This window comes from Cottoperca gobio, chromosome 22 (assembly GCF_900634415.1).
Source record: "Cottoperca gobio chromosome 22, fCotGob3.1, whole genome shotgun sequence".
NCBI classification, from domain to species: Eukaryota; Metazoa; Chordata; class Actinopteri; order Perciformes; family Bovichtidae; genus Cottoperca; species Cottoperca gobio.
Window position 1 is genome coordinate 16,351,974 of NC_041376.1, and position 72,089 is coordinate 16,424,062.

General features: G+C 41.5%; 3 protein-coding genes across 4 annotated transcripts; 2 read left to right on the plus strand and 1 right to left on the minus strand.

Moving 5' to 3' along the window:
• Positions 1–6,609: 6,609 nt before the first annotated feature.
• spdya (speedy/RINGO cell cycle regulator family member A) lies at positions 6,610–12,470 on the plus strand. Of its 2 annotated transcripts, none has more exons than XM_029461356.1 (7): positions 6,610–6,968; positions 7,613–7,885; positions 8,019–8,077; positions 8,177–8,262; positions 8,386–8,557; positions 8,754–9,111; positions 11,986–12,470. In XM_029461356.1, exons 2-7 carry the CDS (start codon positions 7,645–7,647, stop codon positions 12,045–12,047), a joined length of 978 nt encoding a protein of 325 aa, XP_029317216.1. In that variant the 5' UTR covers positions 6,610–6,968; positions 7,613–7,644; the 3' UTR covers positions 12,048–12,470. The 2 variants fall into 2 exon arrangements, with proteins under 2 accessions (XP_029317216.1, XP_029317215.1); XM_029461355.1 differs by having other exon boundaries at positions 6,614–7,221.
• A 127-nt stretch (positions 12,471–12,597) lies between these two features.
• trmt61b (tRNA methyltransferase 61B) lies at positions 12,598–16,206 on the minus strand. The gene is given in 8 exon segments (XM_029461354.1): positions 12,598–12,707; positions 12,788–12,871; positions 12,957–13,141; positions 13,940–14,031; positions 14,131–14,321; positions 15,259–15,361; positions 15,459–16,100; positions 16,102–16,206. Coding segments are annotated over 8 exon segments (1,437 nt in total). The 3' UTR covers positions 12,598–12,672.
• Positions 16,207–17,771: 1,565 nt separating this feature from the next.
• Positions 17,772–34,504, plus strand: wdr43 (WD repeat domain 43). The gene is made up of 18 exons (XM_029461236.1): positions 17,772–18,093; positions 18,941–19,075; positions 20,087–20,208; positions 24,557–24,677; positions 24,836–24,954; positions 25,091–25,193; positions 25,690–25,754; positions 26,238–26,397; positions 26,839–26,925; positions 27,044–27,169; positions 27,644–27,793; positions 28,138–28,224; positions 28,427–28,458; positions 28,677–28,740; positions 29,955–30,068; positions 31,307–31,376; positions 33,211–33,272; positions 33,448–34,504. The coding sequence occupies exons 1-18, from the start codon at positions 17,887–17,889 to the stop codon at positions 33,577–33,579; spliced, it is 1,956 nt and encodes a 651-aa protein (XP_029317096.1). The 5' UTR covers positions 17,772–17,886; the 3' UTR covers positions 33,580–34,504.
• Positions 34,505–72,089: the final 37,585 nt, after the last annotated feature.

Below are 72,089 nucleotides of genomic sequence, written 5' to 3' on the forward strand. Positions count from 1 at the left end.
AGTCACTACAGAGGGGTTAAAGAGCCGCATGTTGCAGACCCCTGTTCTATGCAATACTTATCGCCTTATAAGTTACTGAAATATGAAATAAAGATATACAGAATATGATATAATAGAGGCAAAATTAAATCCAACCAGGTGTCACCGGATAACGTTTATGTATTTATTGATTTATTGTGAATGTCACAACTTTTAATTATTCAATTCTGATATTTAATTTCGCCAGCAAATAACTACCATTTGATTATGGAAAGATAAATATGTAACGGACTAGAGTAGCCCGCTAACATCTCATTTATCTAAAAGGTTTGGATTCCCGGCCACACCAATACAGCGAGAATGACACTAAGAAACGTATAAAATGATTGACTTTATTACAACATTACTTTTAAAACACCTCGTTAATCCATCCATCGTCCACCGCTTATCCGGGATCGGGTCGCAGGGGCAGCAGCTTCAGTAAGGAACCCCAATCTTCCCTTCTCCGGGCCACATCCTCCAGCTCTGGGGGATCCTGAGGTGTTCCCAGGCCAGTGAGGAGATATAATCTCTCCACCGAGTCCTGGGTCTTCCCCGGGGTCTCCTCCCAGCTGGACATGCCTGGAACACCTCCCTAGGGAGGCACCCAGGTGGCATCCTTACTAGATGCCCGAACCACCTCAACTGGCTCCTTTCAACGTAAAGGAGCGGCGGCTCTACTCCCAGTCTCTCACGGATGGCTGAGCTTCTCACCCTATCTCTAAGGGTTTCCTGCTGAGAGCCATGGCCTCAGATTTTAAGGTGCTGATCCTCATCCCAACCACTTCACACTTGGCTGCGAACCGATCCAGTGACTGTTGAAGGTCACAGACCGATGATGCCATAAGGACCACATCATCTGCAAAGAGCAGCGATGAGATCCTCAGGTCACCAAACTGCAACCCCTCTCCTCCACGACTACGCCTCAATATCCTATCCATGAAAATCACGAACAGGATTGGTGATAAAGCGCAGCCCTGGCGGAGGCCAACATTCGCTGGGAACGAGTCCGACTTACTGCCGAGTATCCAGACTCGGCGTACAGGGATAGGATGGCCCTCAGAAGTGACCCCCTCACCCCATACTCCCGCAGCACCTCCCACAGTATCACCCGGGGGACCCGGTCATACGCCTTCTCCAGATCCACAAAACACATGTAGACCGGATGGGCGTACTCCCAGGCCCCCTCCAGGATCCTTGCGAGAGTGAAGAGTTGGTCCGTTGTTCCACGACCAGGACGGAATCCGCATTGTTCCTCTTCAATCAGAGGTTCGACTACCGGCCGAACCCTCCTTTCCAGTACCTTGGAGTAGACTTTACCAGGGAGGCTGAGAAGTGTGATACCCCTGTAGTTGGCACACACTCTCTGGTCCCCCTTTTTAAATAGGGGAACCACCACCCCGGTCTGCCAACCCCTAGGCACTATCCCAGACTTCCACGCAATGTTGACGAGGCGTGTCAACCAAGACAGCCCCTCAACACCCAAAGCCTTCAGCATTTCTGGACGGATCTCATCAACCCCTGCGGCTGTGGAGTTGTTTGACTACCTCAGTGACTTCCATCAGGGAAATTGATGATGATCCCCCATCAGCTTCCAGCTCTGCCTCTACCATAGAGGGCGTATTAGTCAGATTCAGGAGTTCCTCAAAGTGCTCCTTCCACCGGCCGATAACCTTCTCAGTCAAAGTCAGCAGGGTCCCACCCTTGCTGTACACAGCTTGGATGGTTCCTCGCTTCCCCCTCCTGAGGTGCCGGATGGTTAAAAGAAGCACCTGGGTCCGACCGAAAGTCCTTCTCCATAGCTTCTCCAAACTTCTCCCACACCCTCTACTTTGCCTCTGACATGGCAGAGGCTGCCGCCCTTCTAGTCCTTCGGTACCCTGCAACTGTTTCCGGAGTCCTCCCGGATAACATAACCCGGAAGGACTCCTTCTTCAGTCGGACGGCTTCCCTGACCACCGGGGTCCACCACGGTGTTCAAGGGTTACCGCCCCTTGAGGCACCTAAGACCTTGAGACCACTGCTCATCACCGCAGCTTCAGCAATAGAGGTTTTGAACATCGCCCACTCAGGTTCAATGCCCCCAACCTCCACAGGGATGTCTGAAAAGCTCTGCCGGAGGTGTGAGTTGAAGATCCCCAGGACAGGGGCTTCCTCCAGAGGTTCCCAGTTCACCCGCACTACCCGTTTAGGTTTAGCAGGTCTGTCCAGAGTCTTCCCCCACCCCTTGATCCAACTCACCACCAGATGGTGATCAGTCAACAGCTCCGCCCCTCTCTTCAGCCGAGTGTCCAAAACATGCGGCCTCAGATCAGATGATACAATTACAAAATCGATCATTGACCTTTGGCCTAGGGTGCTCTGGTACCACATACACTTATGAGCATCCTTATGTTCGAACATGGTGTTTGTTATGGCCATTCCATGACTAGCACTGAAGTCCAACAACAAATGACCGTTCGGGTTTAGATCAGGGAGGCCCTTCCTCCCAATTCCTCCCCTCTCCAGGTGTCTCCATCGTTTCCCACGTGTGCGTTGAAGTCTCCCAGCAAGACTACAGAGTCCCCTACTGGGCTCTATTCAGGGTCTCCAAGAAGGCCGAATACTCCGAACTGCGGTTTGGGGCATCGGCACAAACAACAGTCAGAGTTTCCACCCCCATAACCCGAAGGCGTAGGGAGGCGACCCTCTCGTCCACCGGGGTAAACTCCAACGTAGCGGCGCTCAGCCAGGGGCTAGTGAGTATCCCCACCCCGGCCCGACGCCTCACACCTTGGGCAACTCCGGATAAGAATAGAGTCCAACCTCTATCCAGGAGTGCGGTTCCAGAGCCAAGACTGTGCATAGAGGTAAGCCCCACCAGATCCAACTGGTAGCGTTCCACCTCCCGCCCTAGTTCCAGCTCCTTCCCCCACAGAGAGGTGACGTTCCATGTCCCCAGAGCCAGCCTCTGCTGCCCGGGTCTGGTCCGTCGAGGTCCCTGACCATCACTGCCACCCGTGTGACAGCGCACCCAACCCCAGCGGTTTTTCCCACAGGATGGCACCTCGTTAATAAATAGTTAAAATAGTATTAAATGTGTCAAGCAATAGTTCAGGTTTAAAAATACCTAAAGTCCAGTCCGCGTTTTCCCTTGCGCCAGGGAAAGGGTGTGCTCCAGCCGGACTGTCGATAGAGTGCGGCAAGGAGCAGGAGAGTAGTGATGGCAGTGTGATACTGAAGCTTCGATACGTGCTTCAAACTCTGGACTACAATTCCATCGAACCACTGCTTCGAAGCTTGCTTCAAATCACGTGACATATGACGTATGAAGCAGTAACTGCTTCATTTCCTGAATGAATCACCGAACTGGTTCGCGGTCCAATCAGGTGATTCGCTGCCACTGCCTCGTCTCGATTCTGACAGGTTGAGACAGTTTTGAATTTGAGTGCCTCAACACTTTATAACCGCTCTAAACAATGCACAATTTGTGGGTTGTTGTCATAGTAGTATACGTTATTGCTGTTGAGTTGTTGCTATTGCAATTGTATTGGATCATTATGGAGCCAGCCAGGAAGAGAGGTCGTTCTGACATGTGGGAACACTTCAATCTGATCGCTCCTGACAAGGTATGTATGCTGGCTATTTAATATGTGACGTAGTTAAATTATGTATATGATTAGTTTAGCCATTAGGCTATAGCTTTATAGATTGAAATTGCATTTTTATTTACAAATGGCGTTCTCTACAGGTCCGGTGCTTGACGTGTTCAACTGAACTGAAGTATCATGGGGAAACTTCCTCCATGATTAGACACTTCACTGCCAAGCATGGAGCTGCTGCTGTTAACCAGGGAAACAGAAGTGGGTATATGTATTATATTAATATTATTATTATTAACTAGACACACTAATACAATATGATATAACTGTATTCCATGACTCATAGCCTTCTTCATTTAAATGCAATTTCACATAAAAGCTTATTTTCTTTTATTCGTTTTCTTTCTTTGTCTTTATTTATTCGTCTTAGTGGACCGGAAGCGAGAGCTGGATGAGGCGCTTGTGAATATGGTGGTGAAAGACTCACAGCCATTTTCCATCGTGGATGACTGTGGCTTCAAAGAGTTTGTGGCATTGCTTGATCCCACATACATCCAAACGGGCTCAGAAATATGAGGAGGAGAAGGCCAAGGCCAAGGATGTCATGCAGAGGGTCGAGGCTGTGAGCCTGACTGCTGATATGTGGACCTCCATTAATATGGACGCATATCTAGCAGTGACCTGCCATTATGTGGATGACTCTGCGAAGCTGGCCACAGTGCTTTTGGGAGTGCTGCCTTTCCCTGAAGCTCATACAGCTGCTAACATCACTGCTGCAATGAGGTCTCTCATGGAGGAATGGGGCACTGAAGGCAAAGTGACCTCGGTTGTGACAGATGCAGGAGCTAATATGGTTGGCTCTGTCAGAAGTTTAAATCTAAGACATGCACTTTGCTTTGCTCATTAACTAAATTTAGTGATGAAGAAATCTATTGATGCAACTCCTGACCTACAAGACCTACGCACAAGGGCACGGAAAGTAGTCACATTCTTCAAAACCAGCTCAACATCAAAAGAGAAGCTCAGAGAAGTGCAGGAGCAGATGAATCGTCCAGTCATGAAGCTTATTCAGGAGGTGGACACACGCTGGAACAGCACCTTCCTCATGCTACAACGCCTTTTCAAAGAGAGTCAGTGGGTGCAGCTCTTGCGACGCTGAGAACAGACGCGAGACCTCTGACCTCTGAGGACTATGAAATAGCCGCTGCATGCCTGCAATTGCTTGGCCCCTTTTACCAGGCAACAGTAGAACTGTCCGAAGAGAAGAGTGTCAGGGTCTAAGGTTATCCCAATGACAAAAATGTTAATGTTATACTTGTATGACGCAATGGGAAAAATAAGCCACAACACAGCTAAACTCCTGGGACATAACTTAGTGTCAGTGATGCAAAACAAGTTTGACACTATGGAGAACCAAACAGCATTGACCCTTTCAACACATGCTGGATCCTAGATTCAAAACAATTGGATTACAGGCACAGGCATCAGTAAAATGACTGACAGCACAATGCTCACAATTGATAAGATGCACACCTACAGAAGAACAGCCCTCCACATCAGCGCCACCAGCAAATGGTGAAAATCCATCATCCACAGGTAATGTTATAAATTGGTAATTGATCAAATGCAGGACAATATCAGTTCAAGTAAAAAAAGGATACAAATTAAAACCATTTAGTACTGATGATTACAGTCATGTTTGTCTTTCAGGTATTAATTAACCTTTGGGAAACTCTGGACAGAGAAAATTCTGAAGCAAGGAGGGCAAGGAATGCCACAGCGGATGCTACAGTGGAGGTGCAGCGGTACATGACTGATCCACCGCTGGCAAGATCAGAAGATCCACTGGCTTACTGGCTGAACCATCAAACTGTGTACCCTCATCTGTTTCAACTAGCGAAACAATTTTTATGCACCCCAGCATCATCAGTTCCTTGTGAGCAAGTATTTTCCAAATGTGGGGAAGTTGTGCGCAAAAAAAGAAACCGGCTAAATCCAAAAACTGTTGAAAGAATAATGTTCCCCATCCCACATAATCACCCCCTGCCAGAGTTACACAAGCACACCCAACCTATGCCATATTTTCCCAGCACTCTCCTCAATAACACAATGCACAATTTCATTAATCTTTATTTGTAAATAGAACATGATATTCACTTCTAGTGTATGTGTGTGTGTGCACGCATCAAAGAATTCAAGGCAAATCCGCTGCAGCCTTGCACTTCGCCAGTAGAGGTCACTGTAACTGAAGCTTCGAGTAATAAACCCATTTCCGAAGCAATTGGCTGAAAAGCGTCAGTGCTTCATAAAAGCTTAATTTGCCCATCACTAGCAAAAGGGATCCGATCCGATCTGCGGGGAGGCAAGGCAGAAACTGTCCTTGGAAACATCCTTCAAGGTCTGGTTCACCAGACGAGGAGGAGCTGAGGAGGATCAGTGCGCGGTGAGGGAAACATCCTGTAAGGTCTACATCCTTCCAGCGTTCCAGGTCTGTAAGGTCTACAGCGTTCCAGGTCTGTAAGGTCTACAGCGTTCCAGGTCTGTAAGGTCTACAGCGTTCCAGGTCTGTAAGGTCTACAGCGTTCCAGGTCTGTAAGGTCTACAGCGTTCCAGGTCTGTAAGGTCTACAGCGTTCAGGTCTGTAAGGTCTACAGCGTTCTGGTCTGTAAGGTCTACAGCGTTCCAGGTCTGTAAGGTCTACAGCGTTCCAGGTCTGTAAGGTCTACAGCGTTCCAGGTCTGTAAGGTCTACAGCGTTCCAGGTCTACATCGTTCCAGGTCTACATCCTGTCAGTTCTGGTTCAGCAGATAATCTGGCGTATTTATAGTGGAGTCGGCAACTGGCGAATGAGATCGCTGATTTTAGCTGGGTTCAGCTGTGTCAATTAGCAATGCTGGGTTCAGGTGTGGCAATTAGCAACGTGTCTGTGTGTCTTTGTTATTACAGTTTGTGGAAAAGGTTAAAGGAAACATGCAAATATTTATACACAACAAGAGTTCATCGCCATGATAGCGCACAACCACATTAAAATCACAACAATATATATATAACATGCAACAGTCATAAAAAGGGTTAACCATACATCACACTGTCTTAAAAGATGGCTTTATGACAAATACTGTACATATAATAATGTAAATAATTTATTATTTTAGTTTTACCTTCATCTGAGTGTGTCTTTATCTAAATCTGTATTTTGACATGTTTAATATGTCGAAATACTGGACAGTGAGCGGTGTTTCGCCTTTAGCCTACTTCTACTACGTAGAAGAAGAAGGAGAGCGCCGCGATTGGTCATCGCGTGCAGGTGTACAGCTGAGCGATTGGCGCGGTACCCTGAAGCGCGTTCCCAAACCAGCGTCTTCTCTGGTTAGTGCCCTGTAACGACGGATGACTGCCTTTCTCTCAGTTTAGCTTTTTTAAACGTTGTCATTGTTATCATTATATCCTGTTCTCAAGGACATTATTCACTTAAGTTCTTGGTGCTATTAGCCCTGTTGTGTCACTCGTAGTTATTTACACTGATATCCATCGACATTTGATCGATTTTCAAGTCAACCTAACGTTAGCTAATTGCTAAACGCCGCTCCGTTCACTGAAGGCGAAAGGAAGAACCGCGAAGGTGAGGACTTGGTTCAGAACGTCTTTACTGTTAAAGTTAACTGTGAGACTTGTTTGCCACGTGTATTTAACCTGAGCTAGTTATAACATAACTTTACACACGAAAAAAAGTTTAAGTTAGCTTCCTACATGCTGGAAGCTGTCAGCTAGTTCGCTAGGTGGCTGACCGCAATGTCACACATGTTAAAGGGATGTTAAAAGGGTGATGAGTTTAGGGGTAGGGTGTGATGAATTCAAAGGACAGAACACACAGCAAGCAGATGGCATAATAAACATTAAAATTAAACAACCACATTAAAAATATCAAGGTCAGGATGGACGAACCCTTATTTGGGCTTTGCAGCTAAGCATTTAATGTCAACCTCTCATATCACTCTTCCATTTCCTCTCAGAACACCATACTACAGATGATCTAAACTGAAGCATGATGAAGCACACGCGCAATCGGTGCCATGTTACTCCCTCAGTTACTGTTGGAGTCAAACCCAGCAGTTCGCAGTCCCTCCAAATCAGAAGAGGTCTTCGGCTCAAAAGAGCCAACTGCCAAGACGGCCAGGGCCCGCCGGGGATGAGCCAGCCAAGCCAGCGTCGGGATTCCAAAATGACCCTGCCTCCAACTATTGTCATCCAGCGGCAGGAAATGGCTTCTTTCTTCAAACTTTTTGGTAAATGAATAGCCCCAATAAAAAGCCTGTTTTAATTCAGTAAAAGCAAAGTGATCTTACTTTGGCATTTGATAATGTCTATTTTGTTTTCCTTTTCTCATTTTATGTTAAACAATTATATGTTTGGTTACAGATGACGATGTGATCCATGACTTTCTTTGTATGGACTGTTGCTGTAAAATGACTGACAAGGTAAATTGTTAAGTAAACTTTATGAAAGTGACAAAATCTCTGGGAAGCTTTAAGATGCTTACAATTGACTGACTGCAACTTTTCTCCCTAATTCATCAGTACCTGCTTGCCATGACCTTTGTGTACTTCAAACGGGCACGCTTCACTATTGCTGAATACACCAGGAAGAATTTTTTCATTGCACTGTAAGTTTCAATGGGGGGGAAAAAAACAAAGAAATTCTGCTTTTGAATTTCATTATTCTCATAAAAAGTGAACCTTCTGGAAAAACTGTAACCCCAATTTTTGCTCATGTGCTCCATCTCTAGCTATCTTGCCAACACCATGGAGGAGGATGAAGAGGAGAGTAAGTATGAGATTTTTCCATGGGTGCTGGGCAAGAACTGGAGGAAGCAGTTTCCTCGCTTCCTCAAGCAGCGAGACAAGCTGTGGGCTCGGGTCGAGTACAGAGCTGCTGTCAGCAGGCGCTGCTGCGAAGAGGTACACACAAGTGTAATTGCCTAAGGAGAATGATAAATGGTGTTTCTCTGGGAACTTTTTAAGGGTCTTGTTTTTACTGTGCCTTGCAATTTTCATGGTTCAGAATATCTATCTCTGTTGTTGTTTTGAAGTGGTTTTTTTCTGATGGAGCTGTATTTGTGTTTCTTTGTTTGTGTCTCTTCCGTCTCTCCTCCAGGTGATGGCCATTGTGTCCTCTCACTTTGTGTGGCAGCGAGAGCGGTCAGAGCACCACAGCGGTGCCCGGCGGCAGTACGGGGACAGAGAACTCAGTCATATCCCCCGCGGGCCCTCTGCCTCCCCGGTCCCCTGTGCCTTATGTAACCGTGGCAACGGGTTAGATCCGGGCCCAGGCGCTTCTTCTCCCTCCAGACGCTCTTCTGCACCGACCCCAAACCCTGCCTTCTCACACCCATTCACCTCTGCACTGAGTTTGGAGATCACCCCACCCAGGACTGCAGCCTCTCGCAGGAAGGCGGTGGAGACTAAAATCCAGGCTCAGCATTCCTTCTGCTGCTGTGCGGAGGAGGTTCCCAGTAGGTGTCACGTTTCCCAAAAGCAAAATGCTAAGATTTAATGCTAACGTTCTCAGAAACTCTCTTAAATTTGGTTGTTTCCCAAAAATCATTGTAATTTAAAAATAGAAATGATCGCAGGTTGACAAATACCTCCTACCAGTGCCTTAGCCAGGTTTGAGAAATAATTTATTTTAATTGCATTTCTATACGGGCAAAAAAAATTAATTAAGATTGTAGAAATGAAATGTTAGAGGCATCGTTATACGTATAACGATGCCTCTAACATTTCATTTCTACAATCTTAATTAATTTTTACTCGTATTTCCTGCCTTGTGGTAAATGTTTATGCACCAATTTATGATGAAAGTGTCTTCATGTGTGAACACAAAATTCAGGTGACATTAAAAAATATAATGCAGTGAGGCTCTCAGGCATTCTGTATTGATATTCAGTCTCCAGTAGATACATTTCTCATTGAATGTTATCCCTGCTGAGTCAACACACATGTAGACATGATTTACTCCTCCCTCCTCTTTTGTCTTGTTTGGGGATGTAACCTCTTCAACTGCATGTGGCACTTATTAACGTCAATGATAAATGAAAGTAGAATAATGAATTAATAAACCCCTGGACTTTAATAATTTGTTTGCGCTTAGTTTCAGCAAGATTTCTGCTCATGCTCAAAACTTTATGCACATTCAGAACCAACGTGTTCTCTGAGAAGTTGCAATTAAAGCGATATTTCAAGAAAAAGTAATATTACAATAGTAAAGTTGTAATTTAATCCGAAATAAAGTCATAATATTGTAAGATAAATGTGCCTGTCCTATAGTGTACTGTGTACTACGTTATGGTAGTGTCCCCTTCAGACCGTCTGACAGACACAGAACCCCGTTTGGGAGTTTAGAGAAGTGGCTGTGCGCTGCTCTTCATCGGAGGTGGAAAACAGAAACTAAAAACAATTCGCATCAGGCATTAATCTTAAATGTTAACTTCTCCAGCTCCGACAAAGTTGATGTGGTTTTTTGCTGGATTACACCTGGGAAGTATTTCACAAAGAGGGATTAGAAAGTGAAACTGAGAATAAAATAAATATATATATAATATATATATATATATACAGTATATCTCAAAAGTGAGTACACCCTTTAGATTTTTGCAAATATTCTGTTATATCCTTTCAGGGGATAACATTATCCTACTGAAACTTTGATATAACTTAAAGTAGTCAGTGTGCTGCTTGAATAACAGTATAGATTTATTGTCCTTTGAAAATTACTCAGTACACAGCTGTTAATGTCTAAACAGCTGGCAACAAAAGTGAGTACACCCCATAGTGAACATGTCTAAATTGTGCCCAAAGTGTCAATATTTTGTGTGACCACCATTGTTATCTAGCACTGCTTTAACCCTCCTGGGCATGGAATTCACCAGAGCTGCACAGGTTGCTTCTGGAATCTTCTTCCACTCCTCCACGACGACATCACGGAGCGCACGGATGTTGGACACCTTGCACTCCTCCACCTTCCTCTTGAGGATGCCCCACATGTGCTCAATTGGGTTTAGGTCTGGAGACATACTTGGCCAGTCCATCACCTTAACCTTCAGCTTCTTCAGCAAGGCCGTTGTCATCTTGGAGGTGTGTTTAGGGTCATTATCATGTTGGAAAACTGCCCTACGGCCCAGTTTCCGAAGAGAGGGGATCATGCTCTGCTGCAGGATGTCACAGTATATATTGGAATTCATGTGTCCCTCAATGAAATGCAGCTCCCCAGTGCCGGCAGCACTCATGCAGCCCCAGACCATGATGCTGCCACCACCATGCTTGACTGTAGGCAAAACACATTTGTCTTGGTACTCCTCACCAGGGTGCCGCCACACACGCCGGACACCATCTGATCCCAAACAGGTTTATTTTGGTCTCATCAGACCACAGGACATGGTTCCAGTAACTCATGTTCTTGGATTCATTGTCTTCAGCAAACTGTTTGCGGGCTTTCTTATGCATCGGTTTCAGAAGGGGCTTCTGTCTGGGGCGACGGCCATACAAACCGATTTGATGCAGTGTGCGGCGTATGGTCTGGGCACTGACAGGCTGACATCCCACTTCTGCAACCTCTGCAGCAATGCTGGAAGCACTCGCACGTCTATTTTTGGAAACCAACCTCTGGATATGACGCTGAGCACGTGGACTCAACTTCTTTGGTCGACCCTGGCGAGGCCTGTTCCGAGTGGAACCTGTCCTGGAAAACCGCTGTATGATCTTAGCCACTGTGCTGCAACTCATTTTCATGGTGTTGGCAATCTTCTTATAGCCAAGGCCATCTTTGTGAAGCGCAATAATCCTTTTTTTCAGCCGCTCAGAGAGTTCCTTGCCATGAGGTGCCATGTTGTCCAGCATTCAGAGAGAATTGTGCCCAAAACACCAAATTTAACAGCCCTGCTTATCATTTACACCTGAATCCTTGTAACACTAACGAGTCACATGACACCAGGGTGGGAAAACAACATCATTGGGCACAATTAGGACATGTTCACTATGGGGTGTACTCACTTTTGTTGCCAGCTGTTTAGACATTAACAGCTGTGTACTGAGTAATTTTCAAAGGACAATAAATCTATACTGTTATTCAAGCAGCACACTGACTACTTTAAGTTATATCAAAGTTTCAGTAGGATAATGTTATCCCCTGAAAGGATATAACAGAATATTTGCAAAAATCTAAAGGGTGTACTCACTTTTGAGATATACTGTATATCCTGTGATAGACTTCAGTTTGAAAAGCTTGATTCTTCAGTTAAGGAATAGCATTGTTATTGACTCCCACTAATACAATATTTCATGCTTGACGTTGCACTCAACTACATGTTTCTATCCTTCCTCTTTGATAGAGCTCGATTCTTCCTGTGGCTCCACATACGACGCCTCCATGGACTGGATCAGTGAGGAATAAAAACACTATGCTGTATCTCTAATACCTCTTTCACAATGAAGCAAAGGTCTGAATCGCAAGTGTAGCTCACTCGTTTGTGTCTCTTAATGCAAACATGGCTCAATAGTTTTCATTTAGGAATGAGCTCATTCCATACATTATACTCTGACGACGTATTGGAAATATGTTCTTTGTATTTATATACTGAAGTACTGCTGGGATTTTTTGGACGACCACTTGTTTATTCACAGATGTTAGAATGACTCTGTAAAAGAAGATAAATGTGACATTTTGGCTGAATCAAAGCTTAGCCACTGATAACATGCTGTGTTAACGTACTGGGATTCTACTGGCTGTGTTTTTAGTGTCGATGTGCCCGTTTAATGATCCAACACTGCCTCTTGAAGTTCTGAATAAAGGCTTGAACTTAAATTGGTCTTTGTCAGTCTTTATTAAAAACTTTTACTTTCATTACAGAACTGGAGATCTGCGTGTCTCAGTCGACTTTTGTTTAGCAAATAAACTGCTCTTCACATGCAGTTACTGTATAAAGTCACACAAGTGCATCATATTCACTTAAACATCATTTATTTTTCAAATTAATAAATAATTTGGTTGATATACAATAATTTATTTCCAGGGCTCCTTACCGCTCACACTTTCTCAGCTTCACCAGGAATGCTGAAAAAGGAAAAGTAAGACTATGAGCATTTATTTACAACATCACACAGAACACTGACCAGAACTGTGTAACGTCTGACCTGTGTGACCCATTTGTTCAGGACAGGGTCTGGCAATGTAGGGAACACTCCCGAAGGCTGGGACTCCCTCTGTGCTCGTCTCTTCTGAAATACACAGTAAAACTTCAACTGAAGAAATGCATTTTCAAAAGTATTATCATTTTATACTGTCGTGCCACTTTAAATCAACCTTTGTCAGCCTCCTCCCTCTGGTCTCCGTCCAGAATCGGAGCTTTCTTGTTGCAGTACCTCCCGTCTTTCTGGAGAGCCGGAGCCACCACCCAATCTTGGATTGGAACATTGATGATGCGTTCGCACAGCAGAGGGAGCGACAATAAACGAATCCCTTCCAGCAGGTCAACAACCTGTGTTACACTGAGTTACAGAGAGGGACAGTCAGTGGAAATGCAGTGCACACGGGTTAACAACATGAAAGCTTCAAGTTGGTTACCACTGGTGTGACACTAATTTGATCATGCCTGCATTTTCTTTTTGTCTTGCTTAAGTCATGTTTGTTCTTCTTATTCTCATACACCCAAGGAAATCATAAGAAATCCAAATTTCACACTTGTACATTTAAATCCCAAATGTGGGGTCCGGAGCCCCACTGGGAGCCAAACTTCACTTCAAGGCTTTCTTCATTTTAATGACAACACAACTTTTTAATAAATATTTTCATTTGGCCTATATTTTAGGATTTCATTCATTTCTGTGAAGGAAACTAAATTGTTATTTTAAAAGTTTGGATTATTAAATATAAACTTCTAAAATATCTAACAGGATAAGAGCCTTCCTTCCAGACTCGTTGAATTTGCCAGGATAGAATCTTATTAGGTGTGTATGACTATGAATAAAAGAGAAACAATACAGACTGAGAATTAAAAGTTCCTAGAAATAAGAGGAAAACTCATCTCTGATGCAACATTCACAGGAAGTAATCTGCTCAAAATTCCTCCAAATCACAACAAAAAAAAGACTTCCCATCACTTAAAACTCACTAATAAACATATCTTGATTTGTACAAAAACATCATCTCCAGAATGTTGAAACTATTCTCCCACAGTATGAAGTCCCTGCACTTTTCTCAGAGCTCAATGTGTGCGACCTCATGTAGCTCCTCGGCTGTCTTAGGTCTGATTTGAAAGGTGACAGTGAAACACTGGAAATACACACTTGGCGATGTAGACGGCACACACAGCTCCAGGGTGCAGATGTGGAATCACAGTGGATAAAACCAGGTGAGGGTTGATCATGTCGAGGGCGACCTGCAACACACAGAATCCATGCGATGAACGAGCAGGCGTCACGAAATCTAATCCCTGGAGTCTTAATACATATAATCAGGTGTTGCTGTGAGCACTGACTGCTTGGAATCCCTGGTTGGCGATGAGCGAGGAAGTCGTGCGGAGGTCGGCGTTGTGAAAGCGGACGTTGTCGGGCCACTCCTCCCCTCGCCGCAGACTCCATGACGTCCTCCAGTGGTTGTAGTTTTTCACCGCTCTCTTGTAGTGGTCCTCCCTGACCTCCACGCTCAGCACTCTGCCCTTACAGCCAACTGGCAGAAACAAAAGTATACAGTGAAAAGTCAACTCTTTTCCTTCAGAAAGATATTCCACTGTAGCATTACACACACAGGATTCCATGATTTGCTAGAAGAAATCTGTTAACCTTCTCAGAATCACGTTTTAGTGACATGTTAGTGACCTCAGCCTCTTTCCTTCGTCCTAACTGACACGCTATGCTTCCATTATAAATCTTAAAAAGGGAATGTTTGCCCCAAAATCTAAATATTTTCCCTCTTCCCTGTAGCGCTATTTATCAATCTAGATAGTTTTGATACGAGTTGCAGCAGTGTTGGACATATCGGCCGTAGAGACGTCTGTCTTCTTTCATATGATGGAACTGGATGGCGCTCGGCTTGTGATGCTCAAAGCGGCAAAAAAAATACATTTGAAAAACAACAGCAATGTCTCTTTCCAGGATTCACGACCCGGTTATTAAGATGATCCACAGACCTCGTTGTGAGCAGTTTCATTTAGGAACTTTTTTCTTTCTACCGAACTACACCCGTCAACCGTATCAGCGCGCAGAAGGAAGCGTGCATCCATTCAGACATCTTTAATGTTTATCCGAGTATCTCGCTCTGTCGTCCATGAGTAGACGTACGCTTTCTCCTTCTGATTTTGGGGTGAACTGTCCCTTTAAGGGGAGACACTACAGGTGAATTGCAGCAATATTTCAATAACAGATATCACTATGAAACTTTTCCCAGTTGATTACTTACATTAAGAGGATTATGTTTTGTATTACATATTTGATGAAATGTTATGTTTAAATGCAAATGAGGCATTATCTAAAGCTTGCTTTAGGTGAATTTAGGCGAAATCTACAGACGGAAATAGACAAAGTTAGTCAACTAAACACCGAAATGTGTATTTTGGATGTTTCCTTTCATCTGGTGTAGTCGTAATGACAGTATGATGGCTGCAGACCTGCTCTGGACAGGAACAGAGACATGGCCCCGGACCCCGATCCGGATTCTAACACGCGGTCTCCTTCTGTGACATCCATCATCATAAGCATAGTAGATACATCCTGGGGAAGAAAAGAGAGTAAGAGACATCAATACCACCTTGAGAGACTCTGAAACACACATGTATGTGGGGCTGTGACACACAAACAAATGTTGTACCTTAGGGTAGGCGATGGCTGGCCCCCTCTTCATGTACAGCACATAATCCTCCAGACTGGCCCGACGTATGAGAATGAGAACCCCCCGGCCTGTCTTCAGGAAGCTACCTGCGGGCTTCCCGGCTATGTTGTCGTGCGGGATAGTCCCCCAGCTGCTCTGCAAAAGTGTCCCCTCCAGAAGCCTGAACATCTTCCTGAACTCCACCCGGCCCTTCTTACGAAGCTCTGCGACGAGCAGCTCCCCGAACACAAGCAAGCGCTCCCCAGGAAGAGTGGGTGATATCCTACTTTTGTCCTCATGAGTGTCTGTTTCCATAGCTGCATCTGATGCATTGTGGGTCTCCGAGTCATCCTCTGTAGGGATTGCCCCATGTTCCTCTTGTGTGACTGATAACTGGATGCCTACGTCTTCTTCAGGGTTTGTCTGGTTCTGCTCCTCCCTCAGCTGCATCACCTCGGGGCTCAGGCCATCCTGGGGCAGCAGGCTGCTGATCCTCTCCAGGGGGGACAGGGGTCTCCTCCCTCTGGACAGCAGTGCTTGCCGGAAGGTTGGCTTGGCGCTCATGGGTGAGGAGTCTAAGTCGTCTCCCTTGTACTCGTTACATTTTACTGAAGCAGAGGAAAAGGTTCTTGTACTCTCTTCTCCTACATTTATGTAGTATGTCCCTGCTACTGAAATGTCTTTGACTGCTGATTCTCACCAGTCTGTGCATTAACAGGAGTCCAGCAAAGGGCATTTGCACAGCCATTACTTTAGATTATAACATACAAGTAAAGGATATGTCCTGCAATCCCATCCAGGGAATTTCAAGAAGATGAAAAATAGAAAATGACAGCTGTAGTTGTTAAATATAACATGAATCCCTAATAGAATAAACAACTCAAGTGACAATAAGCCTGATTGAAAGTTCACTTACTCTATTTACAGTAAAACTGAACAAGTCGCTCGTCTTCATTTCTCCTAAACCCGGCCGTATTCACAGACCATGGAGGTCACCATGCTTAGAAAACACACGTGAAAAACGTCATAACTGAGCGACAGATGTTGTAATTTAAATATACCAGCAGATGGCGTTATTATAACTATTTTTGCCTCATTCCAGGCACCAGCAGTCTGAACACTCGTTTTCTGAACTGTAATTCTGGAGCCACAGAACAACACTTTCTGGTTATGCGATCAAATGTGACACACTTCATGAACGTTTTAGCGAGTGAACAACCTCAAAAGGCGCCGAATATTTCAATAGAAAATGTCTTTCTTTTGAATAAATTTGATTTCGATTTCACGACATATGTAAATGTCACATACTTACTTTAATTACGTGGTTTAGGTTGCGTAGAATTGAAATGTGAAGTGATTTTGTTCGGTTACCTGTACTCTTCCACAGAGGGAATTAAAGTCGAGCATTTTATTTGTTGTTGATGCGTTCAAGTACTGTAATAAGAAGTCGTAGTTACGGCTATTTGGTATAGCCGACACATTGATGCAGAAGATAAACACAATTGTATTATTTATTAATTATTAAATTATTTATTATTTATATATTTATTATTATTATTATTGATTAAAAGTACTTAAATGCATCGACCAGTTGTAAAGTGTGATATTAACAGCTATTGTGGTTATGGAGTTCTTTGACATCTTTATTCAAATGTTAATACATTTTTCAATTGGCAACTCAATGTGCAAAGTGACAATGCAATCCTAAATTCAGTTTTAAATTATTTAAATTAAATTTGTTATGAAAGCTTAATCAATAGCATTCCATACAAAGACACTTTTTTCATGAAATGTTCTTTATTTATAATAATTGTCGTAAACAACATGAAAAACAACTACAAGCCAGCAAGTCCAAAGTCTATTAATTTGAAGTCCTTTAAGAATTCAAATACAATGTATTTCCTAGAGTCTTTGCAGCTTTTCTTTCTTCGTACGACTTCAAGCCATATTGCTTGAAGTCAAGAATAAAACAATGAAAGCAGGCTTTGGAGTCAGACCAATTTCGATGTGTAAATATAGAATTTACCAAGAATAATCAGAAGCTAAATAATATAGGTAATATTGCTATCCATATTTGAGGAGATTTGGAGGTATCTTGTTACAAAATAAATAATAATAATAATTTTAACAAATAACAATAAGTGTGCACGGGAAGCACTCCAGATTATATTGGGATTCTTTGAAAATTCGATCATCCACCTAATCCTCAAAGTATTATTCAAGATATTAAACATAGAAGAGAAGAAAGCGAAATAGACCACCTTGTTTATAAGAGGAGACCTGAACGCAGCATGAGTCAACCCGATTGTTGTCTGGCAGCAGCCAATGGTAGGGGTGGTCCTCCTGGCGAGCTAACGCGCATGTCCGCAGAGAGTCACACGTGGGGTCTGTGTAATCCACGCACGCAGACGCAAGCAGTGGCTCAGAAATGGCGGCCGACGCTGGCAGTTCTTCGCTGCAGCTACCCTGCGTTTTTTCACCTAAATCACGACAATACTTAGCATTGTGTGCCCAGGATGGCAGACTTCGCATTTGGAACACAGATAGCAAAACACTTCACCAAGAATATGTGCCTTCAGCCCATTTGAGTGCCACTTGTATCTGCATAGCCTGGGGACCATGCCGGACAGTCAAGGTACGTGAGGCTGCTTTAGTGAGGCCCGAACAATCTGCCTGTGATATTTTCCTATAGAGGTACACACATTAAAACCAGGAAAGTGTCCATTTTTATTAAAGGAAATCCTACAGAAAGCTTGAAACCTCCGGCTGTGTGTAAATGCAGACGCAATCATGTATCCGACACAGACTTGTAGCATAGCCACGTTAGCAGTTAGCTAGCTTACAACAGCTGCGCAGGACGCACATGTTAGTCCCACATGGTAGTCAAGAAAACATGGACAATGTCTTAATTTAGTATTTTTTAGGTCGAACTAACTCTAAATAATACTTATCGTGGCTACATTAACCAGCCCAACTATTTACTACTAAATATAGACCGTTAGTAATGCAAATAAACTGGTTATTGAGTTAGCTTTAGCACACCAAAGCTTCAGAAACGTGTGCCACCATGACACTTAGGAGAGGTTAAAAAAGTTTTTCCTCTAGCAATTTGTAAACCGTTTCGCACGAGTCAGTATGTTTTAGTTTACGACTAATACTGTTTATGACATTGTAATTATGATTTTTGATACTGCATGGAATGTGTTTATTGTCTCCAGGATTCTTTTTTACAGTACGTGTACCCACTGCTTACCAGTAGGTTGTTGAGTAAGCACATTTTTATGTAACTAGCAATCAGTCAAAGACAACATTTGCCTATATCAGCCGTCAATGAGCTGCTGTAGAATGTCAAATCAGGTAGTGGTGTAATACAGTGATTTAAATAAGGGTAAATATATAGCCGTCAAGTGAACCAAGCACGCATCAAAGTTGTATCATGGTTTGTGATTTGTGATTCACTTTACAAATGTGCTTTGTTTCAGGATGGGCCCCAGAGGAAGAAGAGGAAATCGGAGGCAGTACAGGTGGAGGAGAACGCAGACCTGTTGGCTATGGGCACAGCAGCGGGCAGTGTGCTCATCTACAGTACAGCAAAGGGAGCACTGCACTGTACCCTGGTGAGACTTTGCACACTTGTTTACTACTTCCTATATTTTTCTCCCTATTTTTCCAAACAGACAAAATGATGTCTTGGCCTCTGCAGAACCATTAACCTGGAAATTAATGTGTGTATAGAGAATACGCTGCAGTAACTTAGTTACTAATAACTTTGTCATATTTACTGAAGCTCTCACTATAGCCTGACAGTGCATTCCACCGCTCCAGAATGAAAACAATCAGAGCTGAGGAGTCTAACAAAGTGTCACACACTGCTCGTGACCACCGATCACACTGGGCAGCGCCGATCTAATATAAACTAATATTATGTTACTGCATTGCCTATTTCTCGCGCGAAGGGTTTTCAGCAACAAATTTTAGTGTAATGTTTTAGAACGAGTAGTTTTGTGATCGCCATGTCAACAGTCAAGCCACAAATAAGTACTGCCGGAGCATACTTTCTCATTTTGCAGCTTAACACTACACTAAGATGTGTGTGTGAAAACATTTGAGGTGACACATGGGCAATATAATCTTTTTTTTTTGACAAACTGTCTTTATTGGTTTGGATCACAACAATCCCTGGGCTGAATGAAATAACGATGTCCAAGATGGTAATCACATAGATTGTTAGATCAGGCCACCTCTCCTGCCCGCTCGTTTACCAGATCTTGATTTTTATTTGATCAGTGATGCCTAGTTTGACCGATTGATCCGAGTTCACGAGCAGCGATTGACACTGACTCATCGGCTTTGTTTGGTTTCTTACTTTTGGCGCAGTGGAATTTTGCAAATGCCATTATGAGCACTGGTGGGAGGCAGAGGAACGTACCTTTTTCACAGATTATCTGTCTAATGCACTACTCAGAGTGAAGTGATTTATTTTCAGCAAATATGAAAGTTAATTTTAATAGTTACCAACTTTAGATTTAAAGTGTTTAGTTTCTTTAAAGCAATAGTGTTGTATTAGTGTTCGTTTTTGAATAATATAATACTTATTACCACTAACTATTGTTTTCCGTCTCTGCCAGGATGGAGGCCACAGTGGAGGAGTGAATTGTGTCCAGTGGCACCCTCAAGACAGTATATTATACAGCGGCTCGGATGATACAAACATTATAGAGTGGGACCTGCAGACCGGCAAGGCACGAAGGTCAGTATCAACTTTATTAGAGATACAATATGTTGGAAATAGGGCTGGGCAATGGCTTATTAATATCTCTAATTTTAGGCTATGCCACAGCATATATCTAAATCTTTTGACACTCTAAAATCACATTAGTTTAATAAAACTCTTTTTATGTGCATGTTCATTACCAGCGTGATCATTCTCGTAAATTAAACACTGAGGTGGTGTACTGTTGTTTGTAAATAATTTGGATTAATTATTCACCCACTTGGAAGTAATCTTTTTAACTGCAGATTTTTGCAGTATATTTTCATTTATTATTTAATATTTATTCTGTTTCATTTATTTTTTATTGACTGACTTATTGAATGAATGTGAAATTGTCTAAGGGGTTCACCAGAAGGTAACTTCTCTGTTCTTTCACACTCTTACTGTTGTACCTAGTATTTGCCCAGAGTGATAAAACTATTTATCGTGATAGACATCGCAATAAGACTCACCTTCACGTCGGTGTATAGTTTAAGTTAACCTTTTGAGTGTTTGTGCCACTAACCGTAGGCTGTATGGTCCACGTACGCTTTGATAGTTTGCCCAGCGCCCTGCCTGAAATTCAAGGTGTTTTTTTTTCTCCAATTAAAAAGAATATATATATATATATATTTTTTATTCACAACTCACTTTTCACATCGACGGGTCTCTTTTATTAAATAAACTAAACTCTTATGCTATTGATCTAATGTATTTGCATGTTTCAGTTTGTACTTTGCGCATTCACATTCTCTCCTTCGTTCCGTTTTGCGAAGGGCAGGGCTTCGCAGCTGACACACACACACGTGTGCACACACCTACAGAGCGGAAGAAAGGAGAACTAAATAGAAACCACGCACGCAATCTCGCGCGGTGAGCGCCCCTCCAAAGCAGTAAACCTAGGGGAAACACTGCTACTGTATATACACGTACCGCAAAACAGTGCAGGGGCCCGTTCTTTTTTTTTTTTGTCTTTTTTTTTTTTAAATGGAGGCTGACTTATAACAGAGAGAGAGCTGCAGTGCCACATGAAATGGAATACAAATGACTCTTAAACCACTGAAAGTGTGTCTCAGGCTGTGAGGATGTGTTCTCTGATGTTAATAAGAACATTGTTTCCAGGAACACGCAAGCGTAATCCTCACCGCTGTTGGTTTTGTTAAACTACAACAACACAGTCCGATCACAGCCGTGAGCTGGTATTACAGAGCTCGTCTTTTCAATCTCGCATTATCTTTTGACAAGTGCATGCAGAGAGCACAACAACCAGACAACAGCCGAGTTTCCTTTTGGCTGTTTATAGAATTAACATCAATTAGCGACAGATGACATGACCTGCTGCCGGTAACATTTGTCATTGTAACCGGTGAAAGCAAAATTCAGAGCCAGCGGAAAATGAAACTATTTTCCTCTCTTCCAACTTGATTGACGGACCGAGCAGTTTTTTCAGCCCAATATGCTGCTCTGAATACAGTAACGGAATAAGGAACATGCGATGTGATTTACCTATCATCACCTGCCGAGCTGAATCTGTCCGATCCTAATGCATCTCGTCCAGTGATCCATGTAGTTCCTGGTGTTACCGGTCTGCTCACTCAGGAAATGTGTGGCCTTTGTTGCTCTACTTGTTGTCGTCAAAACTAATTATCCTTATTTTTGAAAACATTAGTGGATGGGCTCTTCATATTAGATAAAGGTGAACTCCCCCACTGTAAAGGTGAAAAACCCTGAACTCCTCCACCAATCACAGTAGGATTCTAATTAAGAATAATTTCCCTGACCGAGAGCCCACCCTCGTTAACTGACCAGACTCGTGCCTTGCATGCTGGGGTTCTGTGAATGAAGTGTCTAACAAGCTCCCCAGCTGCAACAATAACCGAACAATTTAAATCCATAATTTACTGCCGTGTACGCGCAAAACAGGCAAGTCCCTAGTTCCCCCGTCCGGTAGTTAGTAGCCATAATGTTGCAATGCGTGCATCGTCGTGGACATATGCAACCATTTTCCCTGTACTGTTGAGGCGCCATCGCATCAATAACTTTACTGCGAGCTTGTCAGCGGTGTCTGCCTGGAATAAAGTGGCTGTCTGGGTTTCAACCAGTGTTCCCCGCAGCTGCATTGTGTCTGACGACAGTGACTCTGAAGGCAGCAGAAACATTCTAGCTGTGAACGTAGCAGTGCAGGGTGTGTACAGTTTATTTGCCGGTTAATAAATACTACAACACTAAGACCCAATCTAAGCTCGTGTGGCAGGCCCTTCCACCTGCTGATTGTGAAGCGGGTCAGCCCCGAAGTTAAGCTAACTCCCCAGGCTCACTTAAAGTGGGATGATAGCATTAATCAGTCAAAATTCTTATTGTAGGTTTAACTTTTAAATATTAACATCCTTAAATCACAGACGTGTATGACGTCTGTGGCGTGAGGACGTTTGGTCTGGAACTTCCATCTGAAAGTTTTGGAACAGGATTTGGTAGACGTCTGCTCAGCCCAACATGGACCAACAAGACACATCTTAAGTGCAGTTTTCAATCGATAGCAGGGCTTTGCAGGGGAAGTCCGGCTACAGTGTGCAGGCAGAAAAAAAGACAAAGAAGCCTCTTTTTTTTTTTTTTTTACCCCAAAGCTCTTTGCAGAATTCTTTCTCAAAGTGAACATTAATTAAAACTACTGGCTGTATTTAATTTATTCCTGCTTCTCTGCAGTTCACCCATTTGCAACATTTAGGTTCCAGTGTTTTCATATGAATGTTTAAGGAAATACCCATTTCAGATAGACTGGCAGGTCCTTTTAAATCATACAATGTAACAGAATCTGATGCCATTGTTGATCTGTCAAACATAAATGGTGTTTGTTAGATCTCAGCCTGGTATGAACATGTGCTGACTGAAAATACCAACCTGAATATCCCTCTCACCAAATCCTCCTCCCTTGTCATGGACTCTCTTTCTTCTTTAGGGTAACGACTAGGGTTGGACCAGACTGGTGTACCAGATTTTAGCACTAGGTGTCGCACTTGACTCAGCAGCAGCCCATAACTTTTTCCCCTGCTGTTTTATACACGTTGCCTCATCTGTTGCTGTGATGATCAAAGATGGCGGCAAGCACAGATGCAATGGCCCGGTGCTTTGTTTAGTTTTTCTTTAAGAGTAACTGCCATTCCTCCTCGCCCCAAAAAACACATGATGTGCATTTTCCACATCTTTTCTTCCGTTTAAAAACAAACACTATTATTCTAATCACATTATCTTAATCACATTATCATAGTGTTGTACTGTCAAATACCAGTTCAGCTGGTCTGCATAAAATCTCCAGCCAGGACTACTTAATAATAAGTGTGCTTTCAAACGAGATAATACTTCTCAGCATATGTGCAAATATGCATCCACTGGAGATGCAGGAGACAAACGCCACAGGGCTTGTAAAGTTCTGGAAGTGGGTGTAAATCTTACCAAGAAAATAACAGACTGGCTGTGAGACACTTTCATTCAGTCAGTTCTGCAGAATAGAATTCATAACTTTTTTTTCTTCTTCCTCACACAAATATCTGGGTTGATAAAAACAACAAAAGAACTGATGTCTTTAATTATTTATGGCTATGCATAACTACCAACTTCTATTGGAGCTACATCGGTTCTAATATTTTCAGCTACTTTCATGTCAAACAATCACCTCTCAAACTAAAAGTGACTGTAGTTGGCTCAAAAAATTGGCATACCTCTCTTAGAAATGGAGCTGTTGTAAACTTTTAACGGCACATCTTATTTTCTCACCAAAGCAGTCGTTCATTGTCTGAGCTTCTCCTCGTGTAGAAAAGACGCTGTTAAATTGCAAACTAATGTCAGCTCTACCACCAACAAGCCATAACATTGACTGCTCTACCAGGATTTGTTTAGTATCACCGTATTTCATCATAAACGCCTGTTCTCTGGTGATTTAGGAGGAGCACAGTCAGCGGATACCATCATGAGCTGTAATGTCAACATGAATCCTCACTAAAGCCCATTTGTGGTCCACAAAATGGTTTGGAGAGTGGTGACAGTGTTTTGTACATTTCTTACTGCTATCAGGTGGAGTGCAATAGGAAATGGTTTTCTGTTGAATGTAGCTGTGAAGTTTCAGACCCTTCACTTGGATAGAAAAGTGAAAAACACGGTGATAAAAAACTTAATAGAAGTGCTATTTGGATCTGACGATGGGAAAGAAAGCGCGGGTGCTTCTGATGCTCCTGAAAAATGTCGATGGCATAAGAAATTAAATCCCATAAAAGAAATTTAGTTGGAAGACAAACCTTCCCCTAAACGCATCCACCAACAGATGTCATTTTGTCTTTATTTGTTTCCACAGCAAGTGGAAGGCGGACCGTGCAGCAGTGACCAGTTTGAGTGTGAGCCCTGATGGCAAACTGCTGCTGTCAGCTGGTCAGATCATCAAGATGTGGGACTTGGTCACCAAGGAGGTTTACAGGGTGAGTGCCAGCTGCTTTACATTCATATCTGTTGATTTATTAGACCAGGGTCAACGGTTCTGTGTTTTTATGTAAATCTGCTAGAAGGTTATAAACCGATCAAACTTGGTTCTGACTTGGTTTAACTGTCCGGCTCTTTGTTATTGTTCCCGCTGCAGATGTTCACAGGCCACTCCACGGCTGTGACGACCCTATGCTTTGCCACCACGCGACCTCCTGACAGCAATGGGCTTTATTTCCTGTCCGGTGCTGCACATGAACGGCTGCTCAGTGTCTGGTGAGTGCACATGTGACAGCAAGAGCCCATTTTCCGGTCCTCCAGTGATGCCGCGTCACAAGACATCATTTAATATTTCACTGCTGTCGTTTGGGTTTGATTTTCACGGGACTGACCTGAAGTTGTCTCACTACAGGCAAGTACGAGAAGATGGAAAAGACAAGAATTCAGTGGTGTCCTTCACATTAACGGACGAGCCACAACACATCGACCTCGTCACGTCCAACAGCAAGGAAGAGGTCAGTGGACAAATGGCTTAACATTACGTTCATTTGGCAAACTTTATCTGTGTTAATTTCAAAACTAAGTCGAAATATGTTCGTCAATGACCTTTTATTCCATGACGTGGGATAAAATCTTATGTGAAATAAGTTTGGCTAGAATGACACAATGATTGGTTTTTACTAGACTAGATTGACACGTTCGATACAATGCAATGAATAAAAGACAGAGGACCAAGACTAAACTAAAGATAGCTAACAACATTAAGAGGGAAATCTAAGGAGTAAGACTAAATCTGTAATAGCTGCCAAAATGAACACGGGTCCTAATGTATACCAGGAGTGTAACAAGTATATTTATTTGGAGAGAGCAAGGGATTTAAGCAATTGCTTCAAGCTCTGCTAAAGTGTTCCCCCCTGTGTTGTAATTATGTTGGAGGTATACAGACATTGCCATGTTATGCAACCTATTTACCCTATGCAAATGTTTGTGTGTGTTATTTGTTTTACACAGGCGGTGAGGCTGGCAGTGGTGTGTAAGGATGGCCAGCTGCATCTCTTTGAGCACTTTTTAAATGGGTAAGCCCTTAAAAGCCTGTATACTGCACTGGGCAACATATGGCAGTGTAAGGTAACTGTATGAAACATTTGAGCCCTTGGGAAAAGCAATTACTTTCTGTTGTTTTAAGAGACATTTTGTATTCCACTCGTTTGTTTGGACTTGTTCTCTCTCCTCAGTGTATCCGTACCTAAAAACCAAGCGCTTTATTCAAACAATGCCAGCTGTTGCAGATCAACTCTGAATTGCAATTGGTGTATTTTTAGATGCAGAGCACCTCCATAGAGGCTCAAAGTAATTTGTTCACTTGCTCACATTTGGTGTTTTTGCCCCCTAATGACTGTTAAAGGACATTGCACTATCGAACAGATTACTGTTCAAAGAACATTCACTTCTCCGCCGTAGTTCTACATTTGTGCTGAATAGTAAATCCCATCGATCGCATTGTATTCAATGTTGTGTACGAGCCGAGCTCATGGCCTGTTAAACATCTGTCCCCACAGACCCTGCAAGAAGCCGTTGTCCGCCTTGTGTACGGTGCAGATGTCAGACACAAAGGACTCCCCAGTGCCAATCCCACTGCTGGCTGCTGCCCTCAGAGCTGACACACGGACTGTGCAGCTGGCCTACGGCAACCACCTACAGCCTGTCATGGAGAAATTGGTGAGTACACTGGAGGCTGCAGAAATGCACGTGTGCTTCACTCCTAGAATTAGAACACAATGAAGATGTTTTGTACAGCGTATATGATGCCGCCTTTTCTCCGTATCTTCTTTATGGAAGAGCTAATTATCACAGTGTGTTCTTGTACAAGCAACAGGACAAAAATCTTTGTGTTTTCAGAGTCAGAAACATATGGTTTTGATTTGTATTCCACATGCTGGATAATAATACAGAAGGCATACAGTCAGCATACATTATGATAAATCTTAGTTATAAGTATGTCAGCTGTTGGATGAGTTGTATTTTCGACTGTCGACTTCGCCTAAAGATAATACATTCCTGATTACTTGCTTTCAGTCTGTATTGGTGAATTCTTTTGCATTTTTAATGTTTGCGTCAGAGAAAATTTACCTGCCATGCTCCTTCCTCCTCTCTGCACAGGAGATCAACACGGCGGAGAGACATATCTGTTTGACCCGGGATGTTCAGACCAGCTTGTCCCTTTCCATGGAGACCACCGTTTCCAAGGTAACAATCAAGCCAAGAAGACTGAAGCCTAGCCTGGGCGTGTTCTCCAGTCCTTATTTGGTCTTATTTACCAATCCGGTGACTGGAGATAAAAATGTAACTTTGTTTTGCGTTCCAGGTGAAAACCCCTATTGTCAACGCCAAGAGCAGAGTGCTGGTCCCAGGCCTTCCTGGTCACCAAGCCCCAGTGAAGGGAACCTCACAGGGATCAGAGAAGAGGAAAAAAGACACTGACACCAAAGAGGTGGGTTCGGTGTTGAGTGGCCCACCGCAGCTCTCACTTTCTCACGCGATGGCTTTTTGGCTCAGCCTCCAAACAACAAATAAACACACAATGTTTGCAGAGATTAGTCACACACCAATCATAGAAAGCTAGTAGATGTTCCTAATATGTGATCAGAAGGACACTGTTCAAAAGTATAATGTTAATGTCTGCGTCACTCAGACTGTATCAGGACATTCTCATGTGGAATTTCAAAATCTAAAATGTGAAGATGTAGAGATGTATATTATGGTATAGCCTAAAGATATCGATTATTTATAAGCTACATTGCCCAGCCCTTTAAAAACTAAAGAACAATAGTTCTGTAGCCATTTAGCTGTGCATGCCTTCAGACCAAGCGTGGTGTTGTTAAACTTGGGTACTATGGATACATTTAGTGTGTGAACAGAGATCTGTATATTCCTGTGTACCTAAAATATCTCCGTACTCCTGTAGATGTCAATAGCGGAGCGACTTGGTGAAATCGATCTGTCTACATTCTCCACCGAGAAGGGGGCTCCTAAAGGCACGGCCTCTTTACAGACGGACAATTTTGCAGTGTTGCTGGTGCAGGGCCTCGAGAGCAACGACGCCAACATCCTAAATGTAAGTATTCTTCCCAGAGTCGTGAGCTCTGAAATAAAGCATTCCGTTTTGATAAATGGAAACCAATGTGAATTTCCTTCGTTTGTTTTGCCCACAGATTCGGCTCATTTGCCGTTCAGAAAGTTAAAAGCGATGTACTACCAGCCAAAAGATAAATTAATTTGGAGGTGGAATTTTTTTCTGAATGTTTAGACTTCCATGAGCTCAAACTTTTACAAACTTACACAATTAAGCAAGTGGACCTGAATACCCTGGATGTTCAGCTCATCAGAGAAAACATGAGCCTCAACTTTTAATTTGAGAAATGTCAATTACATGGTTCTTTCCCCCTTTCTGTCCCACAGAAAGTTTTCCAGACTCGCAAGGAGATGGTGATAAAGAAAACTGTTGCTCGGTTACCCCTCCCTGCAGTTTTACCTTTGGTGGAAGAGGTGAGATTTATTTTTCTGCGCAATGATCAAACCATTGCACATTCCTCTGACACGCGGCAAGAGTTTTCTTTTGTTTGTCTTCTAAGCTGCATTAACCTGCACAGATCTTCTGTCACTGTCAGAATTTCTAAGTAAAGCTGCGTTAATTCTCGTGAATGATTGACTGCAGTTTGTAATCAGCTCTTTATCTCCTCTCCTGTAGATCACAAAGAGGCTCCAAGGGCACCCTTTTACGTAAGTCGAAGCTTGACAGATCAACTGTCAGCATTTAATTGGCTTTCAGTTGACAGTGTTTGCACACATTAGACATAACTCACCAATGCAGACCACGGTGTTTGTGCTGCTGCTTATTACTTCCTATTATAAAAACAATGAGCCCCATCATGTGGATGTATACATTCGGGCAGTTCTGGGTCCCACTTGACAGCATATTCATTTGTTCCTTCCTCCAGGGCCGTTTTAATGGTACGGTGGCTCAAGGCTGTACTGATGCACCACACATCATACCTGGCATCGGTGAGTCCACTTCACCTGCATCACATTCTGCCTGTTACTGCTGATATGCAGCCACCACACTCATGTTTTTTGGTGCATGTTTGACTTCTGCACAAACCCACACAAGAGGCCAGGCCCTCCACGATCTAAACAGTGCATAATGTGATCCCCCCCCCCCCCCCCCCTAAGCACAGCACACGGCAGTTTAAATAACACAAGCATGCAAACAAACACACGGCATCCTTCTGTGCATATCTATATTTTAGATATACAGCCATTACCTTCACCACACTGCAGAGATTATACCATTGCCTCAGTCTGTCAGTTTCTGTGACTATGACCAACATATCTCCATAACCAGCAGCTGAACATCCATTTTCTATTCACGTTGATGCCAGAAAGACGAGGAAACGTATTGATTTCTTTACCTTTACCATAGCACTGACAGTCTGCTAACATTTTGATGCTCAAACGGCCCCTAACCTGCGGGGTCCTACAGACTGAACACTTGCTGTTTGTGATCTTAACAAGAGAAAACTTCCCCTTAACCTATGACCTTATTGTCCAGGGCTTGACGCTAACTTTTTCCACTGGCAACTATTTTGAGAAATTGGCAACCAATTCATAACGTTTGATATAATCAGTCGCAATTATTTTTAGCATAACGAATAGGTTCAGCAAAGGTGCATTGTTGCATTAGTGATGTTTAAATATTGCTGTTGCAGTCAAATCCGGAGCCAGGCGACACTGCCCGTGCACTCACTCACGTGCACACCGGCGTCTGTTTCAGAGACAATTTCTGGACACGTTAACTGATAACACAAGTTTCAGATGTTCTTATTTGAGTATAAGATGAAACCCGAAATACATACATGTTTGTTCTTTTAGATGATATTTCCACTAGCTGACATATAACTGCATAAGTTATAATTCAAATAATGAATAATTCAAAATATAAGGTGACTGAAAGTGGCAACCATATTTTTAGTTTCGGCAACCAAAAGTTGATGCCTGGTTTCAAGCCTGACAACCACTTTTAAAAGTTTGTGTTGATCCCTGTGCTCTTCCACATATAACACTTTATAAATGTGAGTTTGCTGGCTAGCCTTATGTATACTTAATAGGAAAGCAATAGTTGCTGTGGGAGTTGAGCGGTCTGCTCATCCTTCTTGTTGTGCGTTTTCCACTGCTGAAATGTTTTTACCTCCAACTGATCCATCTGTGAATCCCAACAGCTGCCAGATCTGGTTACCCAGCTGGGAGTGCTTTATCACATGATTGAGAGCAGAGTGAAGATGTTCCACAAGCTAACCAAGCTGCATGGGAAACTGTATCTCCTAATGTCACAGGTACGTCCCCATGTACAGAAATAAGCACAGTATCTTTGTCTCAAAGTGTTTGCTGCGCCCTGCCTAGACAATTCATGGTGTTCATTCAATTCAATGTTCATTCAATTCAATGTTCATTCAATTCATGGTGTTTTGTTTTTTTTCTCGAAAAAAAAAAACAAGACTTTTTTTATTCACAACTCACTTTTCACATCGACAGGTCTCTTTTATTAGATAAACTAAACGCTTATGTTATTGATCTAATGTATTTGCACGTTTCAGTTTGCACTGTCTACTTTGCGCATTCACATTCTCGCCTTCGCTCCGTTTTGCGAAGGGCGGGGCTTCGCAGCTGACACGTGCGCGCACACACACCTGCAGAGCAGAAGAAAAGAGGAGAGAACTAAATAGAAACCGCGCACTTTCTGCTCGGTGACTCCCCAGATATTTAAATTTAACCTTGAGTTTTAGACTTGTGCCTTCTAACCCAATACTCTGTCACACCTGTCCCACAAGGACAATTGTCTGTTCCAAAAATGCAAAGTTGTTTCTGTGACCTTATGTAGAAAGTTCTTTCCAGTCTCAGCTGCAACGATCTGTTTATGAAAGTGGACAGATTCCTCCAGGTTTTTGCTTTGTCCCTGACATGAGCAACACAATAAATTCAGACAAAGCTGCATCTACAGATTTTACAAAGACAAGGAACTCCGGGCACGATAATCAGTTCCGAAAATGCAAAGTTGACACCTTTTTTTGACCTTGTTGAGAAGGCTTGTGAAAAGTCACGCTTCCTAGGAGCTTCAGATTGACGACATCCACACAATGAACAGATGTATATTGTCCCAGAGCAGTTTCAGAACTCCCAACCTGCTCCATAAAACTACGGTGTTTCGTGAGGGTGATGTCTTTCTGACGACACATCTTGGAAAGAGCCACTTGCACCAGATAAAACCCCCATTGGTGGAATCTCTGGCAGGGACGAGACTTCACCGGATCTTTATTCATCCTTCGTTCACAAAGACTGCATCAGTGCCTTTTGCGCCACTTCTGATTTTACACACCTAATCCACTGAATGTGTCACGAAAACAGAGCCCCTGATTGGATCAGGTGTGCAACAACAGGCCTGTGGGCTGATGAACAAGTAGCCAGGCAAGATTTTATTTAAAAGTGACATGTGGAAAGAAAACAAATAGAATCGTGGTCTGCTGCACAAATCCCTCATTGGATCTCTAACGCCCATCTTCCCTTTTACCACTAGGTGGCGACGAGTGACAGCAGCAACACGGCTACAGATGTTGACCACACAGCCAAGCTGGTGTATGAAGAAGGTAAGTGATTTTCACTCATGTTTCCCAGCTGCCCTTGCTCTTTTAAAACCTTCTTCCTTGGTGGCATCACAATTCCCCCGGCCCTTCAAGTCTCATGTAGAATCACATTCTGGTCAATCCATCAGTCCAAGTGATGCTTCAGTGTGGAGAGCCGTGTGACTGAAATATAATGATCTTATTTCGGTCTCTAACTCATTAGTAGTGCATTTCAGATGCAGAGTGAATCCTTAAACGCACTGCAGGGCGCAACAGGTCACACTGACGCTCGCTGCCCCGCCACACTTAATGTTTTCCGATTATTTTGACTGCTGTTCATTATCTTGTCACCTGAAGTCTTTCAGGACTCTTCACAAACACTACACTGAATCAGTTAAGATTTATGAAGCCAATGTTGGCCATCACACAGCCACTCTTGGCGATGCACCGCACGCAAACATGACTCCTGTTGCCTGGCAACCTGACCGGCAGCGTTCAGATCCTCCCCCTTTTGAGCGGCAACAACAAGGCCCCGCTCTGTTCACTCTCATTTCTCATTACCGTACTGTATAAGACGCTTTATGAACCACGGAGAAAATTGGCTTTCATGAAATAATTAAGCCGCGCTTTGAGTTCCAACACCCCTGTCAGCGGTCCAGGGTGTGAAGGTTCGTTTTAAAGAAAAGTTCACAAAGGGAGCTGATTAACGGGAGTTTGTTGCCGTCCTCTGTGGACACTGCAGGGAACTGGGCTTGTTATAGGTCCAATGTGGGAATCTGATGGGAAGTTTTGGAGTTGTGTCAGAGTACTTAATGAGTCATAGTGTGGACAGCATGTTGTACACGTGGAGTGGGTGTGATTAATTGACGTTTGAGTTGCAAACGACCGTTGTGCTCTCTGTACTGATTGTTGCCTTTGTAGGTAACATGAATTATACACTGATCAACCACTCTGCAGCGTGAGCTGGTACAATCAGAGGAGCTGCAGAACTGTCTGTCAGAATACAGGATTAGATTTAGGCCTCTGAGGTAATGGAGCTGCCCGGGAGACATGTGTACATGTTGTAGAAAAGCTTATCGTGGTCTATGAGCTTCTGTAAAGCCTGCTAGTCTGGAAATTCTCAGTGTTGTAACTGTAATTAACCATGACCCGGGTCTCAAACTATGTTGTGTTGGGTCCTTGAATTTGATGGAATTGGGCCTGGAAAGTCTTGAATTGGATGTTTAAGAAGGTGAGGGAACTGTGCATGCAGCGGCACTTTTCTTCAGTCATTGGGAACATGTTACAACAAAGGTAACAAGCCGTCATGTTGACCCGTTTCATCCCCCGCTGTATTACTGGCACTTGTCATCATGTTACTAACCCGGCGTGTAGTCTTGGTAAAATGCCCTTTTAATTGTCAATTATCCTGCATCATGTCACTTTCAGTTTGGGTTATGATCCACTCTTATATTTACCTCTGCCTCATTTTCCTCTTCTACAGCATATAAGCATACTAGTTAAGACATGAAATAGTACAATATTTAGTAATATCTGTCACTGTTTGCTGCAGATGATAATGCCTGGCTGACCTAACGGGGCAGATGGCCTCAGCAAATCATATTGACATTCCTCCCTCCTGCACCGCACAGTCGCTATTGTTGTCATAACCAAATGGCCCCGCTATGATATTGAAATGCAAATATTTGCTGTCTCACACACCATATTTATACAGAAATGAAAGCATGGCAGGCTTTTATCTTTCTTATTTCCCTCTCGGTTTCCTTGTGTGGGAGCAGGGGTACCAGCATTGATGTAGTGGAAACAGGTTTGCAGTATCTGCTAATGGATTTGTTATCCCTTTGTGTGCCCTTTACAGAATCATCTGATGAAGACGAGGCCTCTGGTGATGAAGCGCTTCCTGACGACGAGGACTCTGATGTAAGTTGTGAGAAACTGGCCAGTCAGACAGAACTAGTGTCTAACAAAACTACAAGTCAGAAGAACTGGACAATTAGTAACGTTCCCACTTTAAATGAGCGCAAGTTCACACACGGTTTATTAGGCTGTCCATTTTTTTAGATGCGCTCTAAGATGTATTTTTGGTCCTTGTCAGAACTGGGAAGAGGAGGAGGTGATGGAGGAGGAACAAGCAGACGAGGAAGACGATGATCCAGACATCAGGAGAGATTCCAAAGCCAACGGAGAGGAAGACATGGAACGCGGAAACGAGAGCGAAGAGGAGTGAGAAACGTTTGAGGAGAATGCCGATCATACATAAAAAGGACCTGAAAGAGTTATATATACTTTCATTTTATTTTCATGCTTTTGATTTTATTATCTGAACCAAATATGGTTTTACAAAATCAAGGGACACATGGTGTTGAAATGTGGGTGGCTCGGCCCCCCTGCTTCACCCACTACACAGTTGAGCCACAAGGGCTCCCTGTCTTTTCCCCATCTGAGGAACAGATGCAGCAAAAACATTCTGCAGAATGAAATTGATGCAAGTTCCTCCTGCTGTCAGTTCAGTCTGCATCCCAGCTCTATAACCTGACAAGTTTGCATTCAAAGACATTGAAAATATATTCTGTCGGTGTTCCATTTTGCCTACACTGCAATCTGCATTCCAAATTTTATGTAATAAATTGTGTTAGTATATTGTATGACCAGTTTAACAATAGACTGAGACGGATCAGTTTATTCTAGGAACTCTGTAGGCCACCTGGAACACGCCCTCGTTGAGCCCAGCCCAAAGATGCAAACGCAGTGCAGGTGTGGAGTTGGGATGCAGGGTCTCCCCCGGCGGTTTGTTGTACAGAAAACTGCTCGAGCCACAGGTGGGCTTGCCCTGCAAGACCCTACATCATGTCCCCACACAATGTAAATGTGTATGTACAGTGAAGTGTTTGTATGAGCTCTTCCCTCTACAGTTGTCTCTCCACAAATGGTTGGGATTAAACTCCTGTAAAGTCTCGAATGCTTTTTTTTTTTTTTTTTTAAATTGTTTCCAGGTTTGTTGCACCCCTTCCTGTTTTGACTCTTCTTTTTGTGCTTAACATTTCTGGGCATGCCCTGATGTCCACTGCCTTGAACTCGTAGTCACAGGGGCGACTGAGAAAAAGAAAATGTGAACTTTGCTCTAATAGGTGAATAAATGGGTTTTCAAACTGGCTTGCTCTCTGATGGGGGGGGTAGTAACGATCCTTGTTGAACAAGTGATTAGATAATATACTGAGGCCACACAGGCCTTTTAATCTGTCTGTTATAGGCATAGCAATAACCACAGTGAAATGTAAACGTTCCCATGCAGTGAGTGATGTGGAAACAACTGTCGCATGGTTTGTCATTTCATTGTGGTATTGATATATTTTATGAGATGGTATATTTTCTGGTCGATTGAGAACTTCTGAGGTGAATTACCTCCGATGGGTCAGTAATAGCTCAATCTAATCAGCGCTGCTGTTCAGGGTGGGGCAGCATGAAAGAAGAGATAATGGGTGACCTAGTCCCTTATTAATTTTCTTCTAGTCAAATCTGCTGTGAAAAAGGTCTTATTGGTTGGAGTTCACAGTAACAAACACTTACAGAGGTGACAGGCAAACATTCTTCATGCACTTCAATTTTGAGATTTTGGGCTGTTTTGCTTTCTTAACATGACTTCTTACAGACAGACTAACGGAAAGGAAAGAAATCCAAAATACACATTTAGGTTTTTATTTGATTAACTTTGACTAGATTTCGCCTAAATTCAGCAAAAGTTAGCTTAAGATAAAGCCTCATTTGTATATTTAAACTTAAGATTTAAGGAAACTTGTAATACAAAAAATAATTGTCTTAATGTAAGCAATCAACTGGGGATGTTTCATGGTGACATTTAGTAGTTGCTATTCCACTTACAATATGTGTGACATTGTACATGCCAAAAAGGCTGTTCTCTCAAAATGAGTTTTTTTCTCAAACCTCCACTTCAGTATCTCTTACATACACCACACTTTCCAGTTTGATTCCTATCTATATTCTGACGGTTGCTACCAAGAGGTTTGTTCATATATCATTCAGAGCCTGATTTATAGAACATTTTAGGCCTAAAAACATGGTGAAATTGTTTCTGATTTATGGAGTGATAAACAGATATCCAAAACTCCCTCTGTAAAAACCTTTGACTCTAATGTTGACAAAATTAAATCCTAAAGTTAAACCTGGCTTTATCCAAAGTTCAGATTTATGTTCTGGTAATGTTTGCATATTAGCTCAAATTTAATAAGATAATGCCTCATTTGCATATTTAAACAAGTTTCTGAAAACTAGTAAAATAAATAAACAATTGCCTTTATGAAAGTAATCAACTGAGTGCCTTGGTAATAAATATTAGTTAAAATGTTAACACTATTCACCTGAAATGTCCCCGAAAAAAGTGTTTTCGTATATCAATGAGTACCTTGACATTTTTTGTTGTTGGCTTAGTTTTTGCTGTTGGTGTTCACGCTTTGCTTCTGAATTTGACCTCATTTTGTCTTATAAGTGTACCTGCCTGCCAGTGATCATATAATATCAGAATTTAATTTGGAAAATGGAGTGAATTTATGCATTGGAGGGTAAGAGGACGTTTTTTCAGCGCTACAGCACCACTTTGTGATTTAGCCTGACAAGACAGGTGGGAGGCTCCCCAGTGCTGGTCATTTTATACAAGTGGAGGACGACTATCCATCATGCATTCACCTGCTGATCTTTGTTCTCTGAAGGAGCCCGGGCTGCATACCAACCATCTCATGACATGTGATGTCTTGGGTTGGATTTCCTTTCAGTAAAGTAGCACTGGATTAGGCAGGAAGCTTTCTTTGACGTCAGTGAATGACATGTAGAAAGAGCAAATAGCGGCGGGAGTTACACGAGCCGTCGCACGAGGCTCACATCCTTTCGCTCTCACGTGCACACAGCAACAGCTGAGTGGGAGTCAGCCATGATGGAGCTGATGGAGCATGAGTTGGGGGGGTCCACAGCTCAAACGATGATCTCATCACTTCTAACAGCAGCACAGAGAGCCAGCTCACTAAAGCCAGAGATACTTCAGTAAATCAGGTTATATTTTCAAGAAATCCAGTTTCTTAAATAAACGTTAACATTTACATAAAGGAGTTGAATCGTTGCCCCGAAGCAAGCCAGTTCAAATATCTCGGGGTAAAATGGACGAGCATTTGGGTGCGGGAGTTGTCTTCCCATAAATTCCCACGCTACGTCTCCATTCCCGGAATTTTGCAACCCTAGTCATCTTGTACGCTCATTTTCAGCACTTCCACAGATAGTTCAGATTACTAATATATGTAGGGCTGAGTGCATCTCAACTGCTTTGTTGCTCAGTTTCTTCTTCTCCATAATATACTATGTTTACCATGTGCTGTTCTGTAGACGGTAACATCACAGTTTTGTCAGTTGTCATTGACTATCGGTCTGACAAGGATACCCTTCTGGAGGCAACGGACAATATTTTGGGGGTTCCGGTGAAGCCGGTGGGTATACGGGCCAAGACTTCCTTTTCCGTGCGTCGCTCATTGTTTACAGTCCGATGAGAAACTAGAGACGCAAGAATGTTGGAGTTGAGAGACAACGTCTACGACCGGATTTCTAAAGTAGCCCGTTAGCAAGCTCAGTTTGAGCTAATTAAGTCAGATGTTGCTCTCCACACAGACTGTTTAGCTGGATACAACCAAAGCCCGCTCTAATGTGACGCCAGAACTCTTCCCGCACCACATTCTGCTTTCATATGCAGAGATTGTCTTCACTGTGAGTCGATGTGACCTGTGTACTTTATCAAACACACCACTGGTCAGTTTCAGCTAGATTCCAACCTGCTTCTGTAAACCCTTCAACGACTTTGTTTAATCCTGTTTTGGATAAGATGGCAATACATTCATCCCGGGACAAATCACCAAGGGACTCATCTGCCGTCAGAATGACTAGGAATAGCCACATTTTCTTTGACCTTGGATTTGCCCTGAGGGTCTCTAAGATAAGGGAGAGCTGTCCAAGGTATTGATTAAAGCCCCCAAGAGAGACGTCTTCCTGTCATGCTATTGAGCGCCTCTTGGCCCGTATGACTGTAGATGATGGAGAGAAGAGATGTTGGCTCATTAACAGAGCTCGGGCGTTGAGCTGAGGTTAGACGAGTTCAGCCAATGACCATTTTCCGAATGATTGGTGACGACTGGTTACCCGGAGCCACCTGTATCGCCGGTTAACCATTCATGAAGTCTTATATAAAATGTGTGTGTTCCACTAAAGCTATAATTGTGTGAAAGAACTACAGACTTTTAGGACATTGAATAATGCATTTATGAGTGTGCATGAATAATGAACGGTATGCATAATTCAATGTGCAGCTACAATAGTTCAAACTTTTTAACAGTGCAACATTTTAAAGCTGGCGGCATTTTGTCATCACATTTTCTCCGACTGTCACTGCTGACCTGCACCTCTTGACATGATGAGGAGGTTTTGCAGTGAAACTCCAATCAAACGAACCAATCTGGATGAGTTACATCCACCAACCTTCCAACAAAGCAACAAACGAGAGGTGAGTCAAACGCTTGAGCTGATACATTGCATGCAGGCATGAAGGGAACATGGAGAGAAACTAATGAATTAAAAATACATGAGAAAAAAGCTAGAACGTCCTTAAATGGACGAACGAAAACATCTTTTCAGTGATTCATGTATTTATTCTGGTGAGAGAATGTGTGGCAGAGAGTACCCTGTATCCTTCCAATAAGATATTTCTGTCATGCAAATTAGACCTTTATTTTCTCTCTGTGTATCTGTCCATAGCCATTTTCCCTGTGATCATATTGGTTTGTTGTTGTTGGTTTGTAAAATGTCTCTGTAGGGCTGGTGCATCATTTGGTGCAGGACAGTTAAATCAATCCACATTGTAATACACGGCATGGCCGTGGCCAGAGTTACCTGCTAGGGTGCAAGGGGCAAACATAAGCTGATGTACTCCTATCAAACCCTGTTTCTCCTCCTCTCTGTGCAATGTGTACAGTCCAACACTATTGTTTGGTGTTGTTGTCTGTTACAAGGAGCATTAGATTCATTGAACCTTAACAAAATCCTGCATCATCTTTTGATTTTGATGGCTGTGCCGTTGTTTTCCAATGGGGGGGGAGCGGTGGCACCCAACTAAGCAGAAGTGCTACCCTTAGCGTGGAGCATCGCTTTCCACCGAGCGCTTAGTTAAAAAAAAAAGTAAAAATTCTTAAAACTTTGACCTTGGTTGTCGCTGACCAATGAGGTAACAGCTGTATGTGACGTACCCAGAATCGACAGCAGCGAGATTCTTTTACAACCTAAAGTAACCTCTCGTCGTGGATCCGTAGCTATCTGACCAAGTTTAATTCTCCTTTTGCATTGTGAGAAAATGCACAAAAACTCTTCTTGATAAACGTTTTTCTCATCACCATCTGATTCTGAATGGCAGTTGCCAAGGCCTTGAAATGAACTCAAATGCATCATACACAAAACGGTCTTGTGTCTTCTTTAACCAGACAGTTCATGGGTTTAACCCACAAAAACGGTCTGCTACTGCAACTGTCATTGTTACTGAGTAACAGGGTGCATAGCTTTCTAGCACACTTTTTAATGATGTACAGTATATCTCAAAAGTGAGTACACCCTTTAGATTTTTGCAAATATTCTGTTATATCCTTTCAGGGGATAACATTATCCTACTGAAACTTTGATATAACTTAAAGTAGTCAGTGTGCTGCTTGAATAACAGTATAGATTTATTGTCCTTTGAAAATTACTCAGTACACAGCTGTTAATGTCTAAACAGCTGGCAACAAAAGTGAGTACACCCCATAGTGAACATGTCCTAATTGTGCCCAATGATGTTGTTTTCCCGCCCTGGTGTCATGTGACTCGTTAGTGTTACAAGGATTCAGGTGTAAATGATAAGCAGGGCTGTTAAATTTGGTGTTTTGGGCACAATTCTCTCTGAATGCTGGACAACATGGCACCTCATGGCAAGGAACTCTCTGAGCGGCTGAAAAAAAGGATTATTGCGCTTCACAAAGATGGCCTTGGCTATAAGAAGATTGCCAACACCATGAAAATGAGTTGCAGCACAGTGGCTAAGATCATACAGCGGTTTTCCAGGACAGGTTCCACTCGGAACAGGCCTCGCCAGGGTCGACCAAAGAAGTTGAGTCCACGTGCTCAGCGTCATATGCATATGCATACATATGCTGCAGAGGTTGCAGAAGTGGGATGTCAGCCTGTCAGTGCCCAGACCATACGCCGCACACTGCATCAAATCGGTTTGTATGGCCGTCGCCCCAGACAGAAGCCCCTTCTGAAACCGATGCATAAGAAAGCCCGCAAACAGTTTGCTGAAGACAATGAATCCAAGAACATGAATTACTGGAACCATGTCCTGTGGTCTGATGAGACCAAAATAAACCTGTTTGGGTCAGATGGTGTCCGGCGTGTGTGGCGGCACCCTGGTGAGGAGTACCAAGACAAATGTGTTTTGCCTACAGTCAAGCATGGTGGTGGCAGCATCATGGTCTGGGGCTGCATGAGTGCTGCCGGCACTGGGGAGCTGCATTTCATTGAGGGACACATGAATTCCAATATATATACTGTGACATCCTGCAGCAGAGCATGATCCCCTCTCTTCGGAAACTGGGCCGTAGGGCAGTTTTCCAACATGATAATGACCCTAAACACACCTCCAAGATGACAACGGCCTTGCTGAAGAAGCTGAAGGTTAAGGTGATGGACTGGCCAAGTATGTCTCCAGACCTAAACCCAATTGAGCACATGTGGGGCATCCTCAAGAGGAAGGTGGAGGAGTGCAAGGTGTCCAACATCCGTGCGCTCCGTGATGTCGTCGTGGAGGAGTGGAAGAAGATTCCAGAAGCAACCTGTGCAGCTCTGGTGAATTCCATGCCCAGGAGGGTTAAAGCAGTGCTAGATAACAATGGTGGTCACACAAAATATTGACACTTTAGGCACAATTTAGACATGTTCACTATGGGGTGTACTCACTTTTGTTGCCAGCTGTTTAGACATTAACAGCTGTGTACTGAGTAATTTTCAAAGGACAATAAATCTATACTGTTATTCAAGCAGCACACTGACTACTTTAAGTTATATCAAAGTTTCAGTAGGATAATGTTATCCCCTGAAAGGATATAACAGAATATTTGCAAAAATCTAAAGGGTGTACTCACTTTTGAGATATACTGTATACCTGTGTGTCTAGTGCACTATGCTCTGCTCCCTACCTCACAGTGAGTGAAGTTCAAATCAGGCATCTTAAGCGTTCTGGCCATAAACTTTATATAAAAAGTGGATGTAGTCACTGTGGCACTAAATCCCATTGATTTGTGGATTACCTTGGCTGTTGTCCTCTTTTTTTTTTTGCAAACAGAAGTGACACGAGAGGGTAGAGCAAAGTACAACCGAGCGCTGCAAAAGACATTTTAAGTCGACCAAAAATGTTACAATTAACTTCCATGAACTGAAAACACGCTGTGAAAGGGTTAAAGTTCTAAGATAAAAACACGGAAATGTGTAATACAAAAAATCAACACTGAAACCTGTCAATCACAAGTTAGCCCCGCCCTAACGCTTCTTTTTCGTCTATTTTACTCAAAATGAGAGCAACATTCACAAAATGAACATCATGCTGTGTTGAAGAAGACTTGAATCTATGAATTGAAACGATAAACTTGTCAGGAAACAATTATTACTGAGGTAATAATTCAAGTGAGGGTCATTCTCTCATAGACTGCTGAATATTAGAGATAATGCAGGTTTAAGGCACTTCGCTTTTTAGACCCGGAGGTTGTCGCTCTTTTAAGTGGTCCTCTTTGAAAACCCTGAAGTGTACCTTTTATCTTACTGCCCTTGTGCTCTATGTGAACATATGGCCTTTGTTAATTTGCATTTGCTTTTATATGCCATCTTTTTTTGTTGGCAGCAGTTGATGCAATTTATGAAATGGAGGTAGAAGGAGAAAAAAAAACATGGTGCTCAAACAAATACATAAAGAGAGAGAGCTGGGGTGTCTGCTAACACATCAGAGTAATAAATAAATAAGAACAGTGTGCACACTGGAGAAGGCATAGTCGAAATATCTGCGCCTTTAGACACTGAGAAGTAAATAAAGGAACAATCTGATGATTGCTTTTGGTGTGTGTAAAGCCCTTCATGTACCCTTCAGTCAATATTTTAGATTTGTATAGCATTTTCTCTTAGTTTGACTTCTTATTATTATAACAAACATAAACGGAAGGAGTCTCTGTCTATAGGTCTGTCCTTTGATTTTACAACTGTTAATCCGACCGACTTCACACTTGGCTCAAGGGAGTACAGTGTCGAGTGCATGCTCTTGAGATCTACGGGACATATTTTTATAAGTAGTGCGCTATGTGCACACTGTGTGTAGTGTATTGAGAGGGGACCCTATTAACTGTTACACCGCCAAACAGCATGCAGGGTACAGCTCGCTCTCAGTCACTCGCTACAGTACATTCAAGAACAGATAAAGAACGACAGACCGGAGATCTACTGGACATATTTATAAAAACAAATCTCAAGAACCGCTAATCCGATTGACTTCACGCTTGGCTAGTGTATTGCTGAGGGCCCAGGGAAGCGCAGTGTCCAGTGTGAAGTTGTTTGGATGTGTGTTTTTTGATAAAGCTGCAGGCAGCAATACCTGAGGCCGAGCAGTCGGCCCGTTTCCAACAGCTACGTTTTGCACGTCCTATTAAATAATAAAGCCTATAGAAGCATACATCCACACATATACGGCTGAATTATTTCACCTTTTACAGGTTCAGTGTGTAATTCTGAGCCACCTGCTCCAAAGAGTAGGGCTCATTATTTCACCTGGGCCCATACAATCTCTAATGTTTATATTTTAGTTGTAGTAGTTTGGCATATTACTCCTGTGTGATGCCTGTCAGTTAGTCAGTCAGCAGGGCAAGAATACCAACATTCTGCTGAAACCCTGAGAGCCTGTCAATAAACATTGCTGTTTTATAATCTACACGTGGAGTTGATCATCTGTGTTTACTGGGCACTGATGTTAACCGGGGGCTATATATATATATATATATATATATATAGATATATATATAGATAGATAGATAGATAGATAGATAGATAGATAGATAGATAGATAGATAGATAGATAGATAGATAGATAGATAGATAGATAGATAGATATATATATATATATATATATATATATATAGATAGATATATATATGATATATATCGATATATATATATATATATATCTATATATATATATATCTATATATATATATATATATATATATATATATATATATATATATATATATATATATATATATGTATAGATATATAGATATATCTATCTATCTATCTATATCTATCTATCTATCTATCTATCTATATATAGATATAGATATAGATAGATACTTTATTCTTCCCAAGGGAAATGTATGCATCCAGTAGCTTAAAAGACATTATATAATTATTTAACATTACACATCTCTCCCCATCCCTCCATTAAAAAGTATGTAAAAATAAAAATAAGCGATAAAGGCTGTACATTATAAATACAACAGTAAAAATACAGTAGTCCATGTAACGTTACGTTAGTTTGTTTATTGGACTAAATCCAAAGATGTGGATGGTTTTCTCGTTTCTGCCACTAACGAGAATTGTAATACAATAAACAAACAGTAAAACAGACACGGTACATGGCTGTAATAATTAGAAGGCAGTTGTACTTCTTCTCTCTGTACTGAGGGCAGACTGGAGCTACACTGACTCACTATCACCTCTAGAGGAACAAGTGGTATTACAATACTGGACGGAGCGCAGCTAGCTGTTAGCATGCTAACTTCAGTAAATATCTCTGCAACACATAGACGGTCTTTGACACAACGTCAACACTGTTACCTCTTCACATTATGGTGATAATGTTAGTTCATTGTTCATTTTTAAGTTTAAATTATGTCATATCTTACACATTGAACCTTTAAGCTTCTGTCCATGCGCCAAATGTAAGCATTGAAAAGTTTTAACTGGCAAATATAATTATCTTCATGATTCCATTTCCTGTGTAAATAAATGTACTAGTAAGGTGATCCACTAGTCTCGAGAGGCATTCCCCTGTCCCGCAATACCATGGCACATCTGTCAGAAAACCCCTGGATGTGACTCGGAGTTTCCCGTGAATTTATATAAGCCCCCGCGAGCTTTGTCCCATTTCAGCTGAGCAAACCACAGGAGATGAAGGGGGCAGAGGGCACCGCTAGATGTGCTTCAACTGCCAATGGGAAGTGTCAGTCCCTCTCACATGACGAGGAATAACAAATAGTCACTTGACAAGCTGGTGGCTGAAGCAAACTTACTTCCCCGGCTGTCCATAGAGAATTATGCACGTCATGAGAAATAATAGCCTCCTGGGAACCAAATTTATCTCATCTAGTGCTTGAAGACATTTTTGACAAGAGTATCTTACATATTTCATCACATTTCTCTGGTAATGCAGAGTAGTACCAACATCAAGTCATAAATAGCAAAGGTTTGACATTATTTACTTTCATTCTGAAAAGCTGAACATCAGCTCATTATTTATGTCACAGGCAGCGCATCAGCAGAGAGGTGAAGTTTTATTATATAATTCAACATTTTTGTCATTTTACATAAACTCACAGTTTCACTTTTCATTCAAAATTGTTCATGCCCAATTTATTTCCTGTTTTCTACAGCTGCAAAACTGTTGCCAAAAGTAATGTCCTGCACTTTCAAAAGTGTTTATGGGCACACACACACACACACACACACACACACACACACACACACACACACACACACACACACACACACACACACACACACACACACAGGTTTGTCCATGTTAAAGTGAAATCTTCAGAGATGGCCCTTGACACTTGACGTTGGACCATCTTGGGGACACAAAAATTACATTGATTTTACACTCCAACCCCCACTGTGACCACACTCTCCTTTTCACTGTTTGTCACCACCACGTCTGCCTGAAAGAAGCGAGAGAAGTTTGATTTAAAAACATAGAAATATAAATGTATCTAAAATGTGACCACAACCTGTGATACCAGATATAATTGTGTGAGGTGTTAGACTGTATTTATAAAGTGATGACTCCTTCCCTCTGGAATGAGCTCCTCTTATTAATAGTGTATACATTCCTCTCACTCATCATTTTATTTCATTCAAACATTGAGTGCAATGGCTGGTTATTAGATGGGGTGGTCACACAAAACGACAGAAATACATTTGACCAGCGATGGCTTAATTTAAGAAGTAATTTATTCCATAAAAACAGAATCAATTACTGACATAAAAATGACCTGTATCTTAATTTATTGTACAGCAATAATTCATTAATTAATAAATAATAATTGTTATACCATAATCAAAGTGTCAGGAAAGGATTATAATTTCCGTTTTCTACATTATAGCTATCCTAGCGGCATAGCAGGGAGTTTAATGTAGGCAGGTTGGTACTGTAGGTTTAATTTGTCCAGTACTTTATTAGCAACCTGTGAAACTAATGACCTTCCTCTCCTGGCATGTGCACACCAAGAACTCAAAAGGGGCTTGTGCCCCTGCTGTTGGGCCTCTCAGAGAGAAATGCCCTTTTTATGTTGTTTTATTAATAAATGTTTTAATAAATAGATACAGAACCGATAAATGGACTGAATCTAAATATCTGATCAAGCACTGTATAGGCACTGAGCCTTTCTTTGGTGAAGAACACATATAGGAAATTGCACACATAGGCACACTTTAGCAGAGGTGGTGAAGTTAACATTGGAGATTTATGCCTGATCAGAAGTGTTTTCTGTTAGTTTCGGTTTCTACCGCTGATCATAAGCAGTGCACGGCCACTTTCCTAAACTTTGTCTCATGCAAAGAGTCCGAAACCGTTCTGGGTCTGTCAGACGGTCTGAAGGGGATAGCCTACTACTATTATCAGCAGAGCATTAAACTAATGCCCAGCAGACTAGGTTCCTTGAAATTCCTCTTGAAATATTATGACTTCATTCTAGAAATGTCAGAGAACACAGATATGTTTTAAACGAGCAGAACGTTTTGAACATGAGCAGAGATCTTGCTGAAACACATTAGAGCTATTAAAGTAAGGGATTTATAATTTATTCACATTTAAAAAGGTTATTTTCCCAAACAAAAGAGGAGGAACCACACTTAGTTCCCTTTTCTTTTAGAAAATTATGTATTATTGTGGCCGGAGCGTAAATGGAGGCAGAATGATTCTCTGAACACGTTAGCTAACCATGGCTAGCAAGCTTTGCTGAAAAAACCTGACCGAACGCTGACTCAATGGTCCAACATTTACATACCTGATAGAGCAACCAAGCGTGCAAAGTAAAGACAAACTGAGGGCATATAAATCTTTGGATGCCTGTAAATATCCTACAGAAAAGATGGAGAATCTGACAATATCGCCGATCGCGTTTCAGAGATGAAAAAAAAAGACTCACAGCTGCAGTAGCGGTTATCAGAAGGCTTAAGTGTTAACATTTTCTCTGCATCTCTCTAATAGTTAAACCTATTAGCAACATTTAAACGGCAGCCCTCTGCAGCAGCGGTGCATGAGCCATGACGGCTAACGTTAGCAGAAGGCTAAGCTATTTGCAACCTTTGCTCTCTATCTCTTTAATGCTTTGCCAATATTGTAGCTAGCTAGAGCCTCAAATCAATTTGTCGTCTCAAATGAATGCGATAACAATTCAAGTTTGAGCCAGCACAATGACGTTTCCAATGCCTTATCTCAGCATAGGCTACTACTCTGGGGTGATTCGTGTTTGCCTTCAGTTTTTCCTTTGTTTTTGGATACATAAATTCCAGGTAATGTAATGTTTGCATTGAACTGAGGAAGATTCTCTAAATTGTATTCTACAGTAGGCTATTATTAATTAATTTGGAACCACCAGATATCAATATTGTTCAGATTTGAAATGTGCAAAATGTCCTAAGGATTGGAACAATGCCCAGTTCAAATAAATAATGTTTAACAACTATTTTGATTTGCGTGCAACCTTATGAGACAGTCACACCACAATACCCAAGGCCATTTCATCCAAATAAGACCAGCTGCCACAATGCAGAAGGTCAAGTTACACAGTGACCAGAATGAAAAGATTCTCTCGAGCTGCCAGAGGACAGCTCCAGCTACATGTCACTCTTTTGACGTGCATGTGAGGGTGTGTGAGTGGGGGCGGGGGGGTTCAATAACCTTCCAAGCTCTTGCTGTGGCTTTCTATTAGTCCTGCTCATCGCCTACAGACAAGGTCTATGGTTATCTCTACATGAATTTGATTCTTAGTATCAGTGCCTTGCAGTAATGCTGATTGAAACCACTTTTACCAAGCCTCAATTGCCTCCATTTTTAGCATAAACCGCTGAAGCATGATAGAAATTTACAAGCTAAGCAAGAAAGCACTAAATAGAATGCAGACCTAGGCCTAGGTCTAATCATCTCTTCAGCTGTTACTATCACAGACAGAACATAATATTTATACAGGGATAGCTGAAGTTTGGCTGATGGTGGTATTAAAGGAAAAGTCAGTTTCTTCTTGTTCGGACGCTGAAAGTGCACAGAATTTTGCTCATTTAAAATGACGGGATTAGGGATGAATACTTATAAATTACATTACAGTTAATTTTGCTGACGCTTTTGTCCAAAGCGACTTACAATAAGTGCAAACAGTCATGAGGATACAACTCCGAACAGCAAGAATCTTGCAAGTACATTAGCTTCAAATAGGTGAAATCTTTTAAGTGCAGAACAATAGCTTAAAATAAGACAAACCAAGTGCAACATACAGAAACAATAGAATACAAATCAAACCATTAGCTACAAATAAGCCAAACCAAGGTAAGTGCAACATACATTTTTTAAATTGAAATAAGGTGTGAGGAGGTACACTCATTTAGTCAGATGATGGTCACCAAAATACACACATTTACTGTAATCCACATGGTAGTGTGAAGTTTCACATCAATTCTTATACCAATCACTGCAGATATACACACGGCCAAATGCATAGAGGTGTTAACCTGTGCTCCTTGTTGGGGGAAATTTCATTTCCATCACTTTGTCAGACTAATGAAAAAATTATTATGGCTGTATCATGATTTTAGATTCATTCCATGATACCTATATTGACCACCTCTGTGGTAGTTTCAGTAGGTTTTCAAACATTTCAAACAGACCAACTGACCATTCAGTTAACCCTTAAAAGCGTTTTGAATTCATGAACGGTCCAGTTTGGAGTGACTTTTTACAAATGCACCCTTATCTGTAACCTAGTGTTACTTCCAAGTCCAAGGAGCACATCAGCATACATTATTTCTTGGAGTTAGAGGTTATGTAAAAAGAAACAGCATTCAGGACTAGCACATCCACTGTGCATTATTCTATTAGCGCCATTAGCTTAGTGCAACATTAGCATCCCTGTCCTGTTCTTTATGGTATTGACCCCAATCAACTTTACCTGATATAGAGATACCATTGCCAAAAACATAGCCCTTTTCTTAAAAACCTTTTCTCTTGTAATGTTATAAGTAAAAACATACTATTCTCCAAACAAAGGTTAGAATTAAATATTTCCTGTTTTTCTACAGTCGCTAAAACGTTGCCAAAAGTGGCTATAGGTGTCACAGTCTTGATTTTTGTATATCCTGTTTTATTTTGAAGTGTTCACTCCCCCTTATGTCATGTCTAGTTGTACTTCCTGTCTGTGTGTTTTCCCTGTGATTGTTGATTTGTTCCTCCTGTGTCCGTTCACCTTGCCCTTGTGTTTTAGCTTCTCTCCCCAGCTGTGTCTCGTTCCCCTCGTTTAGTGTCTGTGTGTATATATCCCTGTCTTTCCCAGTGTTCCTTGTCAGATCGTCATCTAAGTGTCAACCTTGCAGATGTCTCCTTGTGCTTCCTCGTGTCATCATGGTTTGTCTTTTCAGTTTACTGTTTACCTTTTATTATTTTGTAAGCTTTTTGGAATAAAGCCCTCTTTTTATTAATCTCCTCGTCTGCCGTCTTGCATTTGTGTCCTCACCTTTTCGCTACCGTGACACCACACACACACACACACACACACACACACACACACACACACGTTTGTCCATGTTAAAGTGAAAACTTTAGTCGCCCTTGACATGTGAAGTTAGCCCATCTTGGTGACACAAAAATGACATGCACTCCAAACCACACTGTGACCACACTCTCCTTTTAGTTTTTCCTCTTTACATACTAGGATTATAACTCGGCATTGCCATACAAGAACAATGCTGTTTCTTTATGTCCATGTCTTCTACCGACAAGTTAGTTTAATTAGTTGGCTAGCTACAACAATTCAAATTTGACAATCAATTTGGTCAGGCAAATCGACAGCCGCCGGCTAGAATAGCCTTCTTTTGTTTGCCTCTGATGTCTGAAATGAAAGCCTCATTGTTTAAAAAGATTCAAGTGGTAAATCTATCACCATTGTTATTACTAACTGCATATGTGCAGTGCGACAACAGGGTAGGCATAGCAACAGTAACTAAGGGGGACAGGGCATAGCAAAACATTTTCATATGCGAAACATTCATAAAAAAAAAGGAACTCACAGTGACAGCCAAGCTCCCCCAGGAAGAGTGCCAGGCTTTGAAGCCAATTATTTGTCGTGGCCAAACCGTGGAATTACAACTTCCGCGTCAGTCACGCGATGCCATGGGCCCAAACAGACATTTTCCTATTGACTTACATTGGGAAGGAGATGTCTCTAAATCAGTGTATAATTGTTTTATTTTAGGTAAATCATCTTCCATGTACTTGAAGAGCCCTTATTTAAAGTGGTGGTGGCGGCGGCCTAGTGGTCTAGTGCTACGCTTTCTAACAAAACACTAGAAGGTCGGGAGTTCAATACCAGGCTGCAACCATTGTACCCCTGAGCAAGGTACTTGAGTTGCTCCAGGGAGACTATCCCTGTACTTAGTTCAATATAACTCTGGATAAGAGTGTCTGCTAAATGACCTGTAATGTAATGTTAAATAATTTGTTCCTTTATCCAGTTCTCTTTATATGGTGACCACAGCATGTCAACTGGATTTGTGTCAAATACATGTGTACAAAACAGGCCTTAACAAGAAAGTCGGATCCTTTATGAAAGAACGAGGAAGAAAATGGGGGGGGGTCTGCGTGATATTCTCCTACAGGAGATGTGACAGAAGACAGATGAGAGAGATGTGGAGATAGAGTGTAAATAAATCCCACAGAGACTCGTATAGATGTAGATAATTTAGATACGTAGTGTACCAGTGAGTTTTGTTTTTGCTGAACTTGAGTTATGAAAATACCGTTTAGAACTGTCATCTCAATTCTCTCACAGGCGGACACGACGGGCAGATGTTGTCATTCAGGAAAACAGAAAATTGGATTTTTGCTTATACAAACATTTCTCAGAGGCAGAACTGTCAGGTGTCCGAAATTGGTTCAGTTAAACCTCGCTGGGCAGAAGACCAGTTTTTAAGTCAGCCAGTTAGATGTCAAAGAAATACTCAAACAAAAATGATATATATTATATATATATATATATATATATATATATAACGTTATATTGTCACTCATTCAGAGCCTTCCACAGTCTTTATCAGTAGGCAATAGCTCTGTGGTTCCCAAACTATTCTGTCAGATGTAGCCAGTCATGTGAGCCCTTCATCGACACCACCTGTCGTGCTCCTGATGTGTTCTCTCGACTTCACTTCAGACCCAATGCTTTCCAGTCCCCCAACAAAGTTTATATTGTTGTTTATATTTGTTTTATTTCCACTTCCAAAACTATGGCGAATTAGCTCTTTAGCACACTTTCAATAGCAACTGGCTCAGGTTGGTGGGAGATGAGCCTTATGCACTCGCTGGATAAAGTGGACAATAAATACTAAAGGGAAGCCTCACACTAATTTGTAATTATATTTTTATGATTATTTCCTGGTATTTGCCTGATATAATCTTTTATAAAATTATAATTTCTGCATTTTTCTTTTAATTAGCTGAGTCACTTGCAGGCTGTTCTCGTTCACTGTTCGTCTTCGACAGTCTGTCCTTGAATTGAACGTCTTCTGTTCCGTTTTGCTGAAAGCTTCTCGAGCTGCCAAATATGAATCACCTGTCTCGACATGACTCATTGAGGAAGCAATGTGAGGAAAAAAATGCAAAATAGTATTTTTCCACCACTGTAGGAAATAATTTGGGGATCTATAAAAGCCACATTGCTGTTTTAGAGCTACACAGTGTTTAGGAGCTGGTTTGCTCTTTAAAGCAAAAGTGCAACTGGAGTGTATTTTTTGTCCCACCTTCCTCGCTCCCCGTTGGTCACATTCTCACCTCAACACTTGTCACTCGTCTTGATGAGCTGTCTGCAATAAGATAGCATCCCGCCTCAGGCTGAGATATCCAGAATCCATAAAATCAAAACAGAGAAGGAGAAACAGATGGCGAATACAGCCAATGTGCAATAAAAAAACAATGATGGTGTTTGTCGTATTTTGGGTAAATCCTATCTTCTGCTCATTTAGCCTCACTCTTCTTTTTGTTTACTGCCGTTTTCCTCTATCGTTGTTGTTCTGACGTCCCTATACAGCTCGACACTGCATTATGTAGTGTCGAGTGCTAACGTCGAGTAGTTTACAGCCCAGAACTTTCCAACGAAGTACATAACCTAAGGCATATATACTTAAAATCTAATTGAAACTTTTGTCTGGAAAATGTTGCAAATAGAGTTAAAATATGACTTGAGTAATTAACTTATTTTCTTCCAGAGCCAGTAAAACGTCAGAACAATTAAAGCTCAGGGCCAGTATGTATAAAACAGACTTAGAATTAAACATTTCTTAGTAAACGTAGGCCTGTGGAGCTTTCTCTGAAGAGGCTAAAGTCTAAGTGTGATTTATAAGGGTTGTAAAATAAGGATCTGAGGCCACATGTCTTGAACACTCGGGTGAAGAGAGGGGTGGAGCTGTCAACTGATCACTATCTGGTAGTGAGTTGGATCAAGGGGTGGGGGAAGACTCTGGAAAGACCTGGTAAGCCCAAACGGGTAGTGCGGGTGAACTGGGAACGTCTGGAGGAAGCCCCTGTCCTGGAGATCTTCAACTCGCACCTCCGGCGGAGCTTTTCAGACATCCCTGTGGAGGTTGGGGGCATTGAACCTGAGTGGGCGATGTTCAAAACCTCTATTGCTGAAGCTGCGGTGATGAGCTGTGGTCTCAAGGTCTTAGGCGCTTCAAGGGGCGGTAACCCTTGAACACCGTGGTGGACAACGGTGGTCAGGGAAGCCGTCCGACTGAAGAAGGAGTCCTTCCGGAAACAGTTGCAGGGTACCAAAGGACTAAAAGGGCAGCAGCTTCTGCCGTGGCAGAGGCAAAGCAGCGGGTGTGGGAGAAGTTCGGAGAAGCTATGGAGAAGGACTTTCGGTTGGCACCAAGGTGCTTCTGGAAAACCATCCGGCACCTCAGGAGGGGGAAGCGGGGAACCATCCAAGCTGTATACAGCAAGGGTGGGACCCTGCTAACTTTGAGGCTGTCAAGCGATTAAAAAAAAATCTAATTAATTACAAGCTTTGTGATTAATTAATCTAAATTAATCGCATATAGCAATATTTGCTGTGAGAAGCATTTCAAAATATTCAAATGGATTTTGGAAGATGAGAGAATCAATGAGTAGGCATTATACATTTAGAGGTCAACATGTTTTTTATTTCAATACTATTTCTCCAATATCTTGTTTGCTACAATTATCTTAAACAACACAGACCATCAGTTTGAGCTAAGAGCGCGATTAATATGCGTTAATTATTTTGTCGCGCTAATTCGACAGCCCTAATATATATATATATATTTTTTTTTTTAACAGAAAATATTAACAATTTAAAATCTATAATAGTTCATATCATAACTTTTAATAACTTTTAATCTGACAAATCTGCAAATATGCTAAACACATGTTTAATATCTTTCTAATACATTTCTCTTATGTTGTTATTTCACATCACAGACTATAGAAATGTAAAAAATAGGCTCCAAAAATGACTTCAAGGGACATACACGATGGGGCCCCGATATATCCTCGATCTTGTAAGGCAGGGGTATTCAACTAAAATTCTAAGAGGTCCAGTTAGAGAACATTTTTGCGAGCCAAGGTCCGGAGCATCATAATGTCTAACTTGCGTTATGAATTAGTGTGATATATATTGAAGTAGCCTAGTAGCTGTATCAACGTCTGCACGTCATCAACAACTGACTGTCAAATCTAATAAAGAAAGTACAATTCAAAAACATTTTGGCAATATTTATTGTCACTTAACATTGACCTATACAGATATATATAATACTGTAGATATGAATAGTGTTCTTCTCAGGCTGTATTTAAAAATAAAATTGCTTTTGAAAAATTGCTTAATCGTAGAAAAATAAAATAAAGTGTAGCAGCAGCTTGAGTTTCCCTTTTTCTTTAACTGTTTCACATCTTGATTTGAGTCTCAACCAATGTTAGAATAAATCAGTCTCAACACATTTTAACAATTGAACAGTTAAACTGTTCTCTGTGGCTGATGATGCTGACAGGTGGCCTATTTGCTTTATTTTGTCACTACTCAAAATCATATTGGGCTTATTTTCTGTGCCCTCAGTTCAGACTTGAGTGGGTATGTTTGGTCAAAAACGTTGTGCTTTGCCTCATAGTGGCGTTTCACATCACCACTTTAATGAGCACCACGGTCTCTGAGCATATGAGACGCTGGTGTTGTGCTCCCAGTGGGAAGGATGAACATGAATGAGTCCATTCTGGGTTGAAAGCTCTGATGACTTATCTCTTCTTGGAGAGCGCCATGAGTAGTTGTTGTTCTCTCCCTGTCTGCCGCTCACTCGTCTCTTCTTCAGTGTTTCTCTCCCTTTCTCCGTCTTCTCTCTCTGTATCGCTAACTCGTCTTTCCGTCTGTCACTCGCCTCTCATCTGTCTGTATTATTCAGAGTCGCAATGTTTGCCGGTTGGAATGCACATATGTGATTGGCTGCGTAGTATCACGTGGGATGGCTTAACTCGCATGTAATTGGTCTGTGAGTTTCCTGAACCTCTAAACCAGTGCCGTAAAAACAAGTGCGGTGATTCTCTAGTTCACTCCTCTCCTTTCCTCCCCTCTGTGTGTGTGTAGGTGTGTACGAAGCGCCGCCCTTCGTGATACAGAGCTGAGTGAATGTGAATGCGCAAAGTTAAAAAAATAAAATAAAATGCGCCGTTAAAATAGAAGTACCGGTCCGCACTCGGACCGTGGTCCGCCTGTTAGTGACCCCTGTTGTAAGGGGTCCTTAGCTGAGAATCACTTCTATATAATGTTTTTGTTTCTGTTTTTCCAAAACAAAGATTGAAGGTGTGTTAAAGACTCTGGAAGAAACTATAAATATATACTCATGTAGAATTGTTTAAATCAGTTATTTCTATGTTTTTATTATTCATTGTCTTTTCAAACTCACATTTCGTGGTGCATTGAGACGGACATTTAATCTTTAATCATCTTATACTCATACATTATCACGCCATTTTTACCATTTTGACGCATTTAAGGCAAACATTTTACTTTGAGCAGCTTTATGCATACAGGACCAGGACAGGAAGTGGTGACAGTAGCAGAGCCTGACTAGTGTTTTCTCTCAATATTCAGCTTTCTCTATTTATCCCTAACTGTTTCTTTCATGTAGGCCCAGAACATATGCTCAAGTCAAATACAATTAGAATGGAACTAGTTTTGCAAATAAGTCCCATTGAAACGTCGCCCAAATTAGACTCCAGCTTTGGTGACTGTCTTTCATATTACATTAATAGTGGTGCAGTACGGTGAAGCGATGGCATAAACTGCTGATTAGAATGGTTTCTTTCCACATGAGCGCGGCAGGAAGCACGGCTGGCAGTTTTCTAATCGCTCTGTGCACCGTCGCGTGGGATTACGGGGATGAACTATTTGCTCCGGATGAAAATTGAGGTAAATCAATTTTTCCATTTTCTTTTAGGACTTCACTTCTATCTTGTGTCAAGCTAATGACAGCACGAGCCACTGGGACAGGAGTCGTTCATCAAAGGCGTTTAAAAGCAGTCGCCGAGCCGGCTCCTCTCTCTCTCCGCTCATTAGTTCAAACAAAATTACTTCTGAGGAGAGCTGCTTGAAGCCATCATGCTCTGCGTGTACAGGGGAGTGGGAGATATATGAATGAATAGCATAAAAGCAGTAGTCTCCTGGTTTGACATAACTATGATCTTTTTCATGATAGGCTCAAAGCAAACTAAATTCAATTTTGCCAGTGTGGATGTGCCAGATGAGTATTCGAGGGATCGAGCCCGGGGTAGATGCTTATTGTCGGCCAGTCTGAACTTCGGAGTTCTTCCCAGAGCTTTCATCAAACCTGGGCCCATGTACATTTAATGGGGCTTTGACTTTATTGAGGTCACACAATTTTCATGGGAGCATTGGCACTAATGATGGGCACACTGTAGCGTTGCTACTGTAAACGAAGCGGCACGAGCACATACCGTACGGCACTGCACTAGTATGGTAAAAGACAGTCATAGATGTATCTTACACGACATTGGAAGATTTATAGACAGGCAGCAGTAATTCAAGCTATATTCTATGACACACTAGTGTGATACTTCCAGTTTTCTTTTTAAGGACGATAACAGCAGCATTTGGAATAAGCAGAAGTTGCCTGATGGGCTTTTTTTGGATACTTGAGAAAAGGCTGTTACAGTATTCTGCCTCAACACAAATCCTCTTGTTCTAGCAATGTTTTAAAGATGCTAATGTGTTATTGATTTGAAGAAACTCACCATTCTTGGTCCTTTAGCTTCTCACATTTTTTTTGTCTTGTTGATGTCTTGTTGATTTTTTGACAGCTCCTTTAAATTTGATAAACAAATCAGTTCAGTTTCAAACAAGCTTTTGTCAGTTCAGACCTTTAGCCGAGGTAAAGGCCTACGTCTCTCCCATAGATCTCCAGAGAGTTAATCATGCCTTTATTACCTATCTGGAAAAAGAATTGTATTGGCCTCCCTCCATGACCTACCTGTGCGTTTCAGTATTGATTTAAAGATTTTATTCCTTGTTTTCAAGTTTTTAAGAGGGTAGGCGTTCAGTAGAACTGTAGAATTATAAATTCATGAAGGTTTTGTAGCTACTTTATTGGCTTTAGGCTAGACCTCAGCACTGAGCCTGTAAACCGAGTTTGACAAGCCCCCATGTAGAGCAGCAGGAGCGGGAATAAGCCTCTCACTGCTCATTCCTTCCTTTACTGCCTGAAACCTTCTGGATCACAACAACAGCAAGTACAACATGAAGGAGCTGATATGGAGATCAGCTCCCAGGGAGGTTAAATGGTGGGTAACCACATCTACGGCTGTGCATTTGTGGGGGTCGGTGCACATTTTTACTTTAAAAGGAGAAAATCCTCATGGAAGCTAAACTGTAGGATACTATTTCTAACGTCTGGTAAAGTTTTGCCAGTTTTTCTCAGTAATATTAAAACATGAACCGAGTCTCTGAGGACGGTATGATGCAGTCAGCCATGTCAGGAGACAAAACCTGAACTGAAAGTGACAGAGAGGCAGACTGTGTGTACTTAAATAAACTGTTTAAGGGTTTACACTCCAATGAGCTTACTTTAATATCAGTAAACACTAGAGCTTTGGAATCAATAAATGGATCTCTAACTCTGGAAATTGACTTGGATGCATTGAAGTCAGGCCTCTTCAAATGTTCTTGTTAGTGCTCCAAGATAAACAGCATATGTAAGTCCTTCCCACATTCGTTAATGTGATCTGATCCAAGTGGCTCACTTGTCACAGAAACTCCAAATAAGGGATTTGAATTATGAGAAACAGGTTTTTAAAAACCCCTCATCAAGCACAACTTATAAAATGACATACTATGAATAACACGGCCATTGTTCTTGAACCCTTTTGATAACACTCGTCATTTTTTATCTCCCCTGAAGAATAACTCTTAGGAATGTACTGTTAAAACATCAGAGTTAGTTCAAGTGATACTGAAGCAGCTTTACAGTGGCACAAATATGGTAAACATTTATGTTTTTTCTCTGCTTTATGTATTATGAGGTAGTGGGCAGGGCATTTAACTGCAGAGACAACCAGGCTAATATTAATGTTTCTAGCCAGGCTTATATCAGAGACTTCACAAACACAAACTGCTGTTTGCAACAGTGTTTATAAATGCCAGCTGGCGATATACATCTATATTAAAGCGTCAAACGGCAGAAAAAATGAAAAATATAATGACTTCATCGGCTTTCCATAGGCTTTTAAAAACATATTTGCACCAATTTTAGAGTATCTGTGGGACGCGTGGCTAGAGATTCAAAGATTTAAAAAGTGATTTGTTTACACCATGCCACCAATCACACACAACATAAAAGCAAAAAGAAAACAACAAACAATGCAATAGCTAACTTGGCTGAACTGAGGAAAACTCAACTTAAGTGACCTTTAACAGGGAAATGTTGAAGTTAACTGTAAGAAAACACACTGCTACACACAAAGAACCCTCTCACACACTTTGGCACACTTTCATTGGCAGTAACTAAACAGCACTTTTTATTTATTTCACCGTTATAATTAGTATGCACTGCTGTTACTGTGATAACAGGATCTTTAAAATTCACCACTGAGTGTTGAGGCTTTGTGCTTTAAAATTATGTTTTACGTTTGCCAATAAGTGACCAAACCCTTTTCAGGCCTCTATTCAGACTCACTGCTTGTCAAGGGGTTCTAAATTAAATTAATTGTGTAAGCTGAATAGATACTCGGTGCAAGTTCTACCAAATGCATGAAGAAATCCCTAATTTTCATGGCCTTCATGGGAAAACTGCCAATTTGATAGGTGGTTATAGTCAATGTTTTGGCTCTTTAGTTTGGCATAACAGATCATCTCTCTTCCCTCAATGTGTATTTGTGCGATGCAAACAGGTGCTCTTGAATATGCATAATGACTGAACTAAACAGCAGAACCTTCCTCACCGCCTGACTTGTCAGTCAGTGACAGGTGCAGTCACCGCCGCTATTTTCCCAAAAGCAAAATTAGGTACCGTGTGTGCACAAATTGAACACAGAGTAATTTTTTTGTGCAGCTTTAACTGACCTTAAGGCTCTGAAATTCAGTATGAAATTATCACAAATCCATTTGAAGTGGTAGGTAGGCTCCGTTCTGAGGTATCTGCAGTGGAAACCGTAGCGGCTGCCTCTGCAAAATGACTCCTGGAGTTATTATCAATTACTGAGGTTATTCTGAGCTTTTTTTTTACTTTGTACAAAATATAAAGAATTCACACAACAAATAAAGCCAGCATATGTTAAACACAGAGAATCACCCTGATCATTAATTTAGTTGCTGACTCACTCAAAACTAATGTCTGGTAATTGTCAGTATTATTAAAATATGAACCCAGTCTCTGAGGACGCTATAATGCAGTCAGCCATGAGACAAAACCAGAACTGACAGTGACAGGGAGGCAGACTGATCGCACTGGTTCCCTTGACAAAAAGCCAATGGTATGTTATCATTGGATTATGGCAGAAAAATAAGATCTGTGGCAAACAAAAGTTTATGATGCTTTAACATTTAGTTCAGAAACATTATCACAAATGAACACCATGATTTTTGAAACATAAACGAAATCGCCAGAAGTAAATAGCTAACTGTGGTGGAAGTTCAACGTGAACATCCCGGTCACACACACGCACACGCACACGCACACGCACGCACACACAAAAGGAATGTGGGGGTGCCAGGCACACATAGTTCTGTGAATATTCTTCCCATGGCACTTCAAACTTTCTTCACAGTCAACATATCAAAATATCAGGCATTCTCACAGACTTGAAGTTGCAAGTATATATAGTATGCAAGATCAAGTACAACTCTCTCACAGATGAAAAACAACAGTTTCACAGACAGAGAACAAATGACAAAGAAGTAAAGTTATCCTGTAAATTTACTGCGAGGCCTCACAGTGCAAATTCACTACAGGGTCATAACATTCTAGCTCTAAACATACAAACTCAAGGCTTACCATGAGTGGTTATGGTATATTATATATGGTATATATATGGTATATATGGTTATTCAATAATTGAAATTCTAAGGTGAAAAACACGGACAACACCAAATGTCATTGCTGCGCCACAAATTGAACATCATACTGTATTTAAGAAGACTTAAAAACTAGGGATAAACTCAATCAGAAAAAAGGTAACTTAGCTTATAAATCAAGTTAGAAGTCATTTTCTCATATACTTCTATATAATCTGTACTATAAAGGCCAGCTATTTTCCATGATCAGACTTGAATTATGTTTAGGCTGTAGTGAAGTGGCCCCTACTGGGCATTTATAATTAAGAAAGCTTATATCACCAAAATTAAGATAACTTTTCAGTCGGGACTTTCGTGATGTAGTGTGCTGCTGCTTCCTGCATTTTGCCGTGGTTCCCCCTTGTTTAGCGCCTCTACTTTACACACTGTTGTCGCATATTCATGTTTAGTTTATGAGTATTCTAATGACTGTTGAGTGTATTCTATTAGGCTATTATTATTATTATTATTATTATTATTATTATTATTATTATTATTATTATTATTATTAATAATAATAATAATAATAATAATAATAATAATAATAATTATTATTAATAATAATAATAATAATAATAATAATAATATTAATAATATTAATAAAGCTTTATCACCAATCCTGTTTGTGACTTTCATGGATGGGATGAGGATCAGCACCTCAAAATCTGAGGCCATGGCACTCAGCAGGAAACCGTTGGATTGCCTACTCCGGGAACGCCTCGGGATCCCCCAGTTGGAGCTGGAGGATGTGGCCCGGAGAAGGGAAGATTGGGGTTCCTTACTGGAGCTGCTGCCCCCGCGACCCGACCGATAAGCGGTAGACGATGGATGGATGGATGGATGGATGGATGGATGGATGGATGGATGATTATTACTATTAGCATAGCATGATTTTATTATGCACAAGCTAACTAGCCTTGCTAAGCTGGTTCAATTATAACTATAGTGGTAGCTAAATTATTTTTCTTTAGCTATTATGATGACCTAAGTTGATCATATTATAGATTTATCTTGCCTTTGAGTTTATTGGAGATATCTATATAGGAGTCATGGATATTGCAAGCGTCTCTGTACTGGCAGTTACTTTATGTTGCTAGGCCTTTTTTACACATTTGCATTCTTTATAAGTCACCAATTAAGATCTTGTAATTATTTCTCATTCCCTCTGTAGAAACCACTTGTAATGAAAAGAGAAGAGGACTGTAGCTTTTCATAACTTGGTTCATTAAACTGCTGCTAGAAGTGGACATGTCTCATTGTGTTCTCACCAGACATGCTGTAGTGGTTGTCAGCATCTGTGACTATTTATGAACTATTACAGGGGTCATCAATGTTTTTCAGGCCATGGACCCCTTGGGACCCGTTTTACATATGTATAAACTTGAGTTGCATATTAAACTGTGCCTAAAAAAACGTGTAAGGCGGCCTAAAGTACTCTAAGCTAATACAATAATAATAATAATAATTAGCCGTAGCTAATTAGTTGCCGTTTCATATTATTTACATAACAGGTCATTTAGCAGACACTTTTATCCAGAGCAACTTACAGTGATTGTCTCCCTGGAGCAACTCAGGGTTAAGTACTTTGGTCAGGGGTACAATGGTGGCAGCCCTGCTATTGAACTCACAACCATCTGGTGTTCTGTTTGGAAGCCTTACCACGAGACCATTAGGCCATCAACACCCATGTATATGTGCCGCACACTGATTTAGGGTTTGGTTAGCTAGCTCACAGGAAAGCACGAAGATTCATGGGTAACAGTGAGAGTATCATCGATGTTGTGTAAATTAAACAAGTTGTAATATGAATAGTTGAATAGGATGACTTATATTTTCTAATAATATGTTGTATTCATGTTACTGTTATTTGTATTTTCAGACATATTTAAATTTTTTCAAAAATATTACAATATTTCGGCGGTCCTCGTGCAGTAACTCTGTGGACCCTCCAGGTGTCAAAGACCCCCTGTTGAAGACCAATGCTCTAGAAGTCACACTTCAGAACAATTACACTTGTTTTTGCAACAGGAGGAGTCGCTTCCTTATGGATATTAGAGAAAAAGGCAAGTTTAAGGCAATTCTGCGTTAGCTTCACTCTTCAGGCCCCGCAGGTTGCCTGAAGAGTGAAAACAGCTGCGGTTTATATATCTACCTAGGAAGCAAATAAATAGTAAAGTGTGTTTAAAGTCGCTACACTGCAGGGCCAGTCACTGAATTGTGTGGTGTGTTTTATATCGTCTTCAAGTTGCACTAAAAAACAGATAGCTATTTAGTTTCTCACCAAAAATGGACAGTGAGTCACAGTGCAGCCGAGCCACAGAGGGTCAAGTTGGCGCATTTAATCCCAGACACGATGCCACTGGTCCATATTGTGCTGAGCACATTCAGAAGTACCCATCTGAGTGAACAAATGCACTCAACGACGATCCACAAATCATCCCGCAGGTCCAGGCACAAAAAATCTTCTCTTCGTCGTGAGCGCGGCCACACACACACACACACACACACACACACACACACACACACACACACACACACACACACACACACACAGACTGTAACTGTGAGGATTGATGTAGTCACATAAAAGAAGAGACAGCAACTGTCCGCAGGGAGAGCAGAGGTCAGAGATCTCCACGGTACCACAGCTAAACACCTCACAGCCACTGGTGCGTCATACAGAGGCCGCTGACACAGGCCGCGTGTCAGTTCTGCAGTCTGCAAGTTCAATATGCTGTCGTTCAGTTAAATACTGCATCAACATGTCACATATTCATGTCCTTCTTGTGAGTCAGGATATACGGTTATATTACACATATTGTGAAGCATTTATTTTAATCAAAGATAGATTATGGCTCAGTCTTATTTTAATACTCTTGTACGAATGTAAATCCAACATTAACTTTTTTTTTGCTCTTCATCAACTCCTGAGGGAAATATGTGGCCCTTTAGTTGCTAAATGCTGCACTATGTTCACCAGCTAGTCTCTCATTTTTAGAGCTGCAAAGATGAATTGATTAGTCCTTTTTAAAGAAAATAAAAGTCAAACTTGAATTATTCCAGCTTTCTAAATCTGAATATTTTCTGGTTTATTTACAGTAAACTGGAATATCTTTTAGTTGTGGACAAAACAAGACAATTGAGTACGTCATCTTGGGCTTTGTGAAACACTGATGGGAATCTTTCACCATTTTATGACATTTTATAGACCAAACAACTGGTCGATGAATCGCAAAAATAACCAACAATGAAAATAATCGTTAGTTGCAGCCTTACTGATTTTGTCAGTCTGCTGTTTGGTGCTGGGTGGAGTACGGTGGGTGGAGTACGGTGGGTGTGTACGGTGGGTGGAGTACGGTGGGTGGAGTACGGTGGGTGGAGTACGGTGGGTGTGTACGGTGGGTGGAGTACGGTGGGTGTGTACGGTGGGTGTGTACGGTGGGTTTGTACAATGGGTGTGTACGGTGAGTTTGTACGGTGGGTGGGTGTGTACGGTGGGTTTGTAGGCTGGGTGTGTACGGTGGGTGTGTTTATACAATGGGTGTGTACGGTGGGTGTGTACGGTGGGTGTGTACGGTGGGTGTGTACGGTGGGTGTGTACGGTGGGTGTGTTTGTACAATGGGTGTGTACGGTGAGTTTGTACAGTGGGTGGGTGTGTACGGTGGGTGGAGTACGGTGGGTGTGTACGGTGGGTGTGTATGGTGGGTGTGTACGGTGGGTGTGTTTGTACAATGGGTGTGTACGGTGAGTTTGTACGGTGGGTGGGTGTGTACGGTGGGTTTGTAGGCTGGGTGTGTACGGTGGGTTTGTACGGTGGGTGTGTACGGTGGGTGTGTTTATACAATGGGTGTGTACGGTGGGTTTGTACGGTGGGTGTGTACGGTGGGTGTGTTTATACAATGGGTGTGTACGGTGGGTTTGTAGGCTGGGTGTGTACGGTGGGTGTGTACGGTGGGTGTGTACGGTGGGTTTGTACGGTGGGTGTGTACGGTGGGTGGGTTTATACAGTGGGTGTGTACGGTGGGTTTGTAGGGTGGGTGTGCACGGTCGGTGTGTACGGTGGGTTTGTACGGTGGGTGTGTACGATCGGTGTGTACGGTGGGTTTGTACGGTGGGTGTGTACGGTGGGTGTGTACGGTCGGTGTGTACGGTGGGTTTGTACGGTGGGTGTGTACGGTGGGTTTGTACGGTGGGTGGGTTTGTAAGGTGGGTGTGTACGGTGGGTGTGTACGGTGGGTTTGTACGGTGGGTGGGTTTGCAAGGTGGGTGTGTACGGTGGGTTTGTACTTCAATGACACTCATACCAACATATAATCATGTTACATGTTACATAGAGGCATACTTCCATATAAACAGAGTCCTTGAAAACAGAATGTAATCATTGTGGGTTTCACAAGATGTGTAGCTAAATGACATAATCAAATATGTACTTGACTGCGTTCCATGGTGATTTTGACGTGTTATTAAACACCTTTATGTTTCTAGAAAATCAATCTGGATATGTCTTCATAGGAGTTGCTTTATTTGTTGAAAAATACTGTACATTAATAAGAACCTAAAATGTGCTTATAGCTGCTTAAAAACAACATTTTAGTGTTTTATAAAACATTTATTAAATGTTTTTATACTGCGTAGAAATGCTAAAAAAAATAGAGTACTTTGTTTAATGAAAAGACTTAAATGCAAAATATGTAGTTTTCTGCCACTAAGTGTTCGCTGTACTTGTTTCTCTGACTTCCGATGAGTAACCTCCTTCATCCATTTGAAATATATAGTTGAAAATGATCATGATCTAAAAAGTGTATCGTAAAAATGGGGCTTAAAACTGGATATAAAATCAATTTACAACCACCACGCTGATGCAGGCTGAAAGGGGATACTCCCCCATTACAGGAGACCAAATAAAACGATACCTTGATTAAAACGATATAAGTTTGAAATTGGTTGAAAACATTTGGGATAATGTAAGTACACAACTCAACAACATATAAAACATACCTCTAGTCTTTTAGACGTTTCAATGCAGGAATGTCACATACTATATCTTTAAGTGCGTATAGTATACAGTAAATGAAAACACCACCACACTACAGTACATGTGTAAATGTGTCAGCCTCTAAAAAGATTGAAAGTGTAAGAACTGGAATAGATGACTCACATTTGACATCCCTTAACGCTTTCATGAGGAACTATTTGTGGAACGTCTATGCACACAATGTAAAAGTTTCTAAGAGCCTAATGAAGCCCCTGGGTCATGAGTTATGCATATTGGAAATAAACTGTGATGACTCATTGATCTCCTGATGGTCCTCATTGAAAATTCTAATGTTACCTTGTAGTCCAGCACTGCGGTTTGAGATGAAGCCCATTTTCTTCAGTAGAGCTCCCTCGTGGCTCAGAGAAATGTCACGATGCTGGTTGTGCTAAGCTCCCAGGAGCGCTGTGACCTATATAGAAAAAGCGCCTAATTTGGATGTTAAAACTGCATTGATGGGTGGTCATAACACGTACAGAAGAGTATACAGAGTTTGTGGTGTGTTGTATTAGAAAAACATGTACATGTAGATACATGTTGATTAATATTTTACTAAAGCTGTTTGTAATCATGATTAAAAGAAATATAATGTCACAAACCTCATTATTATGGCAGTCTTCTGTAAAAGGAGCCAAAGTGGACACAGGCCTTCTGTCTTTTTCTTTTCCTCTTGTTCCTTTTATGTAATATTTAAATTATATATCATGACACCATGGTGTTGCCATTGTGAATCACATATTATATTCAAAGATGGGTCCAAAGGTGGATTTAGCAAGTTAGGTCTAAATAAAGTACGCTGACATGCTCATACCTATTATTGATGGCGCGGGGACTTCACAGCTGGATATCACAAGTTGTTTGAAGGGAAAGATCGGAAACAGCTGTCAGTGATGCGTACTTTTATACGTGTTGACATGACGATATCTGTAGCATGAGTTTGTATTTTCACAGCTCTGGCATGTTGTGGATAAACTCACCTGAAAACAGTGAAAACAGAAGGAACTGAGGGATCAGAAAAAGAGCAATATTACTGGGCAAAGTTAGCTTATCATGTCAGCCAATAAGTAACAAAGATATGCTAAATATAAATAAACACCATTACATAGTCATGGTGGACAAAACAGTGCTCTCTGGTGGACATACCACAAGTTTATTTTTCAGGGACAAAATGTCTTGGAGTACATGTTTATGTAAAAACTTTCTAATAACCAAAATCAAAGCTGCATTTATTCATTATTTTGTGTAGTTGGGGTCTGCTAAACCAGCTGCAGACACAACACTGTATTATATTATCAGTGAGTGAGTTAGCAATAGTTTCATAATGACACATCCAGCAGACATAATGCTAATGCTATATGTAAGTATATGGTGATTATGGTGAATCTATGAGATAAGCACGCTCCATTCATTTGAATATAATAGATGGGAATGAAAAAAAAAGAGCTTTGGCACGAGAAAATAAAAGTCCCCTGAAATAAATGAAAGTATTTTTTTCAAATGAATAAAAACCTAACTATGAACTATTTTGACTAATTTATATATTTGCATTTATTTATATATTTATTGCCTTGTTTATTTATTTTTTGGTCGTTAGTTTCAATCGATAATTAGAAGAATCAGTGAGTAACATAAGGGTTTTAAGCTTTGAGACAAGGATTACACGAAAGACATGGATTCTGACTGCAGCTCAATATCAGGAATATCCCCTCATGTTACAAGCACATTGATTGTATTATAAAGAATATTATCTTTGATGCCATAAGAGTGCCATTGGTTGTTTCTTACTGTACTCTTTTCTTTATGTGTTCTTTTAAAGCATACATTGAGCAAGAGGACGCTTCACTTCCACAGCAGCGTTCTCTGACAGTTTCTGGTGTACACAGAGAGGTGGCATGAAAAGAAAAATGTCTTTTTCTAGAAACTAAAGCCAATCATTTTTAACAGCTATGATGGCAGGGCAGGAAAAACTAAATCACTGTCTCTCACAAGAAATGCCAAAGACTGTCTGTGATTACTTACCAGGAAGCGCAATTCACTTGTATTCACCAATATTTTGGTATGTGTAGTATGTTTAATAACAGGCAAATAGCCTGTTATTAAACATACTACACATACCAAAATATTGATTCATATTGACTAGTGTTGGGTATATTTGACCTCATAAATAGGTTATTATTTTCATGTTTCCATAGAGTAAAATCTGAACATTTAAACACACTATATATAAATATATATAAAATAACTGGGATATGTACTGTAGGCCTAATTCAAAATACCTTTAAAGATTTGGTAGTGCAAACCATAAACCCTTGCAATAATAACGTTTCTAAAGACATTATTTCACATTTCCGATAGGACGTAAGGGTATGGCCTTGAAGCCTCAGCCTGTTGGAAGTACTCCACCATGCCTGTTCCAACCTGTGATAGAGAGAAATAGATTCACCCTTACTGCGTTGGTAACATCTGGTATACATCAAGGTAACATGTATTTCTAACTGTGTACAATTAACTTTCATGAACTGAAAACACTGTGAAAGGCTTCAAGTTCAAAGACGAAAACAGGAAAAACATCTAAAACTGGACGCTGTGTGGTAGCGACCTGTCAATCACAAGGTAGCCCCGCCCTCAAGCATACCCTGCTTTATCGTCTATTTTACTTTAATTTAGTAAATAAACATCATGCTGTGTTGAAGTAGACTTAGAAACTAGTGATTGAAACCATAAACTGTTAGACAAATGTTAACTGAGGTAATAAATCTACTGAGCAGTGGAATCATTTTCTCATAGACTTCTATACAATCGGACTTTTCTTTTTACAATAGGTGGAGTTGCCCCCTGCTGGATATTAGAAAGAAAGCAGGTTTCAACCCCGGATGTTGAGCCCACACAATGAAGACGTTACGCTGGTCTTGACACAAAGTTAGTTTTGTAAAATACACTTGCTACGCCTGTCCCTCTATCTCTCCTACCATGACTCCGTATTTTATGTCTCTTATCTTGTTGTCTGAGGCACTCTTCTTGCCTTTTTAAATCAATTTCCTCCATGGGGATTAATAAAGTTGAATTGAAAGGAATTGAACATGAGCTGAAGCAGATATGAAGATGCGAAGGCAGTGTGGCATCCTCTTTTCACATATTGAAATGAAATATAATGTGCTTATCCTAAATGCCTCTGACAGGATTAACCGCAACGATTTAAGGTTTCCCCCAGGGAGTTCAGCACGAACACCCCCCGCCCACACACACACACAGACACACACACACACACACACACACACACACACACACACACACACACACACACACACACACACACACACACACACACACACACACACACACCACAATTGCCTTGGTTTGGGTGGTGAAAGCCGGAGAACACACAGCAGCAACTCACTGATTCAGAAGTGATATTTATGAGTGTGCTAGTAGCTCCGGGCCAAAATGGTACTGTCTCTGTCAGCATTGTGCGTTGGCCCCAGACGGAAATGTAATAACACGCTCCGTGTTGCTGTTGTTTTTCCAGACGACTAACACCATTTGGGCCGAGGACGAATACTTCCTGGGGCGGTGCTGTCACTGCTGGTGGTAAATATGAAGTCACCCTGGAACATTTTTAGAACTGTCACATTTATATCTGTCAGCGGGGCACCAATTACTGCCATTAATAAATGGGAAATGAATAGTTAATTAAACTTTAGTTAATACTTATTTTACTGTAAATAAACAATTCAATGAAATTTAATAATGTTTACTTATTATGCGTAAACGCTATACTTTTTGTTGTTTTATTTAACTGATAAAAATGATAACAGTGGAGTTTATTTAAGCTGCCCGTTCAGCAAAGGGTTAACGCCCTGCGTTATAAGCAGTGACATGTACGACTACTCTTGTATGTCACTGTCGCCTTGAGGCAGCATTGTGAGGCTGTTTGTAACTCAAACAAATGTTTAATTAGGTAGTTTGCTTCATCTTCTCTTTTAAAGGTATTAACAATTGTATTTTGTTGCATTATATTTTGAAGAAAACCAACACGGCAGGTTGGCGAGGAAAGATCTGAAGGAAAGCAACGTCATAGTTCTGATGACCAACCAATCAGAGTAATTTTAGACGCTGTTCACATGAAGATAATCTCTTTTATTTTGGTGTTTTTTGCATTTATTCACATGTGATGTGTTGGATTGTCTCTCAGGATGTGGCTATTGCAGGACACTCCTGATGATTACACCACAGGGGATGTAGAAAGTGGTATATGCCATGCTGACTGAAAAATAACCCTGCCCTACACCACTGGGTGATACCATTTGCATTCAGATTACATTAGTAAACTAATGATTAGCACTTTATTGTTGCACACATTAAGTAGTTGTTCATGATTACGCATGCATTGCTCAGGTGTGATTTTGGCCCATTCTTCCACAAAAACAGTCTTCAAATCTTGAAGGTTCCCTGGGCCTCTTCTATGAACTCTGATCTTTACTTATTTTCATAGATTCTATTGGAAGTCTGGTGATTGGCTCGGCCAGTCTACCAGCTTTATTTTCTTTCTCTGAAACCATCTGAGAGTTTCCTTAGCTGTGTGTTTGGGATCATTGTCTTGCTGAGGTGTCCACCCTCGTTTCATCTTCATCATCCTGGTAGATGGCAGCAGATTTTTTAGCAAGAATGTCTCGGTACATTTTTCCATTCATCCTTCCTTCAATTATATGATGTTTGCCAGTGCCGTATGCTCCACAGCCCCACACCAGTATGTTCCCACCTCCACACTTGGTTGGTGTATTTGGGCTGATGTGCAGTGCCATTTGACCTCCAAACATGATGCGTATTATGGCATCCAACGAGTTCAGATCTGACCAGACTATATTCTCCCAGTATTTCACAGACTTGTCTAAATGTTGTGCAGCAAACTTTAAACGAGCTTCAACATGCTTTTTCTTCAGCAATGGAGTCTTGCGTGGTGAGCGTGCATACAGGCCATGGCGGTTGAGTGCATTACTTATTGTTTTCTTTGAAACAATTGTACCGGCTGATTCCAGGTCTTTCTGAAGCTCTCCACAAGCGCTCCTTGGCTCTTGGACAACTCTTCTGATAGTTTTTTTCACTCCTCTGTCAGAAATCTTGTAAGGAGCACCTGGTCGTGGCTGGTTTATGGTGAAATTATGTTCTTTCTACTCCCGGATTATGGCTCCAACAGTGCTCACTGGAACATTCAGAAGTCTAGAAATCCTTCTGTAACCAATGCATTAGTATGTTGTGCAACAATAAGGTTGTGACGGTATTGAGAGCGCTCTTTGCTTTTACCCATCATGCAATGTTTCTTGTGTGACACCTTGAGAGACCTTTTTATAGGCCATCAGTTGGGACTGAACCAGCTGATATTAATTTGCACTGACAAGCGATAGGATTGCTTTCTAATTACTGATAGATTTCAGCAGGTTTCTTGGCTTCTTGCCTTTTTGCATCTCCCTTTCTTCATGTGTTCAATACTTTTTCCCTGTGTCATTCCTTTTTATTACACATAACTTAATTTCTGAACATATTTGTTTTGGTTTCTCTGCATATGTGGATTACATTAGTTGTTACCTTGTCAATAGCATCTTTAGAAATGTATTTACTGAGAAAAATGATGACGTGTTCAATACTTATTTTCCCCGCTGGGTGGGGTGGGGAACCTTTTTCCTACCAAGGGCCATTTTATTTTTTACAACATCCAACATCCATACTAATTATTTAACTCATAACCTCTGCAAATTTATATTAAGACACAGCCCATTCATTTCACTTTTCTTTCATGCTGTGCAAAAAAGCTACTTTTTTTATCCATGTATCTTTCTGTTTTTATCAGAAAACAATCCTTTATTAGTCCCACAACGGGGAAATGTATCTTGTCACAGCAAATGAACATATGAAGTAAAAAGGCAGTAAACAATAATTAAATAGAATAGGACTAGGCACACTGGCCTTTTACTTCCACAAAGAAATCATTGTTCGTCCATTTCTCCTGGAAAGTGCGACATTCTGCATCCACCTTTCTCTCTTTTACACTCGCCATGCTGCGTTCACTGATGTTAATGACAGTCTCGTTTAATATTGAAGTTTTTTGACATGACGTGACCACGTGATGACACGTTCCAGTCGTGTCGTGTTCAAGGACCCCGACCTTGGCCAGGAAAAACAGTCAATCGCTCGTCTGGATTTCTTTCTAGTGGATTTCTTTGCGTGTGTTTATGAATTACCTTGAGGGCCGATTCAAATGGTCAAATGGCCAGAGGTTTCCCACCCCTGATTTACAGTATGTTTATAGATGTTTTTACAAGGCAACAATAAGCTGTTCAAATTACATAAATTATAGCATTACTAATAATTACTAAACATTATTAATTATGATTTAATTGTTTGTTAACAGTGAAATAACGATAGAGTTTATTTAACATACATTTACTATTTATAAATGATTGTTGTTATAAAGTGTTATGGTTGGAAATAAAGGCGTCGTTTCATTATATGGTGAATAATAATCATGTGCAGATTTGTCATCACGCCCACACAGGAATGATAGTGGCAGTGAGGATGGCAGAGAGCCTGCAGCATCAGACAGCATGCGCTCTCTCTGACAGCTCCAGGCTTCATGGTGTACATTCTGCATTCTGAGATTCTTAAACTCCCTCTTCCACACACTTCCCATGACACACATCAGTAGCAGTATTCCCGGCCTTACCGCTCTTCAAAAGAGGCATATTATTTTTCTTCAGCGGCAGGTTTCTGCAGGGTGTAACCCCAGAGGCACAAAAACAGCCCCGACCACAAAAGAGCGGGCTGCTGTAATCGACGGACGCCTTGGCTCACATCAAAGCGCTTGACGAGCTGAGATTGCATCTCTCTCCACCCACTGTTTCTGTCCCCAGCCGTCATCCCGGGCGAGCGTTTGAGCTGCAGCCATGTCTTGATCAGAGGGATGTGGTAGCTAGTGTGATACGGCTAAACTGCTGACACAAGGATCTGGGGCAGATGGCAACTTTTGATTCTGGGCCAAAATGTTTCCTCCGTTGGCAAGGAACTCAATTGTGTTGCTAGACATGAAAATCTCCTCAGCTGAAAAAGAAAAAAAAGTCTCACTAAGATGGGTTTCAAACAAACAGTTGTAAATGTAAAACATCTCTGCCTCCTGCACTACACTCTCGACAAGCTCTGAGACTCGTCTTTAACATGCAAACTCATCTTTAATTCATTCCCTACAGCGGCATAACCTTAGCTGTGAACCCAATTTACATTTTAAATGACAATCCTTACTGTTAGCAAATTAGACTACTATATAAGAGTAGGGAATCCCCTTTGTGCTGCACATACAAATACAAACAATCATAGAACTCATAAAGGGAAGAGAGCACTCTTTTCTTTTACACCTCAGGTCACAGCCTGGTTAACAAATGAAATATTCACAGAAAGACAAACTCTCAGAATTCTAAAGACTCCTCTCTACTCTCATGCTGTATTCTTTTCTGTGTACTACTAGTAATATGCTTTGTAGTATGTCACTGTCTGTGAGTGGTGTTGTCCTGGTAGGATTTGGAGTGATGCCATTATGTCAGCAGATTGGAGTTTCAGTTATACAAGCAGTCATTGTTTGAATCTCAGATATTCACAGCAGTTGGCCAGGTTTTAAAATTAGATAGAAATTAGATGTCAACTTTTCATAAAATAAAAAACAAATACTCTGCATGTTGTTCCCACGCGTTTGCCTTATCCAGGATCCTGCATGACACACAAATGAAAAAATAGTTACAAATATTTTATTCCATTTCTGCTAATGGATCCCCCTAAATACTACACACTGGCCCTTTAAGGCACTTCTGCATTGGCTTTACTTCTCAGCCCCTGATGTCGCCGCTTGGTATATTCCCAGTTAGGCCCAGCTCAACCAGTAAATATAATAGTTTAAAAATGTTTACTGATTTAAACTAGTGTCTGAAAACCATGAAAATATGCAGGTAAAGTCATTGTGAATATACAAACTGAAGTAACTACAGTGTTTTGAATATCTAGCATGGAAAAAATTTACCACACAAGTGGAACACACACACACACACACACACACACACACACACACACTCACACACACACACACACACACACACACACACACACACACACACACACACACACCTACACACACCTACACACGCACACACATACACACACACCTACAGCTACACCTACACACACACACACACACACTCACACACCTACACCTACATCTACACACACACACACACACACCTACACACACCTACACACGCACACACACACACACACACACACACACACATACACACACACACACACACACACACGCACACACACAGCTTAGAGTAATAAATGTCTTTGCCATCTTTTAAAGAGTCATTTTCATCAACCCAACTAGCCCCCCCCTGTATGTGCTTGTTTGCCAGACAAACATGCGTCCACATTTGTGC

Excerpts from the sequence above, each read along its gene's own strand:
- spdya (XM_029461356.1), top strand. The coding sequence starts at position 7,645 with ATGATGAAGCACACGCGCAATCGGTGCCATGTTACTCCCTCAGTTACT. Across the intron at positions 8,263-8,385 it reads AAGAATTTTTTCATTGCACT|CTATCTTGCCAACACCATGG; the intron begins GTAAGTTTCAAT and ends CTCCATCTCTAG. Across the intron at positions 9,112-11,985 it reads CTGTGCGGAGGAGGTTCCCA|AGCTCGATTCTTCCTGTGGC; the intron begins GTAGGTGTCACG and ends CCTCTTTGATAG.
- wdr43 (XM_029461236.1), top strand. The coding sequence starts at position 17,887 with ATGGCGGCCGACGCTGGCAGTTCTTCGCTGCAGCTACCCTGCGTTTTT. Across the intron at positions 19,076-20,086 it reads GAGCACTGCACTGTACCCTG|GATGGAGGCCACAGTGGAGG; the intron begins GTGAGACTTTGC and ends CGTCTCTGCCAG. Across the intron at positions 28,741-29,954 it reads ACACATCATACCTGGCATCG|CTGCCAGATCTGGTTACCCA; the intron begins GTGAGTCCACTT and ends GAATCCCAACAG.